Genomic DNA, 72,089 nt, shown 5'->3' with positions numbered 1-72,089 from the left:
GAAAAATAGGCCAAGAACCAGAGCCTCCCAGACCGCCTCCAGGAGAAAGACTTCTCGAGCGAATATGGTTTAATTCTGTATGAACACCACGACAAACCACTGTCCGGTGACCAAGACCTAGCCTTTCAAACCCACGCTCTACAAATGTTATTGTTTGGGCCTTTTTACGTGTGAACCCAATATCATTTTGGGTCGTTACAAATCGAGTCCTTACAATTATTTTTATTTAAATCTGAGAAAAAAAAAAGAAAAAAATTTGTCTTTATCCAAACGTACACCAACAAAGAATTCCCTTTATTCATAATTTTATATTATGTTAATTTACTTTCTGAAAGCAAAGTTCTTACTTTAATTTGACTGAGAAATTTAGGTGGCTTGTCTCAAGAAATATTCAAATTGTGCAATGAATAATTACGGATGGAATCTTTTTTTTTTTTTCTTTTTTTTCGAACCGGATTATAGTATCAAAACGTACATAACTACATACATATTTAGTTATTTACACTCTTTTTTTTTTTTTTATTATTCGTATACATGTTTACTTTGATTCTCAATATATCATATATGTATATATATTTGAGAATATCTTCCAGTTAAAAAAGTGGGGGCAAAAAAAAAAAAAAAACACCTATATACTTTGATTGTTGCCTACAAAACGTACAGGCAACTAAGGACAAGATTGCCTCTAACAATGTGCTAGTGACTAGAGTGTTCCGCAAATTCAAACAAGTACTACTACTAAAAAATCATCATTTACAGGATTAAAAGTAGAATTAATCACACAACTGAAAAAGTATATGGAGACAAATGGACTCCAATATGCTAATTTTTACATATTCAAATGAAAACTAGATCACCAAAGATAGCAGAAAAAATATGTGAGACTATAGGCACGGTTAGCAAACCAGCAGATAACACAGAGGTAGACGGAGATGGTTTCATTCGGGTTCGAGTCAAGGTTGATGTATCCAAACCATTGTGTCGTGGACGTGTCATATCACTTGAAAATGGCAGGGAGTTATGGGTGTCTTTCAAATACGAATGCCTCCCCAACCTTTGCTACTGGTGTGGTTGCCTCACACACGCGGATAAAGATTGCGATCTATGGATTGACAGCGAAGGAACTTTACAATTGGAAACTCAACAATATGGTCCATGGATACGTGCACAGCCCTTCACGCGAACTCGAAAGAATGTAGTCGTGGTCCCGGGATTTTACTCCAAAAAAAGCAACTCGACCAAGGCAGCGCCTTCAAACCAAAGCAGGAAACCGCCAATGGTGGTGGTCCGTAAGGGGGGTCCGTCGCCTGAGATCATACGGTCAGAAAAGGAAGGGGAAGTGCAATCAGTTACCACAGATTCTGCTCCAGATATTCAGGGGGAGGATCCGTTATTTCCAAATCAAATTCCCACAGTCCAGCTATATCCAAATATAGCAGACCCGGTATTTATGGCAGAGAAAAAATCTGATGAGATTTTTGAAGAGCAAATTCAGGAGATAGACCGTGAATTGAGTAAGTTTGAGGCCAACAGGGAGCATTCTCGGGACAAACAGGAGGAAAATAATCTGGAGTTTTTGACAATTAATGGGGAAGGCTCTTCCACAAAAGTGTACTCACGTGCACTCAATTCCCATCCCTTGAAGTGCCGTCCAGCATCAGCACTAGCTGATATTTCAAACAATCCAGAACTTAATATAAGAAGATGGAAAAGAATCAACCGAGCAGAAACTGAATCAGATATTGTGATGGAGGATGCAGTAGGGGAAAAAAGAAGTGGCAGAGAGGAGGATCAACCAGAGTTACTAAAGAAATTGAAACTAGTTTCTCGGGTGGATGAAGTTGTAACAAACATATTGGCGGAGGCTGGTTCCCAGCCCCACCAGAACCAATGAGTCTCTTATGTTGGAACTGTCGGGGGCTTGGGAACCAACGAACAGAAAATCAGCTCGTGGATATGGTGCGGGCAAAAGATCCCTCCGTTGTGTTTATAGCCGAAACATGGATGGATGAAGCAAGGCTAATTTTAGTTCAAGATAAAATAAAGTTCAAACATAAATTTGTGGTGCCAAGAAGAAATAAGGCGGGTGGAATGGTAATTTTCTGGAAAGAGGATTTTGACTTAAGCTTTGAAACTTTCTCAAAAAATCATATAGATACAATTGTGAATAAGAACAAGGATGATGAATGGAGATTTACAGGATTTTATGGAGAACCTGATACACAGAATAGACATGAGGCATGGGCTCGTTTGAAGAGTTTGAAAGCAAGGGGATCTGCACCTTGGATTTGTACGGGAGACTTTAATGAGATAACAAAACAATCAGAGAAAAGGGGAGGTAGACTTCGACCACATGGGCAGATGCAAGCTTTTAGAAAGGTACTTGATGAATGCGGCTTTATTGATTTGGGATTTGTGGGGTCAGAATTTACATGGCATAAGCACTTTGCGGATTACACAGTGTGGGAGCGCCTTGATAGAGCTGTGGCAACTTCAGACTGGTTGTCTTTATTTCCGGATACCAAAATCTATCACTTGGAGGCAGATGCATCTGATCATAGACCTATTTTGATTGTGTCGGATGGGATGAATTGTTCACAACAGAGACCGTTTAGATTCGAGCAGATGTGGCTAACTGAACAAGGCTGCTCGGACACAATACAAGCTGTGTGGCAGCGGGACAATGGGGAAAATGAGGTTTTAAAGGTGATACGTAAGGTGGAAGAGTGTGGGAAGGAGCTGACCAAATGGAGTAAAAATTGTTTCAAAAATGTGAGGAAAGAATTAGAAAAAACAAGGAAGTTATTGGCAAAAGCAGAGCTGGTTGCGATGAATGGGGGCAGCAACAAAAGGATGAAATACTTAGAAAAACAAATCCTTACACTCCTTGACCGTGAGGCAAAAATGTGGGCTCAAAGATCCAAAGTGCAATGGCTTCGTGATGGTGTCAAGAACACTCGCTTTTTCCATAGTAAAGCAACGCAGAGAAGAAGAAGAAATTACATCAAAGGGTTATATGATGAAAATGGTCAATGGTGCACTCACCCAAGCCGTGTGACTGATACTGTAGTCCAATTTTATCAAAAACTCTTTACCTCCTGTGCACCGGTGGACTTTGAGGAGATTTTGGAGCAAATACCTACAAAAGTTACAGAAGACATGAATGTGGAGTTGCTAAAGGAGTTTACTGCAGATGAGGTTGAAAATGCTTTAAAGCAGATGGCACCCTTAAAATCCCCTGGCCCTGACGGTATGCCACCACTCTTTTACCAAGGATATTGGTCTTTGGTAGGTCCCGAGGTAACAGAAGCAATCTTGTTGTATTTAAATTCAGGTACTCTGCCTAATGCACTCTGTCACTCCTTTATTACTTTAATTCCTAAAGTAAAAAATCCTGAATATGTCTCACAATATTGACCTATTTGCCTTAGTAATGTTCTGTTTAGAGTTTTTTCAAAGGTGTTGGCAAACAGGTTGAAACAAATTATGCCACAGCTTGTCTCTGATCATCAAAGTGCTTTCATGGCGGATCGGTTAATTTCAAACAACATCATGGTGGCCTTTGAGACTCTACACTACATGAGAAATCACTCATCGGGTAACACAGGGTATATGGCTTTGAAGTTGGACATGAGTAAGGCATACGATAGGGTGGAGTGGCCATACATGGAGAAACTGATGCGGAAAATGGGTTTTGCAGAGGCATGGGTTAAATTGATGATGAAGTGTATTTCGACAGCCACATACTCGGTTTTAATAAATGGGGAACCCCAAGGGCACATTACCCCAACTAGAGGCCTTAGACAAGGCGACCTTCTCTCCCCTTATTTATTTCTTTTATGCACAGAGGGTTTTCATGGGTTGTTGAAAAAAGCTGAAACTTTGGGTGACATAAGGGGGGTTTCGATTTGCCGGAATGGTCCTAGACTAACCCACCTTCTTTTTGCAGATGATAGTCTTATCTTCTGCAGGGCAAAAGAAAGCGAGTGTCAGAAGTTATTCGAAGTCTTAACCAAGTATGAAGGTGCATCGGGGCAGCAAATAAATAGAGACAAAACCACTCTATTTTTCAGTAAATCAACCTCTCAAGATATGCAAGACAAAATCAAAACCGCTCTTGGGGTGCCAGTGGTGCAGCAATATGAAAAGTACTTGGGCCTACCATCTTTCATTGGTAGAAGAAAAAAAGAGAGCTTTGACAATATCAAGCAAAGGGTGTGGAAAAAATTGCAAGGGTGGGAAGGGAAATTACTATCTCAGGCGAGAAGGGAGATTTTAATCAAGGCAGTGGCACAAGCTTTGCCTACTTACGCGATGTCGTGTTTCAAGCTACCAATTGGATTGTGCCAAGATATTGAGACTTTGGTTAAAAAAAATTTTTGGGGTCCAAGAGGAGAGAGCAGAAAGGTCCATTGGACAAAGTGGGAGGAGCTTTGCAAACCAAAGACACAAGGGGGGATGGGTTTCAAAGACCTTTCAAGATTCAATGATGCATTACTCGCAAAGCAAACTTGGAGACTCTTGCATGATAAAACCTCACTGTTTTATAGAGTTTTCAAAGCCAAGTATTTTCCCAACTGCACAATTATGGAAGCCACAAATCCGAACTCAGCCTCATATGCATGGAAAAGCATAATTAAGGGCAGGGAAGTAATACAGAGGGGTACGGTTTGGAGGATTGGAGATGGATGTTCAGTTTCAATTTGGGGTTCACGTTGGTTGCCTGCAAAGCACTCCCCAAAAATTATCTCACCATGTACAGGAGCTTTGGCTGATGCTAAAGTTAGTGCTCTTTTGGATGTTGAAAACAGAGCTTGGAAAGAAGATGTGCTGGAGGAAAATCTACTGAGTTTTGAAGCGGAGATGATCAAAAAAATCCCCTTGAGCCACACGGACTAGACAGACACCCTCACCTAGCCTTTCACCCCTACTGGGGAGTACACAGTCAAGTCAGGGTACACTTTCTTGCAACAAGAGTACCAATCATCTCAACCTGGTCAATTTGATCCGAAGTCTCTAAAACCTCTCTGGAAGTCTATATGGAGTTTACAGGTTCCGAGTAAGGTGAAAAATTTTATTTGGCGGGCATCAAAAAATTCTTTACCTACAAAGACGAACCTGATGCAGAGGAAAGTCATTGATGATAATCTCTGTGAGCAGTGCAAAGACCAAAGAGAGGACGTGGTCCATGCACTATATCACTGTCCAAAGCTGCGTGAACTGTGGGCAGATGTGCAACTCTGGAATCATAGTTGCCTGAAGCAGGCGACATCTTTTATTGATCTAATTGGTTGTGTTTTTGCAGATAACAGGGACCCAACACTCTTCTCCATGGTGGCGTGGGCAATCTGGAACCGGAGAAATAACCTTCGCCTCGGAAAACCAGCAGCTCCACTCAACGAGCTGATACCTCAAGCCCAAGATAGGATGCGTGAATTCAAGCTCTACAACTTCTCAACCATCATCCCAGTAGGCCGACCACCAACCAGTTGGCAAGCACCGAGCAGCAACATTTACAAAGTTAATTTCGATGGCGCTCAGTTTGTAGTAGAAAATAGCGCCGGCTTGGGAGTGGTCATCCGCAACTCAGAGGGCCAAGTCATGCTCTCTCTTTCGGAAAAAACCCCACTTCCCTTTACAGCTATCGAAGTGGAAGCAATGGCAGCAAGGAGGGCTTTGAAGCTAGCACTAGAGACCGGTTTTCAGCAGATAACCTTGGAAGGGGACTCGCAAATACTTATCTCAGCACTAGTAAACAACACTCACTCTCTGTCAAGTTTTGGACACATACTGAAGGACATTCAGTTTCTTGCCTCATGTTTCTCAACAATTAACTACTCTCATGTGCGTAGGCATTGTAATACTGTAGCTCACTCTTTAGCAAGACGAGCAATTTATTTATCTCAAATGCAAGTCTGGATGGAGGATGTACCACCAGATATTCTTCCTGTACTCCAGGCCGATTTAACTGGCCTCCCTACTAAATAAGAGTTTTTGGTCTTCTTTCTCAAAAAAAAAAAAAAAAAAAATGAAAACTAGAAGTGTCATATACTACATCATCATCAACATCATATGTGGTTGGAGTTAGGACACCAACTAAGACACTATTTGCCAATAATACCATACTTATCTGTTTTATATTATTAGAATAGAACAATGGTTCTACCAAATCACAATATAGATTTCAAGAGTCTAGTATTTTTTTTTTTAATTTATGAATAAGGATAATTATATAGATAGAGAATAAAGAAAGTGAAGAAAAAAACCTCAGAAAGAAGAGAAGAAATAGAAATGGGTCCATCCCAATTACCAGAAAATAATAAAGAGAATCCTAGCAAATGAGAGAACTTAATACAACTTTGACGTCTAGGAGATAAGAAACTATGAACCATGGAGGAGAGGAGTGAATATTCTACAAAGTATCAATAACTGCTTTGGAATCTCCTTCAAAAAGAACATAAGAATACTTGTGCAAGACTACTAGTTTGATGGCTTGAAGTGCAGCTTGCATTTCTTCAAGAGTTGGATGAAAGGGAGGGAACAGACTTGAGTAAGCAAATAAAATATCTCCAAATTCATTTCTCCCAACAACAGCAATAATGGTGGCATGGGCCTAATTATCACAACAAAATTTATTTTAATCCAACTAAATTGGGGAGGAAACTATTTCAAGGTCACACTTACTAGGTGAGATGTCCAAAGTCTCCAAGTTACCATATGTTCTAAATAAGCCTTGTAATTTGCAAATAATTATTGTTATAAAAGGTCACACTTAATTGTTATAAAAATTAAATTATCCAAAAACAATCACCATATAATTATTTCTTAAAAAAAATTAAATAAATTAAATAAAAAAATTAAAAAAACTTGTATTCTTCTAAATATCCTAGAAAATATAACCCTTGCTTAAAATATAGAGTTCATAATTTTCTTTGAGAATATTTTAAACCATTCTCTCCACATTTCAGAATAAAATATATAAAAACCTTAACAAGAAGAAACACTGCAACATTTAAACCTCAAAATTTCAGAATTGATTATAAATTCTCACCTAATTAATTACAAACAAACCTCAAAATTGTTTTAGAATTGACTATAGATTCTCACCAAATTAATTACAGGCAATCACATGTATTCCTATATCATCATTCTATAATATCCAAAACCATACTTTAAATTCTTACTCCTTTTCATTTTTTTTTTTTTTTTGTAATTAACATGCACTTTTAATGCTTCTACCTATATTATTGTAGGTCGGTCTTCCTCTTTTCATTTCCTTGACTTCTAATCAAATCATTTTGTTAGGACATGTGTGATTCAATGTTAGGAACATGTGTCAATATTTTATGTAATTGTCTGATCCTTTGACAAAATGCATTTTACTTGTAATTGGGTAGATCTAGGATGTGTTTAATACTTCAAGAAACAATGTTTCAAGTTCAAGTGCTAAAACCATGCAAGTCTGTCCAAGAATCAAGTAATAAAGTGGTGGATTTTAAAGCTTGACAGCTAACATCTATCGAGGTTTAAAAGCTGTTGAAGCCTGTGGCTCGACAACTAGTTCGATAGATGGTTATCTATCAAGGTTTATGAAACTCAGTTTTTCAAAGCTATTTTTCATCCAATCTGTGAGCATGTTTAGGCTTTCTTTTCTCACAACCCTAAACATATATAAGAATTATTTTAAGGGCCATCAAAGGTTACACAAGTTGTACAAGTGTGAAGCAAAGTCTTGTTCATACAAATTGTGACTGGAGACAGAATTTGCCATAATTCATCTTTCTCTTGAAGAAGCTGCTGTATTTGTACACCGTAGGGTTTTGTGACCAAGAAACTTCTTGATCTTCATCGTGTGATGAACTGAAGAACTTTGCAGCCAACATTCTTCTCAAGTTGGTGATTAAGTCACGTACTGAGATCCATGCAATTGGTTAGTCACGTACTGGGAGTCGTACATTGAAAATGAGAGATTGTCACTACAGAACAAATCCAATTAAGTATTGGGGTAAAGGTTCAATTGTAGGTTGGTATAAAGTACTGAGATTTTTTTTACTTGTAACCGCTTATTTTGATAATAGTGGATTCTCGAGAGTGGTGATCTTAAAATCACCCAGTGAAGTTTTTGCCGTGTAGGTTTTCCTCATTCGTAAAAAAATCACCATGTCAATTTATTTTCCCCTGCATTTAGTTTAATTGGTGATTTGTTTATGCTGCCACGCATTTTGTATGTTAATTTGATTAATTAATAAACTTGGCTAATTAATCAATTAATTCATCACAAGGGATCAATACATTCTTGGCCTATCAAGTGGTATCAGAGCAAACACACTCTGATTAGGGTTAATCTTTGCTGTGTGATCCATTGACCCTTATTTGTCATGGATAGAGGACAGTCTCTTATTATACCTCCTTTATTTGATGGCACTAAGTATACATACTAGAAAGTATGCATGAGAGCTTTCTTACAGTCTTTAGATGAGAAAGTGTGGCAAGCTGTGGAGATAGGCTGGACCAAGCCTACGGAAGCACTGGCCAACTGGGATGATGCTAAGATTAAGGCAGAAAACTTCAACAATAGGGCATTGAATGCTCTATTCAGTGCAGTCATGAATGAGGAATTCAAGAAGATATCCTCTACTGAAACTGCTAAGGAAGCATGGACCATTCTCCAGACAACCTATGAAGGAACTAAAGCTGTCAAGGATTCAAAGTTTCAGAGGCTCACTACAAGCTTTGAAAAGATCAAGATGGAGGAGGATAAGTCGTTTGATGAGTTCTATGCCAAGCTCAAGGACATAGTAAACTCAGCATTTAATCTTGGGGAAACCATTCCTGAACCCAAGATTGTGATAAGGGTGCTCAGATCTTTACCCGAGAGATTTCATGCCAAGATCACCGCAATTGAGGAATCAAAGGATATTGACAAGATTCCTTTGACAGAGTTGGTTGGCAATTTGCAGACCTATGAGTTGGGTTTGACAAGGATCAGGAAATCGAGCAAGAACAAAAGCATGCTTTGAAAGCCATGAGCAGTGACACTGATGAGTCTTCAGATGATAAAGATTCTAAGACGAAATCCTATATCACGAGGCAGTTCAAGAAGTTTATGAAGAATGCCAATGCGAAACGATTTGACAAGGACCGAAAGTAATCCAACTCTTCGTAATTCAAGAGTCAAGATAAAGGAAAGAAGGATACTAGGGATGGTGGTTAGTACACTGTTCCCCCAGGACCAAAGTGCTTTGGGTGTTAAGGTTTCGGTCATATGAAACAAAAGTGCCCTACTTATCTCAAGACCATCGGAAAAAGCAAGGCACTTGCTACTACCTTGAGCGACACTAAGCCTGAGGACGACTCGGATAATGAGGATGATGGAATCCTAAATGCCTTCATTGCCACTGTAAATCCTACTGAGGGGATTGTTGAAGATGTGGATGAAGAAGATGAATTGATGGAGTTTAAGTTTGAGAAGATGGATGAACAAGATGACATCCACACAGCCTATTCAAAGTTATACAATGTCTCAGAAAAGCATGAGAAGTTGTATAGGTTAGCCACCAAGAAGCTTAGTGATGTGGAGCTTGAGCGAGAAGAAATCTCTACAAAGTTTGATGAAGTCAATCAGACTATTGAAGCATTGAGATTTAAGAATAATTTCTTAGCTGAGAAGACCAAAAAGCTTGAGGCAGAACTGTTCCAAATCAGAGCTCAGCTAGAAAGGACTTCAAGCGCTAAGCTCGATGAGATGCTCAGTTTTTAGAAATTTGCTTCCGATCAAACCGGTTTAGGATATGATTTCTCTTCTCCTAGTATTACTTCTACTAGTACTACCATTTTTGCTCCTTCTGCTAATAATGTTAAAACTAAAAACAATTATGTTAAGAATGAATTAGCTAGTGAGAACGTAGACAAGGGTAAATCTATCTTAAAAGCACCCCCTAAGCTTGATAAGAAAGAGATTAAAAACTCTAGGGCTAAGAAAGAAAATACTTAAAATCCCAAACAGAAAAACAACATTTTTGTCATCATTGTGGCGCAGCTAGACATACTCAATCGAATTGCTACAAGTGGTTAGCCACTTAAAAGAGCAACAACATGATCGTGTCGGAAGACCAGAATCAGTTTCCATCCTCTTTTGCTCCTCTTGGAGATCTTTTTAAACCCCTCATGTTCCTTTCAAACTTGAACGATTTTAACTCTCCCCCTCACCACCGGATCAAGGGTTTTCTAAACAAAAATGTTCTTCCAAGGTGTGGAAGGAAAAGGGCTCCAAGTAATTCTGTCACTTATTCTCTCTCTCTCCTTCATGTTTTTGTTTTTGCATTACTTGTGTATTTTTCTTTTATGTTTTGAGTCAGTCTAGTTTTATGCATTGCTTTGTCTTGTTTAACATGTTTTTGTTTGGTTACTTTTCAGTTTTGTTTTATTTTGTTTTTCATATAAAAATTGAAAATCAGAAAAAAAAAAAAAATACAAAAACAGTATGTGTTTGTGTTTGTGTACATTGGTACTTGTGTACATTGGATGGCCATTGAAACAAAGTTTTCTAAATTTTGTATCTTTTATATCTTAGATGAACATCTCTATGCACAACTAAGCAAGTGAGATTTGTGACTCGTGTTTGTGATGAGTAAGGTTAAGAGATCTCTTGTACTTAACACTCGTATCACTCTTTTTAACGGAAGGGATTAGAAAATTCTAAAAAAAAGGCATAAACAACCATCTCACCAATGTTGCCCACCAATCATGAAATGACATTTGTATGCTTCGGTATAGTAAAAGTGGAATGTCAAATGCTTAACATCATTGGGTATTTCTTTTTTCTCTCTTATATGCCCATGCATGGTTTGCTTAAAAGAAAAATATGCAAAGAAAAATAAAAAGCAAAAAGAATCAAATGTTTTATATATGATTACAAGCATGTATTCTAGGAGATGTGAGAGTTATAGGATGTACCTTGAAGGTGATAGTCCCCATCAAACAATTATGATTTTGTGTGAGTTAAAGTGATTTTCTCATATCTCAAATCGTCATAACATGAAGACACTTATGCAATCTTGCAATGTTTTTCACACATAACACGCAATATTCTTTGCTACTTTTGATACATGTGTAAGTACAATGTGATTTGGCCATCACAAGGAATACATGTGTTAATATATGCTCATTAAACTGTCTTAACTTGTTTTTGAAATATAAAATTGGTTAGACTTGTTGTGTGTGTGTGTGTGTGTGTGTGTGTGTTTTGGGATGTATGTACTTAACATTTTTCGTGTTGAGAGATATTTTTGAGAGTTTAAAATGTTGTTTGGATCTTTGGTTGAGTAGTATGCTTGATTGCATTCATATCTGTGTTTTTCTCTTCTTTGAAAAACTATTTTTAAGCAATCTCGATAGCTTCTTGATAGCTCTCGACTGATAAGCTATCTATCGAGACCCTTCAGCTGCTTTTTATCGTATTCTCGATAACTCTCGATAGCTAATTCGATCCATCGAGAAACTTTCTATCTCCTCGATAGCTACCTCGATCCATCGAGCTTCTTTGTTGAGAAAACCTCTCATTAGATCCTCGATAGCTGGTTCGATAGCTAAAAGGCACGTTTTTAAACCTCAATCGATCGAGGTTTATGAAATTCCTATATATACGTGCCTCACAATTTTAGATCTATTCTCTTCAATCTCTCTCGACTGATTTGAGTCTTTTCACCTCCTAAACACCTCTCACTCACTCAAAACTTCATTCCCAAGTGTTCTTCAACCTTAATCTTGCTTTTCTTCACTAGTAAGGTCCTTAATCCCTCTCTTCATCATGCATTTCATGCTTTTGACCTAACTTTTGGGAATTTTGATTAACTTTGGGGTTTTTCAAAATCAATGAGGTTTTTGTGCAATTTTTGGGTTGGGTGTTGCTTCATTGAGTTTTAAACTTCATGCATTGCATCACATGTGCATTTTAACAATGTTTCATACATTTTAGATGTGTGTTTACTTTATTTCTATGTTGTGTGCTGATAGATTTGGATTGGGCTGAACCCGTGATGCATATAAATTTACATGTCGCATGTTCATACATTTTCATGCATACGTACCTTCAAGTTTCTATATTTGTTATATTGTATCTTGTTGGTGCTTTTCTGATTGTCTCTCTCTCTCTCCCTTTCTCTCTCTATTTCTTACGTTAGTCGCATTATGACACCTAAACGTAAATCTACTCCATCCCGGAACCCTTTTTGTTTCGGGGTATCTTCTTTTTCTTCTCCATCTGACCCCACTCCCTCTCATGTCCAGTTTTGTGATGAGAAGGCTAAATCGAACTTCCTGGAGAACTTTTCACGATGCGACATTCATTAGAAATGCCAAGTCATTCTGTCAGACTTTTCTGACATTGACCTACCTTTTGTCATCCACACTAGGGGTTGGGAGTCACTTTGTGGCGTCTCGATCATGTGCCCTTCCGTGATTATACATGAGTTCTACTCCAATATGCACGGATTTGATTACTTTATACCCCAGTTTGTCACTCGCGTTTAGGGTATACGCATGATAGTTACTTCAGATATTGTATCCGAGGTACTACACGTTCCTAAGGTAGCACATCTTGACTACCCTGGTTCTGAGTGTCTGAGGACAGTATCCAAAGACAAATCTCTATTCTGTAAGACACCATCTTCTTGGGATGAGCGTCAAAACACCCCTTGTTCTGCCTTTGCTAAAGGATCGAGATTCCTTAACATGGTGATAACATTTATTTTTCATCCGTTGTCACACTATAACACTATCATAGAGTTTCGTGCTCGATTTTTGTTATACATCATTGAGGATCTTTCTATTGACTTTCCTTTTCATTTTATACTCTCCCTTATAGATGTCTATAAGGATATGGCGACTCGTGATAAGCTCATTTTTCCTTTCGCTATCACGAGAATCATTCGCCATTTTTCTGTCCTCTATCCCAAGTCTCCCCACTTCACGTATATGTGTGCCATAGATGTAGCTACCATTCGACGGAGCGTAGTACAGTTGAGACCAAGGCAGCCTTAGACTCAAACGGTAGCTCCTCCAGCTTCTACCGCTCCATCCACCTCCGCTCCTTCGTCTTCAGCGATTGGAATGACACTTGAGACCATCATGGCACAGCTTGTGCACATAGATGCTCACCTTGACACTCTCAGCGATAAGTTGTGTCAGGTGAACACCCGTGTTGGTCGTATCGCACGACGACAGGCTGTCATTGGTGGTTTCACTGTCGCTTCCTCTCCATCTTCGCCAACCTATGAGGATGAGAGTGACAATGGCTCAGACAGTGATGATGCTGATGAGGATGATGATGATGGCTCGCCTAGTGATGATGAGATGTCTACTTGATTTACTTGCCCTTTGTCATTCGTGACAAAAATGTGGAGTAGTTTTGAGATGAGAGTAATCATACTCATAGGGGGAAGGTTAGTATAGAAGATAGGGGGAGTTTTTATAAGGGATGTAGTGAGGATTTTTGTATCTTTTCTTTTCTTTCTATTCTAGATACATTATCTCTTGTACATTGGTCTTGTGACCATTTGACATACATTGTACTTAAATTTGGTTTATATATATATATATATATATATATATATATATTGATGTATGTTATTTCACCTATCCCTCCATGTGTTGTTTCTTTTCTCTCTTTATACACATGTTTCTTATTTATTGTGTGCAATCTACTATTTCTGTTTCACACTAAGATACCATGATGAGTTTTGTTTAAAGTGTTTCAAAAATACAAGTTGTCAAAGTCTTCTTACCATAAACTCTCTTCTTGCAAAGTTTTTCAAGAATTTATGTTAGGATAGATTTTATTGTATTCAACAAATGAGTATGAGTTAAGTGATTTATGACTTCTCTCATATATTCATTTCTTTGTTGTGGTTTTGTCACAAATTGCCAAATGGGGAGATTGTTAGGACATATGTGATTCAATGTTAGGAATATATGTCAATATTTTATGTAATTGGCTAATCTTTTGACAAAACACACTTTACTTGTAATTTGGTAAATCTAGGACGTGTTTAATGCTTTAAGAATCAAGATTTCAAGTTCAAGTGTTAAAACCATGCAAGTCTGTCCAAGAATCAAGTAATGAAGTGCTGGATTTTAAAACTCGACAGCTAGCATCTATTAAGATTTAAAAGCTGTTGAAGCCCGTGGCTCGACAACTAGCTTGATAGATGACTATCTATCGAGATTTATGAAACTCAGTTTTTTAGAGCTGTTTTTCATCTAATCCGTGAGTATGTATTTAGGCTTTCTTTTCTCATAACCCTAAACATATATAATAAGGACCGTCAAAAGTTATAAAAGTTGCACAAGTGTGAAGCAAAGTCTTATTCATGCAAATTGTAACTGGACACAGAATTTGCCCTAGTTCATCTTTCTCTTGAAAAAGTTGCTGTGTTTGTATACCGTAGGGTTTTATAACCAAGGAGCTTCTTGATCTTCATCGTGTAATGAACTGAAGAATTTTGCAGCCAATATTCTTCTTAAGTTAGTGATTAAGTTGCGTACTGAGATCTGCGCAATTGATTAGTCACGTACTAGGAGCCGTTCGTTGAAAATGAGAGATTGTTACTACAGAACAAGTCCAATTGGATATTAGGGGTAAGGGTTCAACTGTAGATTGATATAAGGTATTGGGATTCCTTTATTTGTAACCGCCTATTTTGATAATAATGGATTCTCGAGACTGGTGACCTTAAAATCACCCGGTGGGGTTTTTGCCGTTTAGGTTTTCCCATTCGTAAATAAATCACCGTATCAATTTATTTTCCATTACATTTAGTTTAATTGGTGATTTGTTTGTGTTGCCACGCATTTTGTATGTTAATTTGATTAATTAATAAATTTGACTAATTAATCAATTAATTCATCACAATAGGTCAATACATTCTTGACCTATTACACTTTTTTGAAGATTAAAAATCTAAAAAGATTCAAATAAAACGGTACGATTCACGTTATCTTATGGTTTAAAACTTTATTCCTTTTTTTCAAATCCCATTTTTCTTTCATAACAAACCATCAATATCTGCAAATCATATACTATCATATCATACCTAACCAATATTCCACATGATTCAATAAGTCACGGTTCAACCTTGGGCTTTATATCTATGATTATAAATACCAATTTCAAACCTTACACATGGAGGTGAATTCTTTTTCAACCACAAATGGACAAGCAGATTAAGAGAAATTGGATACTTCCGGTCTCCAACACCTAAGTTAAATATTGAATGTATTTAGCTACATTCAAGATGTTGATGTTGTTGTTGCTGTTGCTGCTCCAGTAAGTAAAATCCTTGAGACTTCCTCAGCCGAGAAATACGTTTTCGATGCCCACGGTCTTGTTTGGGTTGTTCCCACTCGTGTACCCCTCTAAGTACCCTATCCCCACAAGCCTGCAAATGGAAAATTCATTAGCATACTAAAGCCACAAGAAACACAGTATATAAAATAAGAAGGCTAAAGAAGAGGAAACGGGAACAATATCCTAGACACAGTCTCACATAATGCTGACAATACCATCACCACCAAAGCCTGTCCCAAAACTTTTGGAGTCGGCTTAGCTGTGGATCTTTAACAACTAATTGGGATCGACCACAAGTATTCTTCTCCACCATTCTATTCCATCTAAAATCATAATCTTTGTCTCACAAAATGCTGACCTGACATATATATTGAGTCCATAAGTCCCTCTGGATTAATTTCGGTCCCATGTTATTTGGAGCCTCCAAATCAGGCATTGAGCTGGCATTCTCATTAAGGAAAGATCTAATAATTTTTTCTGCAGGTTCAACTACTTGCAAAGCCCATGAGTCATCTGATTTGCCTAGAATATGAGAAGTTGAGCACATTAAGCTTGATTCAGTTAAAATTGATTCAGTATATGGGGCAGAATAAACCAAAAAGGAGAATAAAAGACATACATGATATGGATTCTGTTGCATCAACATAATGTATGTTCCACCCAAACAATGTTTGCAGCCGATTTATCCCCCTTTTCTGAACAAAAACAAATTGTATTACAAAAGGCTTCACCATCGTATAACTGATATTAATTACATGCAAATAAATTCAGGACAGGCACTTATGCAGCCCATCAGTTCTTCTTCTTCTTCTTTTCTTTGGTAACTACTAATAAATAAATGGTCTTAACAAAGTTTCCACAGGGATCTACAGATATAGATTTGATGAGTAGTTTTGGAGATAAAAAACTTGAAACTCAAATTTCTTGTCCAAAACATGTACTCATATATTAAGGATGAGAATGTTAATTTACAACTGCTAAAATCCTAAGAGAGAACTTTCAAAAATCTGAAGAACAATTACAACTGGGCAAAACACCACAATCAACACCTTTATAAATAAGAAAGAGTGAGTTGATTTAAATTGAAAGAACAAAACAAAGTAGAGGAAGACAAAAAATAACATTAATAAAAGTAGTAAAAAATGATATGTCAGTTAAGAAAGTAACGGAAAGTAAAACCTTATTGTTGCTGTTGTATTTAGGAACAATCAAAGAGTTTAATCAGTAATCCAGGACTTGATTGCTATAAATGTCAATACCTCATGATCTATATAATACCAGAATATGTTATGACCAATTTTGGAATGGAAGTGTCACATGTTATAAAACTTAGTAAGTGCAAATCTACTTTTTATTCTCTCTCTTTTTTCTTTTCCTTTTTTTGGTGGGGCGGGGGGTGTGCAAGTCTATGAATTTATGAAACTGTTACAAAATATACTTACTTAACGACGAACAAGTCTTCGGGTGTTCAATTTCATTCTGTCTGTCAATGGCTTCTTTTAGCAGAATTTTAGGTTGGTTGTCACCAATGGTATCCAAGATTACTTGAATATTCTCTTTCAACATCTTATTACCCTTGTTTCTAGACCTCAGGGACAAAGAACCTTTAGTGGAATCACTTTCTTCATCACATCTGCCTTCTAAAAAATAATCTCTCAGAAAATTTTCAGACTCCCGAACACCGATGGCTTGTCGCAGACCTCTAGTGTAATCTGCATTTGGATTGTAAATGTCAAAGACTTCATTAAGTAATGCAGCTTCTATCATTCAATCAACTCTTAGTTCCACATATTGGTCCAGTACAGGGAGAGAAGCATCCACGCATATAATATAGCAATTGTATCTAAAATTATTGACTTGACCCCAATTCTGCCCTGCCACATGTAACATTATAACATAAATTAAGCACGTGTACGTTATACCCATTATATCCATTTCAAATCTCCTTATGAGGAAAGTGAGGAGAGGGGGGGTAGATCCTGATGGCTACTGGAACTAATCAAACTGTAAAATTCGAAAGTAGAATAAACTTTTATAAATCTGGAAACATAAATTCCACATAAACAATAAGTAAACGATAACTAAAAAACATAAGCACCTTGTTATATATTGCATTTCAACACTCATCGGCATTTTCATACTATCTTAGTATCCATTAGACCGTGTGTTTGAGACTAGTTTATAAGCTAGTTTTTTGCTTGCTACCTTTTTGCTTTTTAACTTTTATGAACCACTTTTTAAAATCTTACTTTTTCTTCTTCTTTTTTTCACTTTTTCTAAGCACAAACATACTTTAGCACATTTTTAACAAAAAACTATGTAAGTGTTTCCAAACAGACAAAGCTGAGTAAATACTTGGTGCATAACAGCAAGTGTAATAACAATCAGCATACATAGTGCAAAAAGGCTCCAGCTTCTATGAGTCTTGAGAACTGGTTGATACACAACCTGACCCACAATTAGCTCATAGACAAAAGCAGATAAAAAACTTGATATACCATTACATAGAGATGTCTTAGCTCTCGAGGGCACCAAAACCTAACTCAATTATGCCTTAAATTCCAATTAACCTCATATACTAACTAGGGGAAGCCGCATATATTATTTTCTGCTATTCTATCCTTGTCTAAAAATATAATCTCTGCCGCCTTCCTATTTAAGTTATTCATCTCCTTTACTTCTAGTTCTACCCATGTTATTTGAGGCATCCATCTATCTTTTTTCACACTATCAATTTGTAAAGAATCAATTCATTACCAGTGACTAAATTTTCCTCTATTATGTCACACCCCAAACCCCAAAGGGTTCAAAGCATGAGAAAGTCATCTCAAAGTACCTGTAGATTTTTTCCTTTTCGACAAACCAATCCATAAAATCATATTAAGTACCAACATCAAGAATTATCATAATAATTCCATTGAATATACTCTCAAAGTAAGTCAGAGCCCTAAGTAATAATTACAAGGACCATTGGCCACAAAAGAATAGAGGTCTGAATAAATAATTACATATCATCAGCTTGTCCCATCAGTGGGAGCAACGTCACAACCACTATAATATATAAAAGAAATTAGTCAAATCTATTCTAAGATGTACATCATCTAATATACCCATTACAAAAATTCAGCCTCCATCAGTAGTTAGTCTAACTACTATTAGCCACCAAAAAGCTGTCTCAAAAGACTATTGCCTACTCTGAAAAAGTTATAAAATAATGGGATGAGACAGTGCCCAGTAAGTAGCATAATTAATGGAGGTGGGGGAAATGCAAATTTCATCTTCAATAATAATAATATGACAAGAATGATTACATAATGAAACACAAAGTTTCTCAAAGTACATACCTTGAAACTATATACTATAATCTATGAGTATTAACAATATAATTTTCAAAACCATAATATCTAACATAAGATAAATTATCACAAATTTACCAAACTACCACATAAACTGATCAGGGGATCCACCCATTCACAATTGGCATGATATTATCCTCTCTGGTATGCAGACTCTTAGCCCCATGGACAGCAGCCTCACCCATACCCTCAAGGTTTTTCTCTCCCCCCATGGGCAGCAGAGAGAGTGCATCAAATAGGACCTCTCTTGCATGTGGTCTCTTGGCCCAATGGGCAGCAGCCTCACCCACACACAATTAAGGAACCTCTTCCCCCCATGAACAGCAAGGAAGAATGCGTTATCCAAAGTGAAAGGGCACTGACCTGGATTTGATTCCATTATCACAAAGACTACGGAGACCAAATCGGGTGATCACCGGGAAATCACACATGGCATGGTATTAAAACAACTCACAGGTTACATTACTTTGAAACACATAGTTCATATCCAGTAGTTTCAGAAAAACCTTAAATAATCTAACTTTTACAAAGTTTATAAGGCTTTTAACTTCATTCTTGTCAAGAGATTTTCTATCAATTTCCCACGTAACAAGACAAGATAAGCATCTTTAAATTTTCTAATATACCATAAAATCAATGATTTTCTTATCAAATATTAAATAAAAGATGCTCATATTTCCATATCAACAATTCATGCATTTCCCCAAATGCAATACCAAATATGATGCATTTTCATATATAATAATATATAATAAGGTCATAACACAATGCTTTTAAGAAAACATATATCCATATATAATTTCCCAAAATGTGTTTGATCCAAAAACAACATTTATAAAACATAGTTATTTTCCAAAAAATCCCATTAAAAGCTACTTACCTTGCAACCACAAAATCCTAACTCTCCAAGCTCCAAGGAGATTAGCTAGAATCTAAACAATATCAAGTAAACTTATCACAATAAGTATAGAGCTTGAAATTGCATCTAGCCACAATTTAGGAATTGCCAAAATAATCACTTACTTAGGCAAGCCTAGTGTTTAACCTCATCAATAATAATATATATCACTTCCAAAGTTTCTCAACAAATTGATTCACAAGGCATAAACTCCAATTTAGAAAGTTAACCCATTTAATATCATCTCTAACATTATGACTAGCTTCCATAAAATTTACACTACATCATTAAGAGACCCATGAAAGCAAAATCAATATATCCTCCAAAATAAGAAATTTAGAACTTCAATTAACTCCAAATAAATCCAATGGCAATGGAAAAATTAAATTTACCAACCATCACATGTTATAACTTAAAACCCCTAAATTTTCCACTATACATAAACCTTAAATAGTCATCAATAGCACAAAGTATATACCCACTCATCAAATAATTCCACCAATACAAAACCCATACATAAAAACACATAAATATCACTTCCAATGCTCATACATCACATGAGTATCATTATTAAAGCTTAGATAAAAATAACCTCAAACAAAAGTGTAAAACCTACCAAAAAGATGAGAAATTTTTACCTCAAATAAAATGATGAAGATGCTTTGGAGTTCCTAAGAATTTTTCTGGTGATCTTGCCAGAAAAATGATGGTGAGATGGTGTGGTTTGGAGTGGAGGCCGGTGGGTGAGTGTGGAAGTGAGTGTGTGTGTGTTTCAATAAAAAGAAAAGAAAGAAAATGAAAGAAAGAAAGAAAAGAGAGAGCCGGCCAAAAGAGAGAATAGAGGTGAGTGAAAATGAGTGGTGGGGTGCGGTTAGGTGGGAGCACACGTGGTCCAAAAAAAAATGCTGACTTTACATTTTTTTTTTTTATTTAACTGACAGGATGTTACATATTATCCTACCACAATCCTCCTTCCTCTAGGCTTGGGACCAATTGTGTACAAAATATAGGACCCAAAGCACTGTCACGGCCAGATTTAATGGGCATCAAAACTAAAGCTATAAAGGTTGGTTCGCTTCGTGCACCATACCTAGGTTCGAATCTTGTTGCCCGCAGGAGTTCATTGGTGGATATCCTTAGTGGGGTAACTCCTCACACAAAGGTACAGACGGGCCCCCGAGATCGGGCTACCCTGTCCGAGGCCTCTGACGCCTTGCCTGGGAGTATAATATAGCTATAAAGGCCCCATTTTTCATTCTAAAAAAAAAAAAAAAAAAAACAAGAAATAGCTGCTCTCTGTTGCAAGATATAAAGCCTGTTCCAGAACCACAACAGCACCCAAAAGGTAAAAGAAGTCAAAGTTCTTTAATGCAAGACAATTATGACCAAATAAATATTAATTACAAACCTTGGCTGTCTTTTCTGAAAAAGTTCGCTTGGAGGCACACCAGAACGGGAGCAAAGTTTGAGATATTGACTAACCTGCAGGACATGCGACCAAAACCGAATCATCCAAACATTGTCTTTAGATAGATTTGTCATAAATGAATTAAAGATCTTTAAAGGGAAAAAAGCAGGCATGTCATTCTCTTGGAATGATCGCACACAAATATATGTCGTAAGTTTTGGCATCAATTATTAGTACTGGTGAGGAGAATTGCAGATAAGCATATATTTATCTGAATGCAGAAGCTATATACAATAGGATAATAATCAACATCAAGCCACTGCTTGAAAAAATGAAATCGTAATAAGTGATAACAATTAAAAAAACTGTTGCAACGTTACATCAACAGTCAGGATTTTGAAGGGAAAAGAGGAGATTTTTTTGTTTTGAAGAGAGGGGGGAGAGGGGGGGGGGGGTGACATTAAAAAGGTTCCACCTTCTCAGCAACCACATAAAATAGAAGGCTTCAAAAGACAATCAAAATAACAAATACTTCTGAGGAATAAGTTACATACGTCTCTACTTCCATGTCATGTCAATTACTCTTTCCTTTTTTGTTTCCTGAATTCAGATTTCAATAATAACTTCCTCGAACTAACAAACTGTTGATGGATGGACTCACCCAAAGGGCATAATAATAATAATAATTAATACCATAACATAATTAAAATTATCAGTACCAGTGAAGTACTTCATACGATCAGAGAGGCCAATGAATGTATAAATCAAAGACAATGATGCAAAGTGAGAATGATAAATAAATAATACTATAGCCAGAAAAAATTCATAATTTTCACACATCAATTCCTAACAAAAGTATATATGCAAATAAGTTCAAATGCAAAGTACATAACCCAGAAAGAGTGATATGCAAATCCTTAGCAGACTCCAACTTGGGGCCAGCGCGACGAAGTTGATCAAGACAGGACTCTCAAGCTACTAGGCCTGGCCTTGGCCATGCCTTAATTTTGAAGAGGCAAGATGCCCAGTTTACTGCCAACAGCTACAAACCAATTCTTACTTATAAGTATTACAGAACTAGTAAGGTGTGTTTTTAATTCCTGAGTTATTTCTGTTCTTCACTATCAAATTTGATTTCATAAAAAGTCAAGGAAGAAAGGAGTTGTTAGAAATGGAAACATCAACTACAGCCAACAACACAAGTACACAACAGAAGTATATTATAAGTGCACCCTTGCTTATATATTGCAAGGAAAGAATACATAATAAGCTGGCACTCTTACTTTTCTATGGTTATTTGGATGGATTCTGTTCGCTGCAACTGGATCAATGTCCTTAAGATGGTCATAACTATAGTCAGAACTGTCTCTCCCAAAATCCATCTCTTTATCTCTTTGTTCATCTCCTGTTAAATTATAACGAATGTCAGATGTATTCAAGGCAAGTGTAGAATTTAAAAGCTATAGAATAGCTAATTACCAAGAGGGCCACTTAAACAGCCTTCATCCATATGTTCTGCTGAATCATCCAAGAGGAATGCACTTACAAGAGCCTGGATACAGTCAATAACAACCCCCCCCCCCCCAACAAAAACAAGAGAGAGAGAGAGAGAGAGAGAGAGAGAGAGAGAGAAATTAGGATAAAATAAGGATGCTGTGATAGTTTGTAAGCTTGTAACATGAAAACTGGAAGAGAAATCTCTTGAGTTTAATAGATTAATGAAGATCATTTGCTCCATATAAAAATTTACAGACATAGTGCAAGTTAAATAAATTTACACCAATTATTTCTGGTACAAAGTTTTATCTTCTTTACCATGAAAGGCAAGAATGAAACAATCTCCTATCTGGATATAGTAATTTGTACCCCCAACAATGACCGGCATGCAGTTGCGAAGCAATATGTCATTGATGAGCTGAAAATCCAAATGCCAAGTCAAATTCACAATTACATCAAAGGGCAATATGTAATGGTAATACAATGTCTTAATCACCACATTTAGATCATTATTGATCATATTTAATAATATAAAAACCCAAGTCACCACAAAAACTATAAAGCAATGAACAAGAATAAAATATAAGTTTATAAAGAGAGAAAAAAGATAATCAATACACGAGGAAGGCTCAAAGGAAGACAAAATGTCAACAGAAACAGGCTTCTGGAGCACAACACAGCACTTTTTTTGTAGGAATTAAAATATATGATGAAAGAACCGACAAAAAAAAAAAAAAAAAAAAAAAAAACAGAGGGCCAAATCCATTCAATGCCTATCATGATGTAGAAAAAAAAATTCTAGAAAGGGATTATGAATCAACAAATAGAAGCGTGGATTCAACCCACCAACCTGATCCAATGCCTTGGGTTAGTTTATCGTAGATTGATGAGTTGGGTTGGGTTGTAACTTTTTTCTAAAACTTGGGTTTGTTAAGATCAGGTTGGAAAAGTTTTCAACCCAAGTAGCCAACTCCAACCCAAGATTTTGAGAATTTGTTCCTTTGAGATATTTTGAGACTTACTTTTTTTTATAAAATTGAAATATTAGGCTCAATTGATTAAATTATAATAAATTTTTTGAAAAATGTGCTTAAAAAATTGAGTGAAAAAACTCAATTTTTTATTAGGTAGGAGATTTCAATTTTTTTAAGACTTTCCTTCTCTCACAATGTTTACCTAAACAATTAACTAGTCAGTCCATAAAGTCAAATCCAAGTTACAACCCAAATCATCCCAATCAAACCCTCTTTGCCTGGCTGGTGGTGTTAGAATCAAGCCCTCTGCCATGCTTTCCAATAGACCCGGCATATTGAACAATGCCTCCTCGTCCAAGAAAAACGTCCCAGGTTGCTCTGGATTATCCTTACTCTCACATAAAATTTCCAGTGTTATTTCAGGCTCTATAACCTCCTTTTTTCTTTCCATGAATCGTGTGTCCTCTAAACAAGGTTCCAAAACCTTTTCTTCCTTCTTATTATCACTTGGCTTAAAAGCCTCGGCAGCTTTTTGAGCAGCCATTTGTATATCCTTAGCAGAAGATGAGTTGGGTCGTGGAACAAGCCAAGCGGAGTTAGGAAAATTGAGCTCAGCCAAAGTGCCCCGAAGTGCCAAGGCAGCTGCATCGTGTGCCCTAGCAGCCATCTCTGGGGTAGGGAAAGTACCTAACCAAATCCTTGACTTCTTGTTTGGTTCACGAACTTCACTAACCCATTTTGTACCATTTTTTTGCCTAACACCCTTATAGATTGGGTGACGGGTCTCTTTGAATTTCTTTCTTCCGGCTTTTCGCTTGTGGGATTTAAGCAAGGATTGTGATGAGGATGAAGAAGATGAAGAACAAGAAGTAGGGTTGCATGGACTGCATGTAGAAAGTTGGGACGAAGAAGAAGGTGATGAGGAAGACAAAGACTCAGATTCAAAGTCCATTTTGTGTGAGAGAGGGAGAGAATTAGAGTACTGTGATTCTATAAATTAATTGAGAAAAGAGTCACTTTGAAAAGAAAGTGGAGTTTATGACTTAAAAAAACACAGAGCTCTGTAATTATATATATATATATATATATTATTGGGAAGATGGGAATTTGGAGAACACGTGAAACCCGTGAGGCACAAAGCACTTTGTCCATGTGGGAAAATGAATGAGGTTTCCAAAATGAACGCGTGAATGTAGCAGTGGCAGAGCTAGTGGGGCCGCGGGGGCTATGGCCCATAGTCTTTAAATTTTCCATTAATCGGTATGGTCAAAAAAAAAAAAAAAATTCCATTAATAGGTGAAGAAAATTATGAATAATCTAAAATGTTACTTATCTGGCCCTCCCTAAGATTCTGAGGTGAAAAAATTATAGGAGTAATAACTGATTCATTAATTCCTCCCAAAATTCATTTTGGCGGTCTCTTTAAAATTTTAATATGCAAAGAACCATTAAAAATAGCATTTAACCCATTATTTAGCCTATAATCTCTCAAAATTCAATTAGAGAAACAACTTTACCAAATTTCATGTCACCAAAAAAATGAACCCAAATCTGTTTAGATCTCATGTTCAATGTAAATCAAGACCTTTTCATCCAAATAAAAAAGGAAAAAAAAAATTAAAACCATTCTTAGTATTTCACTCAAAAAATATCCTCCTTACACTTCTGAAACTGAAAGCGTGTTAAAACTGTGCAAAATTGATATAGTCTCATTGTGTGGCTCGATTCCTTATCATTGTGTTGCTCAAACTAGCCTCGATTTTGTGCAAAATAGTATTTGGGCTTTGTAAATAAATACCAAAATAATATTTGGGCTTTGTAAATATGTGCCAAAATAATATTTGGGTTTTTATAAATAGTTGCCAAAATAATATTTGGGCTTTATAAATGGGTGCCAAATATTATTTGGGCTTTTTGAGATTTTGTAAAAGTATTGTTGTGTAGCAACGGGTTTTAGGGTGCCATGTAGCAATAGGCTTTTAGAGAGTTTTGTTGGGGTTTTTGGATTTTGCCCGTAAGGTAAATGAGTTTAGGCTTTTTTATGGAGATAGTATAATTTTGTGGCCCAATTTTGGTAGTAGTATAATAAGTATTTTTGCGAAATCTCAAGTTGGATAATATGTGGGATATAATGGGTAATATTTGTGAGAGGGCCCAAGATAATTTATGGGGTTTATATGGGAAATATTTGTGAGAGCCCAAGTTGGGTAATAATATGGAGAATATTTTGGGTAGTATGTAGGAAATATTTATGTGGGCCCAAAATAGTTTATGGGCTTGTATGGGTATTTTTTAATGAGTGGGCTAATGAGATTAGGGCTCGAAAATTTGTACGTCAACATTTAGCCCCTCGAGTCATGTGTGAGCAGTTTTTGTTTGGTCACACGTGCAAGTTTTAAATTTGTACCTCAACATTTAGCCCCTCGTTGTGTGTGTGTGTCTCTCTCTCTGCTAATTTGCAGTGAGTATTGAGAATGCATTTGATTGTAGTTAGTTGGTGATAATATCTAAGTTCTTGTTCTTAGCAAGTGGCCTACAGTTGGTTTGCACTATTGGCTTAGAAAATTGATAAAATATAATTTTAATGAAACCATTCAGATGACATTGCAAAACCCAACTTCTACTATTTTATTTTATATTAAGTTTATTGATTGTTTAAGTTTTTTTTTTTTTACAGTACTTGTTATATAGTTTATTCACTTTATTGTTTACATTTTTAAAAAAAATATAACTAAATTATAAATTATAAGTTTAAGTTTTTAAAGTATGGGTAATTTATGAGGAAATCATTCACAATTGTTATATATTTTAAGAGAAATTTTTTTTAAGATTAAGATGTTACTACTCAATATAGAAGTCAGGATAAACAATGAATTTTTTAGCTATAGTTTTTACCATGTAAATCAAAAAAGAGTTTTAAAAAATTGAGTTCAAAATCAATTTTAGCATCGTGAAAGAACGTAGAGCACAACAATGTTGAGTTATAGTTAGTTTTTTTAAATTTTAAGAACCTTATTATATTTAGCTTGGCCTCCCCTGAAAAAAATTTCTTACTCCGCCACTATGTAAATGTAAAACACAAAGAGACAGGAGATACATGAGCCAAGAGTGTAGAAATGATCCCCTCTCTAAGATTCCTCAAATTGATAGAATGGAAGTTGATAGTGACACGACTTAAATCCAATAGTTTTAATTGAATACTATTTAAAATACATATATATATACACACACACATTAATTTGTTTTCTATGTGTTCATTTAAGAAAAATTTATTTGTATTTTACTAAAAAAAAAAAAATTTGACAGTAATAAAAGCTAAAAGTTAAATAAAATGAATTGTTTGATTTTTTTTTTTCCTGAAAATACTCTAGCAAAAAAAAGTTGGGTGAGACTTGCAAATAGTTCCAAAACAAGTTGGAAAATAAGCTACCAAAGCAAAAGCAAAAAGATAATAAGAATAATAATAATAAAAGCTCCTTTATCGTGGGATTCACAAACTGTATAAAAAGGAAAATACTAGAGATACTAATTTTTTTACAAAAAATGTTACAAACTGCTAATGTGGTAAGTGGTTATTAATAAACGAAAAAATGATATTAGTGGGGGGTTCAGATGAGAACCAATAAAAAGTTGGCCACAACAACAATTTGTAAAAATGTTATAAAATAGTTTATATATGTAACATTACTAGTATAAAAAAAAAATAAAAAAAAAAAGCAAAAATATTATTTATAATTTAAAGTTTTGATTAATAATCTATTTTAAAAAAGTTTTGATATTACTTTTATGGGAAATAGGGAGGAAAAAAAAAACTGTTGGAAACTAATTACTTTTTTTCCCATAAAAATTTTCCTAAAATGATCCAATAACAAATGTCGTTCTAATATTCTTTAACCTTTCCCATAAGAATTTTCCATATATATACTAGTAGAATTATACTCTTTCAATATGATTCATATGATATTATAAAAAATCAACTAATTTAGGAAGCTAATTAAGTAATTTAATATAGTTAGTATTTTTGTTTCCAATTTTTGACAATATTTTCAAGCAAAATAAAAATATATATTTTAATTGTGATAATTCTATTATCATATATAATAAAATAACTTGGACAACAAACAATCAATTTAATGTATAAATGCATTCACATTAGTCTCACCAATTTAATATTTCAGCAAAAATTTATCTAAACTCAACCGAAATAAGCGTGCATCAGCCTTGCTAAATTAACTAAAGTTTTAAAAGAGGGTAGTTTCAAACATTGTATTTCCAAAGTCTATCCATGTTGATTAGCCGAAGCATCTCTTCCCCATCCAAAACTGTAATCCTTGTAGCACCCCTTGACATGATCTTTTTGGTAATAAAAGGACCAGATCATCTCGGCTTCATCTTTCCTCTCCGAAATAAGCATGCATCAGCCTTACTAAATTAACTAAAGTTTTTAAAGAGAGTAGTCTCATCGCTACATATAGCGAGCCTCTATCATCACTACATTAAATTTCAATGTTGATAAAGTATTGATGCTGATGTATGTGTATGAAAATAATGAATAGCTAAACTAGCAAAAGTAGAGTTTTTTGGATTATAGTTTAGCTAAATATTTGAGAACACTGATATGAATGGTCTAAGAGTATTAAATTATGGTCCAATTACAAAAATTTTAACTATAAAAAGAATATGTATGTTGTATGCATCTAATAAAAAAATTTATATTTTTCAGAGTAATTTTTTGTGTGTGGTAAACAGTAAGTTTAAAAAATGTTAACTTGCATATTTAGTTCTCAACCTTTAATAGTTTTCTTTTTCTATTATTCTTCTTTGGGTTTATGGTGAGATATAGCTGTCTGCCAGAAACTCACCATGAAATGCTGCAACTTTGATACCATTTTTCCTGGAAACGACCATTTTGGAGTAGAGGACCTTGAAGACCAGGGTTATAATGATGTACATGCTTTTCTTTTGGGGGGTTTAAAATGTTAGTGCAATTTTCATTAGCTTAAACGAGTGGGATTTCCTTCTTTGTGCCCAAAATTTGAAATTAGTAATACTGAGATTTTCAACCATGAGGTAATTGTAAATCACTTCATTTTAGATTTTTCATGCATATATAAATTATCTGATCCAAATTCAACTTATTAATTCTGGCAAATTTGTTTTTGCCACACATGAATTCAACTTTAAAATTATTGATGTCAAAAAATGTAACAACATTTTATTTTCCCTTAATATATGAAAAATAATAATAATTCACAAATAATCAATCTAATTTATGAAATAGGAGAATGTCTAACTTACACCACAAATGGAAATTTTCTTTTCACACATGTTATTCTTGTAAAATTCTCTAATATAAAACCTAATTCACTTCTTAATTTCTTATTAAAGACATAAATTTTTCCTTTAAAATTCTATACATAATATACCAAGCATTATTTATTTAATTTTTAAGTTTGTAACTTTATGCATACATATGTGTATCTTTTAAGAATAATCACAATTAGATATATATATATATATATATATATTTTTTTTTTTTTTAATCTAAGATGGATTCTATAAATATTTGTTTTTGACTTTTTCTCAACCCTTGAAAATCTTATAAGAATATCATTTGATAGAGAATACAAATTATTCATTCTTGACTGTTATTATTACTTTTTAAAAGGCTCATTATTTTGTTAATGGCCAATTTATATACTTCGTCTTTAATTTTTAACATAATTTATTTTTTTATGCAATAATTTTTTTTTTTTTGGTAATATTAAAACCTACTTTATAATTTTAATTGCTTCAAACATCATTCTAGAATAAAATTTCTTAGGAACCAAAGGGTTTGAGTTGAATAATGTGAATTAGCTTTCAAATGAGCCATCTCAGTGATCTCACCTCCATTAAAAGATATTTATCATTTATCTTTTTGGGTTTTCTTCTTTTAGATGAGGAAAAAAAAAAAATATATATATATATATATATATATGGACAATTTTAACTAATTTGTTAAGAATGCATAACCAACCTCAAAATTGTTGTTGTTGTTGTTGTTGTTGTTGTTGTTGTTATTTTAGATATGAGACCACGTTTGGTATAATTATGTAATAAATCTTGTAATAAAATGATTATCATGTTTGTATTAACTATTCAGTTATTTGATTACATTTTTATTAGAATGAATAGTTATTTTTTAGTAATTAAGGAATAACTATTCTTTTCTAAAATTACTGTAGTAGTTATTCCTTACTGCAAATCTGCAATAACAACTTTTAAAATTAATATATGTCAAAAAATATAAACTTTCCATATATACCATATTTTACAAAATTTTCACATATAACAACCAAACTTATGAATAGGAATAATTATTACATTACATCTTTTATCCCCTTTTTTTAAAAAAAAAAAAAAATCTTTTATTCTGAGAATAAAAATGATTTTTCTCAAAAAAAAAAAAAAAAGAGAATAAAAATGATTATTATTCTTAACTTAATCTCCATTTAGCATTTTAAACGTGTTTGACCTATCTCATTGGAAAGACAAACTCCTACCTTCTTTTTTTTTTTTTTTTTTTTTTTTTTTTTTTTTCGAATTCTACAAGAGAGTTTGAACTTTCCTTTTTATTAAGGAAATTATGGACCCTAGGATCCAAATGATCAGTCATGTATATATCTCCTGAACATGCATTTTCATCACCAGTTGATTACTACAAGAAGACGATATCTTAATTGTCAACCAACATGAGTTTGTCATTATTATTTATTTATTTTGAAAACGAGTGTGTCATTATTATCATCAAGTAAAGACTCTTTAATCATTATTACTAGCTAGAAACAATGTATTGCTTGCCTATCAACATTGCTAATGGGAATGCTAATACTCTGTTATTAAACTTAATACCGATCCAATAAATGACAAATTTGTGATCAGATAACTTATAATATATGGCCCTTATGAGAAGAAAAACTTAGTGTGTATATATATATGGTCCATATTATTTAAGTCACCATTTGATAGACAATACAATCTATCAAAAAATATCTCAGACAGTTCAAAAAATGAAAGAAGTAATTTTAGGGTAATAAATTCGATCAAATGCATAGCTTGGAACACTACTGTTGTCACATTTATTTAAAATTACTTTTTATACTTGTATAATGAAAGTTACATTAAGTTTTGATCTAAAGGCTTGAGTGATTTTTTTTTTTTTTTTTTTTTTTTTTTGAAAAGGTCTGACTCAGTGTACATGATAATTTTGAAAATGTTGATTTCTGAACTTGAACTCTAAATTAGAGTTCTATTAAAATCATTAAAAAGCTTGAAATATTTAACTTGCAAACATTTACAAATTTGATATTTTTGTGATGATTTGTGTCGAAACAAACACAAACACCAGTCACTCTGATAAAATAAAAAAAATAAAAAATAAAAACACCAGTCACTTATACATTTATGGCACAGTATTCCGGCATTCAAAAAACATTAATAACGTACTCGTGCTAATTTCTTTGCTTGTTTTTCTATACTATTTTTAATTCTGCTTGACAGTGATTTTAAAGGCAGACAAGGAATCAGTAAAAGACAAAACCTGGGTTGGTAAAGTTTTGTAGTGACCTCATATCATTTAATAGAATAATAGTGAAATAAAGATTAAATTATATATTTGATCCTTCAACTTTTAGCAGTGGTTTTGATATCCTTATTTCTTTTAGTATTTCATTTTAGTCTTTATACTTTTAAAAATATTTGAAAAATATTCTTACATTGAGTGATAGATAGAAAATGCTATTGTGGTAAATGAAATTCATGTAAATTATATACAAATTCAATACAAGGCCCTTAGCACATGTCAAGAAATATAAATTAAGGGGGATAATTGTTATAAAAAAAAATATAAAAAAATAAAAAATAAAAAAAGAAGAAGAGACTAACTCAACCAAGGAAAAAAAATTATGTCTTATTGTTACACATGTGAGTGAAAGTCTCACATAGAAAAAATAAATAAATAAAAAAAAAAGAAGTTGGAAATTTAATATAACAAAACTAGGACTATACTCATAGGCTTAAATTTTTTGGTTAAGTAATATTTCTATATGTTATATTAAAACCTTAATTAGAGTCTTCCCAAGTGTTCTCCCCCCCAAAAAAATAGTATCGGACTCATGCTCTTGTGCAGCAAGGAGGCAATGGTAAATGAGCTTGTAAGGATGGAATGTACCACCCAATCTCATATGAGGTCAGGCCGTATTGTCAAGCTTGTAATCTTACAATAATGAAAGTTATAGTTTGGGTTCAAAGTAGGTAAAGTTGAATTACAAAACGTAGTAGTGGTGGGTATCTTCGTCATTGTTGCATATGGGGATCGAGGTTGTTGTGCTCGACATTATCGATGAACTTGAGCATTTCGACATTATCAATGAGGGTTTGGCAGTGATAGCTAGTTTTAGTTGTACTCAGAACAATGTGTATCCACAAGGACAGACCCAGAACATTGAGTTAGGGAGGTGGTTATACTGTTGGTTTGTTTGCGACAGTTTTAACCTCTAATCCTGCTACTATTTAGCTGCTAAGGTTTTTTTGTGTAAGAACAAAATTATTTTTTTTTTTAGAATTTTTTAAAGGGCAAGATTGTTTATTTTGGATAAAAAATTGGTTGATTGGGCTTAATTTTTTTTAGTTTTACTATTGATAATTTTTGTTGTTGAACAATTTTTTTTTTCTTTTTGCTTGTATAGACCCATAAATTTTTTTATGGTCACTGAAATGAGAAAAATGCTAGAGTTACAAACTTTTTTATAAATTGTTGATGTGATAAGTGATTATTGATAAATAAAAAATTGATGTAATTGGTGGGCCCATATGCGAACCAATAAGAATTTGTTACCAAAATAATTTGTAAAATTGTTGTAAAAAAGTTTGTTAGTATAGAATTACTCTTAAAAGAATTAATAATATTATTTAAGAGTTGCAAAATGTAATTTTTAGGGGGGTCATTGCCCCCTGTTTAACAGTGGCTCCATCCCTGTGTATCCATCACCACATGTGGGAACTCATCCAACAATGTCTTGAATCAATGTCAAGCTCTCATTCCATATTCTCCACCCACACGTCTAGGTTTTGGATTGTCTTACTCTTTGTACTTTGGTAATACTGGCATTCAGATGATTAGTCCATCAATTCATATTGGAATTACATTAAGGAAACAAAAGATTTCACAACATTTTTTTTATAACTTGTTAATATGATTAGTTGTGATTGATGTAATATCACTCACATGAACCCACCATTTTTATTGTGTAGCAATCAAAACTAATCACATAAGTAGTTGTAAAAACAATTATGAAAAATTTGTGTCACTAAATATATTAATAATGAAATATATCTTATACTTGATTTTTAAAAAAATTTATAGAATATCTTATACTTGAGTTGATAATATTTTTTGTCAATGGCATTTATCATCTATATTATAATTGTAAAATGAAGTGTGGGGCCCAAATGATTTATGGGCCAGGCCCATCTACCCGGGGAGAATCCGAAGGCCCAAGCCGAGGAGGGCTATGGCTCAAGCTCGATAAGATAGCCTGTGGATACTGCCGAGGACAGTTCAGTCCTCGGCAGACCCAAAGTTCCCCCCCTAGAAAAGGGGTAAAGAAGGTATAGGACGGAAACTTGGAGGAAAAATCTAAAATATCCTGGGAAAGCTGCTGTTACTGCCATTTAATGCTCTGAACCTGACAGAGCCGCATTCTTTGGCTTTTACAACCATCCCTAACGACTTTAAGTATGGACTGATGGGACAAGTATCAATCTTGGAAAGTTTAACCCTACGCGTGGACGAAGGACAGTGGACGCGAGCTAGTATAAAAGGAAAAGTAAGTAATCTATGGGGGAGGTTGGGAAAAATGGCCAAAAACCAGAGCCTCCCAGCCCACCTCCAGGAGAAAGACTCCAGGGGTGAAGGAAAACTTAAACTTGTACGAACACCGCGAAAAACCCACCGCCTGTCAAACAGGGCCTAGCCTTTCAAACCCACGCTCTACAAATGATATTGTTAGGGGCCTTTTTACATGCGAACCCGACACTGTTACGGTCCGCCACGAATCGCGTCCTTACATGAAGTATGTCTTATATTTGAGTTTTGGTTTTGTATAAAAACCCCAATTTCATTAGCCAATAAGAAGAGGAATATCTTTTCTCAATTGCTCAGAAACAGCAAGATGAAGAGGGTTTTTTTTTTTTTTTTTTTTTTTTTTATGTGATCCAGAAAAAACTTATGAAAAGCAACAAGTTTAGCGAAGGCATATGCTTAGAGAAAAAAGTATATCTTCCATCCAACGAATGAGACTAATCTATAGAGAGAGAGGTAAAGTTTAGAGAAAAATTCAATTAGATTTTACAATTGAAGTCCAATTTTACGCCATTTGTCCTAATTTATTTATTTCCAAAAAGAGTTTTATTTCTTAATTTTGAAGTCAAATGTGGGACAACATCATAAATATCCATCCAAGTGGGTTATTGCGTACAAAAACTAAAGAGTCTAAAACTAATGAACATAATTTTTTTTTTTTAAATGGACAATTTACATTTTCTACCTAATAATATTCTTACAATAATTTTTAAAGAGTTAAAAAAAATATAAGAATGATTAACAATAATATTTAAATTATACATGTAAGAATTATACTATGCATCTTAATGTATATATTTTAAGTATATTCATGTATATATATGAGCTGAGTTACAAGCTAATATCTCACTAACATGTGAGTCACGACCCATATTTCAATGAAACATTGGTCTCATACGTCTAACGTAGAAAAAAGATTTTTCCGTGCTTAGGAAATGTGATGTACAATATATATCAAAATATCAATTTAGAAGACGAAATTTTGTGGTGAGTACGCCTACATATAAGCTTCAAATTTAGATGGGACCCACCTGCACGTAGTGATGTAGTTGTAGGCGAACGTATGCACTTATGCAAGCATATATATTTCATAATTGTTTGCCACATCCAAGAGGCAACACTAATTAAGGGCAGGTGAGAAGTGTGGGAACTCGGTGCCCACTCTGTGGCTTGGACGTGTTGCGACGTGTTGCACATACTTTCACTATCCATGACTTGACTTGCTTTGCCGTTTTCTTTTGGTTTCAATCAAAACTCAAAAAAGATATATATATCACTGCCAAGTTCTCGATTTCCTCTTTTTCTTAGTGCCAACATTTCCGGCTGAAGAAAAGTATCATATACTTTGAATATAATCAATGAGAATCAAATTAATATATTTGACATTTGAAGTCCTCACTTATACAGCCAACTTTATCCATATGTTCAGATATTTATATTCATACGATATGATTTCAATTCATAACGTTTATTTCATAATGATTGCTCTTATTATCATATTAAAACACAACTAATTTTTTGTTCAAGTAGAGAGACTTTATTAATTAATATGTTCTTACTCATTCTTGCCAAACTTTATTTTACAAAACGCTTACAGTCTATGGTTTATGTATCCCCATTTATTTGGGTTTTTTTTTCCCCATATTGTGGACCACAAAAATGAGAAAACAATGCACTATGTTGGAAATAGAAGACTCACTTTTAGATAAATCATACAGCCAAGTTTATCCATATGTCTCCTACTCATACTGTAATATCCCATCTAAATTCATTTTCCATGAATTTGGGTCGTGACACATATGATATAATTTTAACTTATAATATTTATTTCATGATAATTGTTCTAATTATTAGATTAAGACAATTAATTTTTTGTTCGAGTATAAGAGACTTTATTAATTAATATATTCTTATTCATTCTTGCCAAACTTTTTTTATTTTTACACCATGCCTATAGTCTATGGTTTGTGTATCCCCATTTATCTGTGGGTTTTTTTTCCCCCTATTGTAGACCACAAAAATGAGAAACCAACACACTGTTGGAAATAGAAAACTCTCTTTAAGACAAATCAGGAAGTCAAGGTCACTCCATTCTATATATTCATGCGCTGATCGTTTTCAGTGTGAGTTGTGCCAATCAAAACCCACATGTTTTTATGGTCTTGGTGTCAGAGACCAGTTTAGCCCAAGCCACGACAAAGTGACCTATTAGGTAGGGTCTAGGGCACAATAATAAGAAATATATAATTGAGAATTTCAGAATGGAATGGTTTGGACAAAACGTGAATGGAGTGGCACTCCAAAACATTTAGGGTTTTCGTTATAATTTTTTTTTTTAAGTTCGGAAGAACTAATATTAAGTTTCAATATATTAACCAGCACTAGATCAAAAGGCAATACAAAAAAAAAAAAAAAATTTCATTATAATTCTATTTTTAGAAAAAATTAGTTAAAAGTACGACCAACCTGATTTTTTTTTTTTTACGTAACTATAATAGTCTTTAACCACTTCTAAGCTAAAACCTCACTTTAATAAAGTATAAAAAAGTAGTAACATGACTCAAGATTTTCAGCATCATTCTGACTAAAGGCCGTAGGCCTCAGATACTACTAGTAGCATATACTAGGGCCACCAATTATGTCGGTGATAAGGTTGATTGTTGGTTCCATTCCGATAATCACATGAAAAAGTGTACTTTGGTAAAATATATATTTTCTTATTGAGTTGTGTCAAGTCATAGGTCAGAGTTAAACAATTCCATTGCATTTATCACGGGGAAGTATGTGGCTATAAATTTTATATATACGTGGCTATGGCTCAGTTTGGATCCACGTTGTGTTTGTTGAGTTTAAGTTTCTTAGGGGGTGTTTGGTTTGTGTTTTTAAACAACCATTTTCAGTTTTTAAACAACATTTCACGCATTTCAATGCACTTTTTCACCCACACGTATTTCCATAAATATTTTTCAACAACAATTTTCAGTTTTTAAACACATATACCAAACGGACCCTTACATTTTCTCCTTCTTTTCTTTTTCTTTTTTTTTTTTTTTTTTTCACGTCTTTTTTCCCCGACAAGTAATACTGTTCATGTATGGTACATGAGTAGTCGCAACTTTTTATCAGTTTTTTGTAAATCGTGTATCTGTGCATTGTTTACAGACCCATAAATTTCATTTTTTATCTATTTTTTCATTAAAAATGAGTCCCACAGTACTATTCACATATTTAAAAATTATTTTGCTACAGTGTTTTTAGTTTTCAATTTCAGCAAAATAAGTTCTATCCAAACAGATCCATATATAAACAAAACTATAGCCAAAAATTATTTTGGTCCTTATTATATTTTATAATTATAATTAATTTTGTTTCATGTAATTCTTATTTTGTAGTCAATTTAGTTTTTATCGCCTATCTATTAATAGAAAATACCTACATAACTAATCATATGCATGGTTGACATACTTGAAGACTAGTTGACTTATAAAATAATGTTAAAAGGTTTTAATTAACATAAAAAAATGTCATCTCAGCATTTAATAATAGAAAAAACCACATCGAAACAAAAAATTGAACCGATGATTTTTTAAGCCAAAAGAACAGATTTAAAAAAAAAATAAAACCTCAAAAGTCTATTATTTTCCTTCATTTTCTCTCCATCCAAACACACTCCAACAAAGAGAAATTGGCTGGAAAATGAACCAAACCCACAATTAATAAAACTCAAATAAAACACACAAAATGAAACAGAGTATTTATATATCAAATCAGATGCAATAAAGACCAAAAGATAAACTAGATCTAGAACATAAATGAGATCCAAAGCACCGCAATCACAGTGACAAAACAAAACAAAATGAAAAAGTTCACCTGTCCCCACCATTGGTTAAAATTTTCATGCAGGATAGATTTTTAGTTCCAAGCCTTGAAATGATAGCATAGCATGAGGTTGGTTCGATTCAAGTAATAATATTTTCCACCGTTAAAACTATAATTATATCCTTCATAGACTGAGATTAAATATGAATAACATGTGATTAGTTGTCTGTTTAGGACTTTGGGTACCTCAGCTTTCGGTGGTTTATGTGTTTGTCAAAATATATAATTTTTGGTAATATTTATGTTTAATGTGTGATAAAAATTAAAAGTTAGTTTATTTTTTGAAAAAATTAAAATTGATTTTTTTTTTTTTAAATCTGAGACAAAAAAAGAAAATTTTTTGTCTTTATCCAAACGTACACCAACAAAGAATTCACTTTATTCATAATTTGATATTATGTTAATTTACTTTCTGAAAACAAAGTTCTTAATTTAATTTGATTGAGAAATTTAGCTGGCTTGTCTCAAGAAATATTCAAATTGTGGAATGAATAATTACGGATGGAATCTTTTTTTTTTTTTTTTTTGGAACCGGATTATAGTATCAAAACGTACATAACTACATACATATTTAGTTATTTACACTCTTTTTTTTTTTTTTTCGTATACATGTTTACTTCGATTCTCAATATATGTATATATATTTGAGAATATCTTTTAGTTAAAAAAGTGGGGAAAAAAAAAACACCCATATACTTTGATTGTTGCCTACAAAACGTACAGGCAGCTAAGGACAAGATTGACCCTATAATAATGTGCTAGTGACTAGAGTGTTCCGCAAATTCAAACAAGTACTTCTACTAAAAAATATCATCTACAGGATTAAAAGTAGAATTAATCACACAACTCAAAAAGTATGTGGAGGCAAATGGACTCCGATATGCTAATTTTTCACATATTCAAATGAAAACTAGGTGTCATATACTACATCATCATCAACAACATATGTGGTTGGAGTTAGGACACCAACTAAGATACTATTTGCCAATAATACCATACTTATCTGTTTTATATTATTAGAAGAGAACAATGGTTCTATCAAATCACAATATAGATTTCAAGAGTCTAGGTTTTTTTTTTTTTTTTTTTAATTTATGAATAAGGATAATTATATAGATAGAGAATAAAGAAAGTGAAGAAAAAAAACCTCAGAAAAAAGAGAAGAAATAGAAATGGGTCCATCCCAATTACCAGAAAATAATAAAGAGAATCCCAACAGATGAGAGAACTTAATAAAACTTTGACGTCTAGGAGATAAGAAACAATGAACCATGAAGGAGACGAATGAATGTTCTGCAAAGTATAGATAACTCCTTTGTAATCTCCTTTAAAAAGAACATAAGAATACTTGTGGAAGACTGCTACTTTGATGGCTTGAAGTGCAGCTTGCATTTCTTCAAAAGTTAGATGAGAGGGAGGGAACAAATTTGAGTAAGCAAATAAAATATCTCCAAATTCATTTCTCCCAACAACTGCAATAATGGTGGCATGGGCCTAATTGTCACATCAAAATTTATTTTGATCCAACTAAATTGGAGAGGAAACTATTTCAAGGTCACGCTTCCTAGGTGAGACGTCCAAAGTCTCCAAGCTGCCATATGTTCTAAATAAGCCTTGTAATTTGCAAATATTATTTTTGATCTACTAATGAGTAATGAGAGAAGCCCTCACTTGTTAATTGTTATAAAAATTAAATTATCCAAAAACAATCACCACATAATTATTTCTAAAAAAAAAACTTGTATTCTCTTAAATATCCTAGAAAATATAACCCTTGCTTAAAATATAGAGTTCATAATTTTCTTTGAGAATATTTTAAACTATTCTCCCCACATTTCAAAATAAAATACATAAAAACCTTAACAAGAAGAAACGCTGCAACATTTAAACCTCAAAATTTTAGATTTGAATATACATTCTCACCTAATTAGTTACAAACAAACCTCAAATTTTTTTTAGAATTGACTATAGATTCTCACCAAATTAATTACAGTCAATCACATGTACTCCTATATCATCATTCTATAATATCCAAAACGATACTTCAAATTCTTTTTTTTCTTTTCTTTTTTTTTGGTAATTAGCATGCACTTTTAGTGCTTCTACCAATATTATTGTAGGTCCTACTTCCTCTTTTCATTTCCTTGGCTTCTAATCAAATCATTTAAAACCCTTTAAATAAAGATAGGATCGTGTCCACTACACTAAACTCCCATTTTATGGGATTCAAAAAAGGTTAGTGGGCAATCCTTTAATAAAATTAAAATATTGAAAAGAAAAAAAAAAAAAAACATAATTATTTAGTCAAAACACTTTTTTGAACATTAAAAATCTAAAAAGATTCAAATAAAACGGTACGATTCAGGGTATCTTATGGTTTAATACTTTATTCCCTTTTTTCAAATCCCCTTTTCTTTTCTTTTTTTTTGAGAAAGTTCAAATCCCCTTTTTATTTCATAACAAACCATCGATATCTGCAAATATCATATCATACCTAACCAATATTCCAACATGATTCAACAAATCACGGATCAACCTTTGGCTTTATATCTATGATTATAAATACCAATTTCAAACCTTACACATGGAGGTGAATTCTTTTTCAACCACAAATGGACAAGCAGATTAAGAGAAATTGGATACTTCCGGTCTCCAACAACCAAGATAAATATTGAATGTATCTAGCTACAGTCAGGATGTTGATGTTGATGTTGTTGTTGTTGTTGTTGCTGCTCCAGTAAGTAAAATCCTTGAGACTTTCCTCAGCCGGGAAATACGTTTTCGATGCCCACGGCCTTGTTTGTGTTGTTCCCACTCATGTACCCCTCTAAGTACCCTATCCCCACAAGCCTGCAAATGGAAAATTCATTAGCATACTAAAGCCACAAGAAACACAGTATATAAAATAAGAAGGCTAAAGAGGAGGAAACGGGAACAATATCCTAGACACAGTCTCACATAACGCTGACAATACCATCACCACCAAAGCCTGTCCCAAAACTTTTGGAGTCGGCTTAGCTGTGGATCTTTAACTAACTAATTGGGATCGACCACAAGTATTCTTCTCCACCATTATATTCCATCTAAAATCATAATCTTTGTCTCACAAAATGCTGACCTGACATATATATTGAGTCCATAAGTCCCTCTGGATTAATTTCGGTCCCATGTTATTTGGAGCCTCCAAATCAGGCATTGAGCTGGCATTCTCATTAAGGAAAGATCTAATAATTTTTTCTGCAGGTTCAACTACTTGCAAAGCCCATGAGTCATCTGATTTGCCTAGAATATGAGAAGTTGAGCACATTAAGCTTGATTCAGTTAAAATTGATTCAGTATATGGGGCAGAATAAACCAAAAAGGAGAATAAAAGACATACATGATATGGATTCTGTTGCATCAACATAATGTATGTTCCACCCAAACAATGTTTGCAGCCGATTTATCCCCCTTTTCTGAACAAAAACAAATTGTATTACAAAAGGCTTCACCATCGTATAACTGATATTAATTACATGCAAATAAATTCAGGACAGGCACTTATGCAGCCCATCAGTTCTTCTTCTTCTTCTTTTCTTTGGTAACTACTAATAAATAAATGGTCTTAACAAAGTTTCCACAGGGATCTACAGATATAGATTTGATGAGTAGTTTTGGAGATAAAAAACTTGAAACTCAAATTTCTTGTCCAAAACATGTACTCATATATTAAGGATGAGAATGTTAATTTACAACTGCTAAAATCCTAAGAGAGAACTTTCAAAAATCTGAAGAACAATTACAACTGGGCAAAACACCACAATCAACACCTTTATAAATAAGAAAGAGTGAGTTGATTTAAATTGAAAGAACAAAACAAAGTAGAGGAAGACAAAAAATAACATTAATAAAAGTAGTAAAAAATGATATGTCAGTTAAGAAAGTAACGGAAAGTAAAACCTTATTGTTGCTGTTGTATTTAGGAACAATCAAAGAGTTTAATCAGTAATCCAGGACTTGATTGCTATAAATGTCAATACCTCATGATCTATATAATACCAGAATATGTTATGACCAATTTTGGAATGGAAGTGTCACATGTTATAAAACTTAGTAAGTGCAAATCTACTTTTTATTCTCTCTCTTTTTTCTTTTCCTTTTTTTGGTGGGGCGAGGGGTGTGCAAGTCTATGAATTTATGAAACTGTTACAAAATATACTTACTTGACGACGAACAAGTCTTCGGGTGTTCAATTTCATTCTGTCAATGGCTTCTTTTAGCAGAATTCTAGGTTGGTTGTCACCAATGGTATCCAAGATTACCTGAATATTCTCTTTCAACATCTTATTACCCTTGTTTATAGATCTCAGGGACAAAGACCCTTCAGTGGAATCACTTTCTTCATCACATCTACCTTCTAAAAAATAATCTTTCAGAAAATTTTCAAACTCCCGAACACCGATGGCTTGTCGCAGGCCTCTAGTGTAATCTGCATTTGGATTGTAAATGTCAAAGACTTCATTAAGTAATCCAGCTTCTATCATGCAATCAACTCTTTGTTCCACATATTGGTCCAGTACAGGGAGAGAAGCATCCACGCATATAAAACAGCAATTGTATCTAAAATTATTGACTTGACCCCAATTCTGCCCTGCCACATGTAACATTATAACATAAAATAAACACGTGTACGCTATATCCATTTCAAATCTCCTTATGAGGAAAGTGAAGAGGGGCGGGGGGGGAGAGATCCTGTGGCTACTGGAACTAATCAAACTGCAAAATTCGAAAGTAGAATAAACTTTTATAAATCTGGAAACATAAATTCCACATAAACAATAAGTAAACGATAACTAAAAAGCATAAGCATCTTGTTATATATTGCATTTCAACACTCATTGGCATTTTCATACTATCTTAGTATCCATTAGACCGTGTGTTTGGGACTAGCCTATAAGCTAACTTTTTGCTTTTTAGCTTTTATGTACAGCTTTTTAAAACCTCACTTTTTCTTAATTTTTCTCACTTTTTCTTAATTTTTCTCACTTTTTCAAAGTGTAACCATACTTTAACACATTTTCAGCAAAAAGCTAAATAAGTTGTTTCCAAACATACAAAGCTAAGGAAATACTTGGTGCATAGCAGCAAGTGTAATAACAATCAGCATACACAGTGCAAAAAGGCTCCAGCTTCTATGAGTCTTGAGAGCTGGCCGATACACAACCTGACCCACAATTAGCTCATAGACAAAAGCAGAGAAAAAACTTGATACATCATTACATAGAGATGTCTTAACTCTCAAGGGCACCAAAACCTAACTCAATTAAGCCTTAAATTCCAATTAACCTCATATACTAACTAGGGGAAGCCACATATATTATTTTCTGCTATTCTATCCTTGTCTAAAAATATAATCTCTGCCACCTTCCTATTTAAGTTATTCATCTCCTTTACTTCTGGTTCTAACCATGTTATTTCAGGCATCCATCTATCTTTTTTCACTCTATCAATTTGTAAAGAATTGATTCATTACCAGTGACTAAATTTTCCTCTATTATCCTACCGCAATCCTCCCTCCTCTAGGCTTGGGACCAGCTGTGTACAAAATATAGGACCCAAAGCACTGTCACAGCCAGAGCTAATGGGCATCAAAACTAAAGATCAAGGAAGAACCCAAATAAAAAATAAAAAATATAAGAAGTACAAGAAATAGCTGCTCTCTGTTGCAAAATATAAAGCCTGTTCCAGAACCACAACAGCATCCAAAAAAGGGCTAAAGAAGTCAAAGTTCTTTAATGTGAGACAATTATGACCAAATAAATATTAATTACAAACCTTGGCTGTCTTTTCCTGAAAAAGTTTGCTTGGGGGCACACCAGAACGGGAGTAAAGATTGAGATATTGACTAATCTGCAAGAGATACAACCAAAACTGAAGTCATCCAAACATTGTCATTAGACAGATTTGTCATAAATGAATTAAAGATCTTTAAGGGGAAAAAAAGAAAAAGAAAAAAGCAGTCACGTCATTCTCTTGGAAGGATTGCACACAAATGTATGTTGTAAGTTTTGGCATCAATTATTATTACTGGTGAGGAGAATTGCAGATAAGCATATATTTATCTGAATGCAGAAGCTATATACAATAGGATAATAATCAACATCAAGCCACTGCTTTACAAAATGCAATCCTAATAAGTAATAACAATTAAAAAAAACTGTTGCAACCTTACATCAACAGTCAAGATTTTGAAGGGAAAAGAGAAGTTCTAGTTTGGGGGGGTGGGGGGACAAGAGTTGGGTGACATTAAAAATGTTTCACTTTCTCAGCAACCACATAAAATAGAAGGCTTCAAAAGACAATCATAATAACAAATACTTCTGAAGAATAAGTTACATACATCTCTACTTCCATGTCATGTCAATAACTCTTTCCTTTTTTTGTTTCCTGATTTCAGATTTCAAAAATAACTTCCTCAAACTAACAAACTGTTGATGGATGGACTCACCCAAAAGGCATAATATTAATAATAATAATTAATACCATAACATAATTAAAATTATCAGCACCAGTGAAGTACTTCGTACAATCAGAGAGGCCAATGCATGTATAAACCAAAGACAATGATGCAAAGTGAGAATGATAAACAAATAACACTATAGCCAGAAAAGATGCATAATTTTCACACATCAATTCCTAACAAAAGTATATATGCAAATATGTTCAAATGCAAAGTACATAACCCAGAAAGAGTGATATGCAAATCCTTAGCAGACTCCAACTTGGGGCTAGCATGACGTAGTTGATCAAGACAGAACTCTCAAGCTACTAGGCCTGGCCTTGGCCATGCCTTAATTTTGAAGAGGCAAGATGCCCAGTTTACAGCCAACAGCTACAAACCAATTCTTACTTATAAGTATTACAGAACTAGTAAGGTGTGTTTTTAATTCCTGAGTTATTTCTGTTATTCACTATAAAATTTGAATTCATAAAGAGTCAAGGAAGAAAGGAGTTGTTAGAAATGGCAACAACATCAACTACAGCCAACAACACAAGTACACAACAGAAGTATATTATAAGTGCACCCTTGCTTATATATTGCAAGGAAAGAATACATAATAAGCTGGCACCCTTACTTTTCTATGGTTATTTGGATGGATTCTGTTTGCTGCAACTGGATCAATGTCCTTAAGATGGTCATAACTATAGTCAGAACCGTCTCTCCCAAAATCCAGCTCTTTATCTGTCTGTTCATCTCCTGTTAAATTATAACGAATGTCAGATGTATTTAAGGCAAGTGTAGAATTTAAAAGCTATAGAATAGCTAATTACCAAGAGGGCCACTTAAACAGCCTTCATCCATATCTTCTGCTGAATCATCCAAGAGGAATGCACTTACAAGAGCCTGGATACAGTCAATAACAACCCCCCCAACAAAAACAAGAGAGAGAGAAATTAGGATAAAATAAGGATGCTGTGATAGTTTGTAAGCTTGTAACATGAAAATTGGAAGAGAAATCTCTTGAGTTTAATAGATTAATGAAGATCATTTGCTTCATATAAAAATTTACAGACATAGTGCAAGTTAAATAAATTGACACTAATTATTTCCAGTACAAAGTTTTATCTTCTTTACCATGAAAGGCAAGAATGAAACAATCTCCTACCTGGATATAGTAATTTGTACCCCCAACAATGACCGGCATGCAGTTGCGAAGCAATATGTCATTGATAAGCTGAAAATCCAAATGCCAAGTCAAATTCAGAATTACATCAAAGGGCAATATGTAATGGTAATACAATGTCTTAATCACCACATTCAGATCATTATTGATCATATTTAATAAAAGAAAAACCCAAGTCACCACAAAAACTATAAAGCAATGAACAAGAATAAAATATAAGTTTATAAAGAGAGAAAAAAGATAATCAATAGTATCAATACACGAGGAAGGGCTCAAAGGAAGACAAAATGTCAACAGAAACAGGCTTCTGGAGCACAACACAGCACTTTTTTGTAGGAATTAAAATATATGACAAAAGAACCGACAAAAAAAAAAGGGCCAAATCCATTCAATGCCTATCATGATGTAGAGAAAAAAAATCTAGAAAGGGATTGAGAATCAACAAATAGAAGCGTGCATTCAACCTACCAACCTGACCCAATGCCTTGGGTTAGTTTTTTGTAGGTTGATGAGTTAGGTTGTGTTGTAAATTTTTTCAAAAGCTTGGGTTTGTTAGGATCAGGTTGGAAAATTTTTCAACCCAAGTAACCCACTCCAACCCAGGATTTTGAGAATTTGTTACTTTGAGATATTTTGAGACTTACTTTTTTATAAAATTGAAATATTAGGCTCAATTAATTAAATTATAATAAATTTTTTGAAAAATGTGCTTAAATAATTGAGTGGAAACTCAATTTTTTATTAGGTTGGAGATTTTTCAACCCAATGTGGTCCGGTTGGGTTGAAAAATACCCCAACCCATGCACACCGCTATCAACCAAAAATAAATAAACCTAGAAATTAGTACCTAAGCTTGCTTGGAATTAGCACAAGTAGGATGGGAAACCCAGAAATCAATACCAAGGCATTGGAAAATTTTCAATAAAAGGGAAGACTTGTTCTTTTTTAGATACCAAGGCATTGAAATATCAAGAACCTCCATCTTAGAAAGAACAAGCCTCCCATAATTGATTGGGTAGAATTGAAAGTTGACGTAGAACAGAATTCTCAAAGGGGATTGAGACTCAACAGAGAACAGAAAAATAAAATAAAACTGTGAATCCGCATATAGGCTTAGCAAGATAGAAAACATATGAATCAGCACCAAGGTATTAAAAACATTCGGTAGGATTGCAATATTTCATTCATCATAATCGCATGTCTCAAAAAATGTTGAAAATGCATACTTTCATAAAAACTCTTCCTTCAATACAATGATTAAAGAAAATATTGCATTGAATATCAATTCAAATGAATCAAATCCCAAATCCCAAAAACTGCAATAACAGTACAGATTGATACCCAATATTAACACAACGAGAGCTTACTCATGATTATAAGCTACCAATAAAGGAAAGTCACAAATATCATACACCACCAACATGGGTTTTCCAAATGTATAACTTTTCTTTATTTGGGTCAGAAGATATAATAGGAACAAGCAAACACAAAAGGCTAAAAATCCATAGCAAGGAAGCATATAACACTAGTTTATGACACCATTTCTATTTGTATTTGACTAAAAGCTTCAAAATGCAAATTTAAAAACACAAACAAGACAACAAAGTGGGTAACTAACTTACAGGAATAACAGAATCCCTGAAATCCTTAGCAGTGAATTCCAGGTTTGGGCTTATGGTCCCCAAAAGATGATGTGGCACCCCTACAATTGTAATGTAAAAAATTCATAATTTCCTTTCAAACACACACACACACATGGTGTAATAAAAAAAAAATGAAAGAGAGTGAGAAAAAAGAGACAGACCCTTTTGCTCATTGAGGGAGACCTTGTTGGTGAGGACATCAAGGCCATGGTAGACCTGCATAGAATCAGCGTTGATGATCTCAATGGGGAAGTGGGTGGCTAAATCAATGGCTAGCCTTGACTTCCCTGAGCCTGTGGGACCCATTATCACCACCACCTTTGCCTTCTCTTCCTCATTGCCATTGCTAGGGTTTGGAGCTCCCTCTGCCTCACCCTGTGTCTCTGTTTCAACAGCACTGTCCATCTCTCTCTCTCTCTCTCTCTGTATTGCGCGCTCTATTCGTGGGCCTAGGCTATATATAGTGTTACCATGGGCTCTCCATGGGTTCTGGACCTATATTTTGTTAGTGGGCCTAAGCTATACATAGTATTACTATGGGTTTTCCCTGGGTTTTGGGCCTTCTGGCTTCTAATATGAATTCGTGTCCGGTTGTGTCCAGTTTTTCCGTCTACAAGTATGCTTTAGCCTACTTTCGATCCAAAAAAAATATATATAAATAAATCAAATAAATTGATACCAAACACATATCTATGGATATAGCCGATTATGCTTGTTATTGTTTACTAGTGTTGAGCTTTCATTTTTTTAATGTTGTGCGTTGGTTTTATTCCGTGTCAATTTCTTTGTAATTACATGCATATTTTCCTTGTGTTTTGTGGGGTTTAATGTAATTGGGTTGGGCTTAGAATTTCATGAAAAAAAAGAGTTTAGTCTTGTTTTTTTTTTTTTTTTTTGAGAAGCCAGATCAGAGACCTGGGAAACTTTATTCATCAAAACAAAACTAGTGAACATCTTGCAAAACTAAAGGGGCAATATCAGATGGCAAATCATGCAGCCAAATCTGATCCCCAACGTTTGACTTAGCTTTCTTAGCGAGAGCATCAACCACTGAATTACAATTACGACTAACATGAACAAATTCCACAAACTGAAAAACAGAGGAATGTAAATGAATATCATCCAAGATGTTTCCAAAACTGGCTAGTTCACCCGCACCGTGAAGAAGAGCATTGATGATGACTGCAGAATCTCCTTCAAACACAACTCGAGTGAGGCCAATTTCCAATGCAAACTGAACAGCCTTCAAGCATGCTAAGGCTTCTATATCTGCCACGGACTGGGCCATTAGGATGGGCGAGGACAGAGCACCCACAGCTTCACCATCATGATTACGAGCAATGATCCCAATGCCTGTCAAGTTTGAGCGACGAAACAAAGCAGCATCGAAATTTACTTTGAAACACTGAGGATCCGGAGGTCGCCACTGCTGCATGGGAGGAGGATGGGGTGATTCAGGCACGTCGTTCTGGGCTTGAAGAAACTCCTGCAAATAACTACCTGCAGAACTGCAAATACTAGCCACTGGAAGAGGTAGGTGACCAAACTGGACTGCATTACGCCTATTCCACAGAAGCCACACCATGATCACGAAAATCTCTGCTCTAAACTCCTCTTTGTTGCACAGAAAACTGGAAAGTGGCTCAGTGAAGGAAGTGGGATGTGGTGGTGCAGTTTGGTGAAACCAATCCAACGTAGACTAGGCACCTGAAATGGCTTCACAATACCAAACTGCATGAAGAGAGTCTTTAGGAAGAACATTACACAGTGGACAGCACACACTAGGTACAATCTGACGCCGATGAAGGTTCACCATTGTTGGCAGAGCATTGTTACAAATTCTCCACACAAAGTGCCTAATTTTGTTTGGGACCCGAAGCTGCCAAATGCCCTTCCAAAATTTTTTCTGGGCTTCAGGATTAGAACCACCTGCACTAGAAGATGCATCACAGGAAACCAATAGTTTATATGCACTACAAGTAGTGAACGTACCAGACGGCGTGTGCGCCCAAATAATGCGATCAACGGGGCGTCGAATGCTCAAAGGAATACCCAGAATAATTTCAGCTTCATGAGGCAGAAACAGTTGCTGCATAGCCTCTGTTTTCCCAGCAACGGTGTCTTGATCTATCAAGGTACTAACTTTCACATCAAGAACCAGCGAAGGAAGGGGTGAAATGACTGAACAATTTGCATGTCCAGGCAGCCACCTATCCTCCTTAATTCGTACAGCCTCTCCTGTCCCAATGTGCCAAACCATCCCTTTACGTATCACATCTCTTGCCCCAATAATACTCTTCCATGCATAGGATCCTGACTTGGACTCTTTGGCATCTAATATGGAGCAATCCGGAAAAAATCGAGCCTTAAACACTCGATGACAAAGGGATTCAAAATTATTAATCAATCTCCACACTTGTTTAGCCAATAAAGCATCATTAAATTTTTCAATTTCTTCGAACCCCATGCCACCCACTTCTTTAGCTTCACATAATCGCTCCCATTTTACCCAATGAGTTTTCCGATGCTCTCCTCTATAACCCCACCAAAATTTGCGAATCATGCCCTCCAATTCTCTATCAAGCCCCTTAGGGAGTTTAAAGCAACTCATGGTATAAGTCGGAATCGCCTGTATTACTACCTTAATCAGCACTTTCCTACCTGCTTAAGACAAAAGTTTTTCTTCCACCCTTGAAGCTTTTTCCACACCCTTTCTTTAATGTAGATGAAACTCTATTTTTTTGCTCTACCCACCAATGCTGGCAAACCCAAATATTTTTCAAAGTGGCGAATAGCAGGGACACCCAACACCTGTTGAATCCGGGCTTGAACCTCATGAGGGATGTTAGAGCTAAAAAATATATTAGTTTTCTCACGGTTAATTTTCTGGCCAGAACCCCTCTCATAGATTGCTAGGATATCAAGAATCTTTTGGCACTCTTCTTCTTTAGCACTACAAAATAACACACTATCATCTGCAAAAAATAAATGTGAGACTTTTGGTCCATTTCTACATATAGCCACTCCCTGAACTTGCCCCTCCATTTCTGCTTTATTCAACAAACTTTGTAATCCCATGGCACACATAAGGAAAAGGTAAGGCGACAGAGGATTACCTTAACGAAGACCACAACTAGGTTTGATATTACCAACAGGTTGCCCATTGAGAAGAACAGAATAGGAAACCGAAGTAATACAAGACATAATAAGCCTTTCCAGTCGTTCTCTAAGCCCAAGATGCCTCATTGCTCATTCCAGAGACTCCCATTCAACCCTATCATAGACTTTACTCATATCAAGCTTCAGTGCCATCTAGCCCACTTTCCCATTTGTTTTCCTTTTAAGGTAATGCAGAGCTTCAAAGGCCACAAGTACATTATCTGAGATAAGCCTCCCCGATAAAAATGCACTTTGAGATTCCGGAATAGCACTGGCTAGAAACTTTTTCAACCGGTTCACCAAAACCTTAGAGATCAACTTATAGACCACATTACACAAACTAATGGGGCGAAAATCAGCAACTCTTTTTGGGTGTTTAACTTTTGGAATTAGGGCAATAAAAGTGGAATTTAGTGACTCTGGGACCACACTAGTATTAAGGGCATTAAGCACCACTGACGTTACATCTCCACCCACAATATGCCAAAAAGACTTATAAAAAATTAGGGACACACCATTAGGTCCAGGGGCAGTAAGAGGAGTCATCTGATCAAGAGCCAACCTAACTTCATTGGCATGGAAGTCACAACCAATCAACCCAGCATCCTCCTCTGATATAGCCGGGTGAATGCCATTCAAGATCTCATCAAAACCTGAAGGATTAGAGGTGGTGTAGATGTCTCTAAAATAATTCTCAATGATGCTACCCATTTGGCCTTCATCTTCCCTCCACACCCCATCACCATCCTCTAAACCAGCAATGAAATTACGGCGATTCCTTTGGTTTGCCCTACAATGGAAAAACCGAGAGTTACTATCCCCTTCCTTTAGCCAAGTATTCCGGGACCGCTGCTTCCACATGCATTCTTCCCTGTATTTCAACCTTTGGATCTCTAGTCTTGTTATGTGTACACATTGTATTGATTGTGAGTGAAATCTAGACTTCTATAAATGTTTGTGTAAATGCATATTAGGGTTGCACTTTAATGTTGTTTAATCTAAAAGTAATCAAGCCGTAATTGAGATTTTGGGTCTAAATCAGTACCTAATTTATTCGGCTTGCAATTTCAACTAGGAATGAGTGATGCTAGAAAGACTATAAATTATATTGTTATAGATAAGTTTATAAATATTTGTATCACTAATCACAAAATAATTCAAATATTTATTTAGTAAATTGTTGAAATAATACCAATCCGATTCATCACCACTTCAATTTATAATTTTTTTTGGTTGTAAAATTGTAGTAGCTTTAAGATTTCCCTTGACTGGAAGTTGGTAAATTTATGTGATGCTAAGGATGTTACAAATTTGACTACATAAAATATAATTTTAAACACAACATAAAAACTAAAAATAAATAATTAAGAAATATTTATTAAACTTTTGAGTTATCAAGTAGTAACTAATATTATCTCAGTAAAGCACCGACACTAGAAAATTCAAACTCTGATTCATTGCATTTAGAAAGAAGTTGATTCAAATCTATAATGAATTAAACTTTTTTACCATATCAATGTAGTAATAAATTATTTCCTCAAAAAAAAATGTAGTAATAAATTAATTAATAGGGAATGGGTTCTAATTTCCTCAATTAGATAAGTTTTTGTGACTGTTGAATAAAATAATTGAGTTCGAATATTGACTACATAAAAAACTAATCTATACGTTCAATTATCTTAAAGTAACTTAAACGTCATAGATTTAAATCATATACTATCTATAAAAATAAAATAAAATAACTACCGAGTAATCTAATTACAGTACTCTTTATGCATATGAACATGCATGTTTTTGCATAATGACTTGCAATTGATTATCCAAAAACAAATGAGTTATGACACAAGCACATCCAGACACACATCACATGCACAAACAAAAGAGGCTAAGGTAAAGCTCACAGAACGAGAGAAAGGTGTAATGATTTCCCCAATCAAAAGATATTTTACCATATATTATTAAATTTTACAGCATCAATACAACAAAAAGAAAGTAATTAAGATATTTCACTTTAAAATGTTTTTTTCTCGCAAAATAAATAATATTGTTACTCACAACCTAACAAAATATGTCAAATAAGTTAGAGTTTTACCAGTGTGATTGAAAGATCTTCCTTCCTAACTACCTTCATAATGTTCTCTTTACTAATTATGGCTAATTTTTCAATATGATTTCGAGGTCTTTCTTCTCAAAAAAAAAAAGAACCAATGCAGATAGTTTTTCTGCCTTATTTAATTGAACTAATGAGCTGTGAGCACCAAAATTTTATTATAAAAGAAGCACAAGCTTTTGGTCCATCCAATCAATTAATCTGGGTTTATAGTTTATTTAATTCTCACTTTGGCCTCGAAACTCCCATAATAAGAGACCTACACTATAGAGGATGATTCTCAATTTCTCATTTCGAGTAACCATTCTTTTTTTTTTTTTTGTTCTTGTCCTAAATGTCCAAAAAAAAAAACTTGCTGACAGATTTCCATTTTTTGAGAAGGAGCTGATAGATTACCATTATATGACAAATAAACCTCTCTTTTGTCGCTTAAAAAAAATGTCTGTTATCAAAATGAAGTATCAGATCCCGTGAATGGAGGCTGCTCACATAAAACAATTGATAAAGTTCCAATAAGATGCATATTTAAAAGGATACTCCTGATTGATCAAGATTACAAAGAAGATGTGCTTAACACATTAAATATATCTCCAATATCAAGGTTTTTATTCTAGTTTATATTTGTAATTTCAGTCTTCCTAGTTCTCCCTTCTTCTGGTGCATCTCTCAAAGAAAACATTGCAAAATTTTCACAAAATCAAATAGATCCATGGATTCCAAGCAGGAAAGAAGTAATAGTATTAGTATCTTAATGCTTCCTTGGTTAGCTCATGGGCACATCTCACCCTTCTTAGATTTAGCCAGAAAACTCTCACTCAGAAATTTCCATGTTTATTTCTGTTCCACACCCATCAATCTAAAACCAGTAAGAGAATCTCTTATAGACAAAACATTCTCTTCAATACAACTAGTAGATCTTCACCTCCCTTATTTAGCAGAACTCCCTCCTCAATACCACACTACCAAAGACCTCCCTCCCCATCTCATGTCCACACTCAAAACAGCCTTTGACTCAGCCAAGCCTATGTTTAGCAACATCTTGAAGGCCCTAAAGCCAAACCTCTTAATCTATGATTGTCTGCAACCATGGGCTCCAGTGGCAGCTCATGAAGAAAACATTGAAGCTGTTATGTTGTCAACTTGTGGTGCGGCTGCTAGTTCTTTGATGGCTTTCTATAGCAATAATCCTGGCAAGGAATTCCCATTTCAAGCCTTAAATTTCCCACAGGCTGAATGCGAGAAAAGCATGCATTTCCTGCGTTATACAGCAAATGGTATCACAACCAAAGAAAGGTACATGCAATGCATAGAAAGATCTTCCAACATAGTCTTGATCAAGACCTCGGGAGAGATTGAATCACAGTATATTGATTATCTCTCTGGTTTAGTAGGGAAGGAGATAGTTCCTGTTGGGCCTCTTGTTCATGAACCTAAGAACAAAGATGATGATATGGTAATCGTAGAATGGCTCAACAAGAAAGATCCTTCTTCGGTTGTATTTGTTTCTTTTGGAAGTGAGTACTTTCTTTCATTGGCAGAAATGGAAGAGATAGCTCGTGGGCTTGAACTTAGCAAGGTTAATTTCATATGGGTTGTGAGATTTCATGGTGGAAACAAAATTAGTATTCATGAGGCTTTACCTGAAGGATTCTTGGAGAGGATTCGCGAGAAGGGTATGGTGGTGGAAGGTTGGGCTCCACAGGCAAAAATATTGGGGCATTCAAGCATTGGTGGGTTTATGAGTCACTGTGGTTGGAGTTCAACACTTGAGGGAATGATGTTTGGGGTACCAATCATAGCCATTCCCATGCATCTTGACCAACCCTTTAATGCCAAATTGGTGGTGGAGGTTGGTGTTGGTGTAGAGGTTTCAAGAGAGAATGAGAAGCTCAAGGCAGAAGAGGTGGCCAAGGTTATAAATAAAGTGGTGATGCAAGAGGAAGGGAAGGAAGTAAGGAAGAAAGCTAAAAAACTGAGTCAGAGAATGAAGGACACAGATGATGGAGAGATGGATGTGGTGGTAGAGAAGCTGGTGCAGCTACTTGGAGAATCTAGAATTTCTACCACTTTTGAGGAAATATAAAAACTTGTAAGTTGAATGTTTCTTCTTTTCCTTGAATCATAAAAATATGAAGGGAAGCACAAATTCAGGTTGTAGGTAATAAGTAAAGACCTTTCATCAAGAAAAGGTAACAAGCAAAGACAATGGACCAAATGAATTTAAATTTGAATTTTGACCATAAACACTTGGTTTCTGTTAACTAGTATATTTTAATTTTTCTTCATACAAGCCAGTTTCTAACTTCTTTGAACTAAACTCAACTATTGGGTTGGGACTAGTGCTTTGAGTTAAGAAGATGATCTTGTAGTCCACCTCTGTCATCAAAGTTATTTCTTTATTGAGTGGTATTTATTATACACACTCTTATACCCAACCATACACGAAATTTGCACTAAAATCATGATTTAGTCATGATTTCAGTGCAAATTTCATGTGTATAATAATAATGGAAGAGGCTTGTGTCCAATGACTAGTTTCACTAGACACGCTAGGATACGAACACGTGTTCAAAACTGGACACTTGTTCGCATCTCAATGTGTCCAGTAGAACTAACCACTAGACACAAGCCCAACCCAATAACAATTACCATTTTTTATTTTGACTTTAAAATAGAAGAATTTAACTCATTTTCATCTTTATTTATTATTTTTTTGAGAAGCAACTCCTTTCATCCCTTTCACCATAATCGATCACACCATATCTTTAATACCTAATTAAATAGATTATCTAGTCATATTTCAGTTTTTTGTTAGCAAAGTTAAGAATCAACTGCTCAAGATTCTCTCGATTTAAAACGTTTCCTTAGAAAATTTCGTGGAATATTTAATAGGGCTACATCAATTAAAAAGTGTTGTATCCATTTTGAAGATACACATTTTCTTTCTATATTTTTTGTTTCTTCAAAATTTATCTATTTCATATTGGAATAACGACTAAGGACTTGTCATCACCCAAATTTCATTCTATCAGCTGCCCAAGAAATAAGTGATTTATAAAAATCGATACCCAAGGTCTCATAATCGAGAGTGATGAGACCAATTTTCCCCAATTGGATGGATGAATCATCAATTTGTATCAATTTTTGGTCCAACCCTAAGTTTAACCAAGTTTGACCATATTTGACCCAGGATTGGCTAAAATGTAAATTCGTCCATTACACTTTATTAGGCTTCAAATTTGTAAACTCAATCAATTCAAATCTTGAACCACGTTTGACAGACAAAGGCTCAAATGTGCCCGGTCCCTATGATCACAAAAAAAAAAAAATGCTTTGATTTGATGGGATTCAAGCCAAGCATGGAAACTCCAAACAAACTAATCAAACTCACAAAACTACTAAAAATAATAATAAACACTAATTAAAAATTTAAAACTAACATGGAAAGCTACATTGTCGTGTCTGAACTTTTCATATCGAGAGAGCTGGAGCCAAGCTTGGCATCATTAACCTTTTAGCATTTAAGCGTTCCAATCACACCTCATTTGAGCTAAATTGATGTTGAAGACTGTCAACTAAGAACACATGAACAAATTCATTACAAATCTTGAATTTCTAGCAAATTACCATAGCCGACATTGGCCTAGCACCACTCAAAATGGAAATGTTCTATTATGGAGCAATTATGAGACTATCCAATAGGCAATAGGCAATAAGTAATACACCCTAAATTGTCACCTTTCAAAAAGTTTTTCGTAAGAGATTTAAGAGAAATTATTCACTCTTATGAAATGAGTCATTTCTCCTCTCACATAAACATCGGCCCACACTTATTGTGAGAGAAGGACTGGGATAGGGAGGACTCTCAATAATTTCACCACACTTCCTGGGCCATTTGCAAAACTTTCCGTTTTGGGTTCTGAGCTCTAATTATTTTATCCCAGCCAAATCTCAATTTAAGTTTTGTGGATTTTATGTGCCCCACAGGCCACAAGGTGAAAAGGCTAAATAGGCTTCCCTTTCTTCTTTTTAAGAAAATTTTCGATTTCAATTGTGCTATACTAGTGGTCCTCTCAACTAATAAAAACCAACTATTGTGAATTTCAATTATTATGTGAACTCTTCAAAATTAGGAGACAAAATCCCTTGATTTTATTGATTTGGAGGATCAAGATGCTGTCCTCCCGTGACTAAATTCTTTTTTTTAATGGCCTTAAAAAAAATTGAATACTAAATTATTCATTCTTATACTTCAATTTCAATAAGCACTGAAATAAGTAACAAGAATGTACCCATTTGATGGATAATAGAATCAAAAGAATTGGAAACATGTCTGACTCGCACCGGAAAGTTTGTAGCATGAAAGTACCAACTTCTTATGTGTTGAAATACTGGAGTGTTCCCCATATAGAAATCAAATAAAATTAAAAGTTAGTATTTATCTGTCCTATCCTCCAGCTTGTAATTAATTGCTGCATGCCATTCTGTCATGGACATGTTAAAGGAAGAGCATACATGGCTGCAAATTATGTCCCAGGTGCAAAAGTGGGCAAAAAGAATTGTAACAAATAAATTCAAAGGTGGTGGTGTTTGCTTTCGAAACTTATTTTGGTTACTCAGAGCACTTGTAGTAGTGGAGTTAAAAAACTATATAGCTATTTTAGCTCCACCAAAACACAAAATAAATTCATACAGTAATGGAGCTAAACCTATTTTTTTTAACTTCATTGCTACAGTGCACATCTATCTATGGATGTGCATTGTAACTTAGAGTTAAAAAATAGTAATAATTTTTTATTCTCTGCCCAGTTGTGTGTGTGGCTATGATGGTTGTGTGTAGTAGATATATTATTTTATTGTAATAGATATCTTATTTTATTGTGATGTTTATATTATTTTATTATATTGAAAACTAAAATAGATCCACTGTTGTAACATGTGTGTAAATAAAATAGATAAATTAACTTTTTATGACGTTAAATAACTAAATTTTTAACTCTACTACTGTGAATGTTTTACTGCACACTCATCTATGTACATACATTGTCCGTACACATCAGGGATTTGATTTTATGAGTTAAAGTGTAGACATGATTAAAAAAAATGTGAACAGCGTACGTAAAATTATGGACACTGTGTATAGAGTATACATTACCGTGCGTAAAAATATTTCCCAATCCTAAAGTCTACTTGTAACAATCGATGTAAAATATATATATTTTTTTAAAAGTTAATAAAGTGGAGAATCTTTCTTGTAAGTCATAGCAGTAAGGGTAATCATATGTGACAAAGGCAGCTAGCTAGCTTAGCTGCTTCCAATCTCTCCTACTCTGTCTTGTCCCTTAAGGTTTCCCATTCGTGCTTCGTGTAGGTGAGCCCTTACTGTCCACTCCACATACAAAACTTCCATCCCAAGCACCCCTCTACAAGAAAACAAAATAATTACCAATAATTTTTTATAACATTAATTTGTTTCACAACAGTGCGTACCCATTCAGACAGTTTTACCTAATTACACCATAGTTCATGAAGTACTTATTGTACAATGGGAAAGAAAAATATTATACCCAATCTGTGTATTTCTTCATATGGAAACAAAGGGGGTGGCAAGTATAATATAAAATATATAAACTAATATTTATAAAGTAAATGTATAAATCTATTCGAATAAAAAAGGTGGTACCAAGTGAGATTTGTGAGAAGAAAAGCAGAAGTTAGTTGAATTTGCCAATGTACCAACTTAAGAAAATAGCTATCTAACCAAAAAAAAAGGCCCATCTAGATCCTTCATCACCAAGTTTATATTAAATAAATTCAAAGTAAAAACTGCAGGTAAGAAAGTTATACTGCAGACTTGATAATTTTTACTGCATATGTTAGAAGGTAATTAACTTTAAATACAGAAGTTTTGGTGGTGTTAATTGAGTAGGCGTTTGAGTAAAGTTGGAAAAGATTTAAGGTATTTGGGTAGGTCTTCATTCAACAAATATACTTTAACCTTATGATTATAAAGTTAGCTGCAGCCGGTATATTGGTCATCGTAGCTTATTGTAATATTTGTTGTAAAGTAAGCTAGTTGGTTTCATACCTTTAAAGCTAGCCATGCTCATAACCACCTAAGATAGGAGAAAGAGAACCATCATTGCAAGGAAAAAGAGAAAAAACAGAGAGCCACAAAATAGAAGAGAAGGGCTTTGTGGAGGCTGGCGGCAATGGCAACACCAAAACAGATGTGGGAGCAGCAACAATCACAGATGCAGCGAGTGAAGAACTCAGGAATTATCGGTTGCAATGGGAGCCCAATAAAGGATGACAAGGAAGAAGAGATGTCGCAGTCAGCATTGGCTATCTTCCGTGCAAAGGAAGAAGAAATTGAGAAGAAGAAGATGGAGGTCAAGAATAAGGTTCATGCTCAACTGGGCCGTGTAGAAGAAGCAACTAAGCGCCTAGCAGAGATTCGAGAAGTAAGTTGAACAATATTGCCACAAGATATCATATTAGTCTCTACATTAAAAGATGACATATGCGGTAATTATTGAATTTAACTAGAGATCATATACCATGAATTCAAATAACAAGACCTTTTGATGCTAAAGGAACCTGAAATAAATGCCAATGTAGAAAAAACATCATTACTACACTATACATAAAAATGCTGAAAATTACGGCCTTTCACTGCTGAGTTGACAGTTTTAATAAATTGATGAACTAAGTGGAGTTCAAATGATTTACATTTTCCAATTCTTTTGAGCAACCTACCTGGTGATTTTCAAAATTTTGAGGACAATTGTGGTGTGGTTATTTCTTTTGTTAGTCTGCAGTATTGGCATATGACTTGGAGATAAAAAAGTCTTCAAGAAACTGTCATATTAATATCTGTTTAATTATCTTTGTATCTATAACTTGTTATTTGATTATATCTAGTGGAATTAAATATCTTTTAGGAGCTTGAGGCTCTCACAGATCCAATGAGGAAGGAAGTTGGAATTATTCGCAAGAGGATAGATGCAGTTAACAAAGAATTAAGGCCACTGGGTCAAAGCTGCCAAAAGAAGGTGGAGTTCTATCATTGTTTGCATATAATTGTTGTAGTTGTTGTTTTCTAAATCTTTATATCTAAGAAGTCATTTACTAAGACACATTTGATTGTGTCATGGAAACGAAACCATTCCATATCCTTTAACATTAATAAATGCTATGTAGAATTTGATGAATTGATTGTTAGAATTTATGTCCTAAAATCCAATTTATTGACATATCATAAATAATTAAATTGTTTAATTATATGAGACTATTTATAAATGAACTAATGAGACATTATCATAGTTTTTAAGATACATTGTATGTGATTTAGTCATAGAAAATATAAATCACAAGTTCCTTATAAACTCAAAACGTAGTTCGTAATCGGTAATGAAATTGGACGTTTCATCTATGAAGACTATAGCACATCAACTAAGATGGTTTGTCTTGATCATGGAAGTGGAGATTTTTAGTTGATTTGTTGATGTGTCTTAAGAGTTAAGACATATTGAACTAGACTGCTGTGAGATTAATTATTCAATCAACAACTGTCACCTGAATAATTAATCTCACGACTTCTAATTTCATAGACTCTCAATCCTAAAAGGATAATGAACCCGATCATAAAATGTAAGTTACTTTGATATATAAGGAGTGAGATCTAATATTCACGGTCAAAATCTCAGTATGTTAGGTGACTGCACGTAGTGTTGAGGGAACACATATTCTCAAAATAGAATCCATAATCTCTTTTTATAAAGACACGAAATATCCTCTTGAGATAAATTTAATGGAACTAGTTATTCAAGGTGCCCACTTTAGTAAGGAGTTACTAAAACTTATATTTATTGAAATCGGATTTCAATAAATGTGAATAACTAAAAGATTAAACTAGGTACTCAAGGATAAAATAGATGTTTACAAAATGATAATTCTTTATGACTTTGTTTACTATGGATATTTCATGGAATGATCAAATAATATCATTAAAGTCTTAGAATATAATTTATTAATAAGGCCTAGAGTGTAATTATATTTATATAGCGGTATTAAATATAATTAATAGTAACTTTAAACTTGTCAAGAGTTGACAGAAAAACTCAAGGCCTATTGGAGCTAGAGTCTTATTTGTTCCCTTTGGTCCCATCTCAAGCCACAAACTAAAGCCCAAAAGGCTAGCCTAATTAAATAATCAGTTATGTATAAGGAGAGAAACATACAGAATTTTCAGAATATAGAAGATGAAAATGGTGTGTATGTGAGAGTAAGCCACTCTCTTATTCTCCCTTGAACACATACATGTAAACTGATTGAGAGACCACATTTCTTAAGCACCATGTGGAATTAGGATGAAGATTAGAGACATTCTCAAATCTTGGTTTTGAATTTTACTACATCAAGGTACACTTTATATTCTTTGTTCTAGAATTCAAGGGTACATATTATCTTTCATGAATGAAGTAGATCCGTGTTTGTTAATTCCGCTGTGTGTTTTCTATGAGATGTAAAACCAGATTTTCCAACAATGAAGTCATTTAATATCTAAATGTCATTTACAGATTAGAGAACAAATTCAACAGAATATCACTGCAGTTAAAATTATATTAGTACGTAGACTAGAACATGATGGAATGAAATATATTTGTGGCACACTTAAATTCCTCATGCAAACTTCTTTGTCATAATATTTCCCTTAATCAAATCCAAGCAAAATGTTTTTCTTTCTAAATGTCCTTTAAAACATTAATGTGGTACAGGAGAGAGAATACAAGGAAGCCCTTGAGGCTGTCAATGAGAAAAACAAGGAAAAGGCTCAACTAGTCACTAAATTAATGGAGGTAAATACTGCCAGTTCTTCATTTTAAAGATAAGCAATATGTTACTAAATTTCCAAAATTTAGTATTATACTTTAAATCTTCATAATTTGATTGCTAACTCTTGTTTTTCTCTTTTTTGTTTTTGTATGAACTTTGGTCAGCTGGTGGGTGAAAGTGAGAGAATGAGGATGAGGAAGCTGGAGGAGCTCAGCAAAAATGTAGATACTGTGAAATAAGAATTTTTAATAAAGGAAACCAGAAGGGTGTTGGTGTGCTGCAATTAGAGTAGTTTTTCTTGAGTTTGTTTTTCTCTTTTTTGTTTTTGTATGAACTTTGGTCAGCTGGTGGGTGAAAGTGAGAGAATGAGGATGAGGAAGCTGGAGGAGCTCAGCAAAAATGTAGATACTGTGAAATAAGAATTTTTAATAAAGGAAACCAGAAGGGTGTTGGTGTGCTGCAATTAGAGTAGTTTTTCTTGAGTTTGGTATATTTTGTGTTATCTTTCTCTTTATTTGACTGGTTTTCCCCCTAAGGTTTTCTGATTTATTAGGAAAGACATGTCCACAAAGAATGTCTGTTACCAAAAAGCTACACTATTAATTAGTCTATTCAATATTCTTATATAGAATTGTGAGACATACCCATCAATCATGAAATAAAAGTTGCAAACTACACTATATCTTCTTGTCATATACAAGAATTGTGAGACATACCTATCAGCCATATTAAAGCTCATACTACAGTATATCCTCTTGTGTCATCAAATTCTTGTTTTTCAATCATCAAATTGATGTGCCACCTTATATCACTTTACAATAAAATGTTGAAAAAGTGTCTTCAATTCTTTTTTGCCAGTTCATTGGCAGAAGAACTAAATGTGTGTTCTATAGGCTTAAACGGCAAACCGTTTTAATTCTATAGCTTCCTTTGCTCAGCAAAACAGCAAATCTGTTCTTCTTACCAAATGGCAAACCATTCATCGCCATAAGTAATTTAATTTTAACAGGCAAAACGGCACACCATATATACAATACAGACAAGCTATTGGGTATTGCTCATCTTGGGATAACTTGGTCTTACAAAAACAGTAAAGGCAAAGACTTGTTGCTAATTACATCTCAGTACAAAACCCAAGTTCCAAGCCTTGGTTTGTACTGGTCAGTGGTAGCTTGGGTTGCATGTTGGAATTGGTCTTCCTTGAATTTGGATTTTTGTTTTCTTAAAATGGGATGGTTGTGACTTAGTTAACATACATAAGGGCCCATCAATATGTTGTGTTCATATTGAGTATTGGAGTTTGGTACATCTTGTTTTTATTAAGGTTTTAAACATGACCCATGATGGGCAAATAGTCACTATATATATAATGCCCTTCATCGATAAGATTAGACAAAACTCTATATCTCATTATTTCTAGAGATTAGGGTGGCTTCCCCATCAAGAGCCGTCTTGAAAGGAGGAGCATGGTAAGAAAGATTTGCCTAGATTGTGTGCCGAATGTGCAAGTGCAATTTTATTGTATCCAAAAATATAATTAAGGTTTGTTCATTGTCATAGATCCATTGATTATCTGTGTTCTAATACCTAGCACGTGTATGTCTTTAAAACTTACATTGCATAGATGGCTGAGCCAGCCTACTTTCAGAAACTCCTAATTTCATCTATGACATTGAATCCAAAAATGGTTTTCTTTTTCCAGAACACTGATATATAAGTGAAGCAAGTCTAAAACAATGTGACTAGGGAGATGCAACCATCAATGCTACAAAATGAGAGAAGAATTTGCTGGGTTTATAATAAATGCATTTATTATTTAAGAATACAAAAGCAAGCTTGTATAAAATTTCAGGAAAATAAATAAAGAAAATAAGAATACAAAAACTGTACATTCTGATAGAGTCAAGCCAAGCAAAATACACAATTTTGGGAGGAAAAAACAAAAATAAATATAGAAAGAATGAACTGCTTTATGTTCTTCTGGCTGATTGACTATAATAGTGTACACTCAACTACCTATCTGTAAATCATAACATTCCAAAGCTTCTCTGGTGCACAATGAAATTCCTCATCTCCTTTGGAAGTTAAGGAACTTGATGCCATAAGCAAAGACAAAGAAGAAGAGAAAGACCCAAGCAACATGGGCAATGACTACAGGGACAAGGAAATCATGGTCATAACCCCAAAATTCCTTAAGGAATGCATCTATAGGCTCTTTTGTTCCAAGAGGAAGAGAAATTTCAGTCTTCAAGTCCCCAAATTGAGATGCAATGACGCCATAGATTGTCCAAGCAACTGGGGAAGCCCAGTAGTACCACCTCCACCATATGGGGATCAGCTGCAATTATATAAAAATTAAGTCTTAAGATCTTTGTAACAAAACTCAAGAATCTTAATTATAAACCAAATAACTACTATGCAATATGCATGGCAATGAAACTAAAGATTTGGTTTGGGGTTACATACCGGCCTAGGGATAAGGAAACCAGAGAACAAGTTCCAAAAGCTCAGGAAGAAGGACATAACAATTGCAGCAATCTGATGGCCCGGAGTCAGTGCAACAACCATCATCCCGTACATTGAGAAGTATGTAAAGCACATGAATATGAAGTAGTAGAAATACAAGAACTTGTCTCCTTGCCAACTAAATCCGATCATTGAGTACAAAAGAAGAGAATACACAAACGTTTGTATAGCAACGTAAATTGTCTCAATAGCCACCTGTAGTAATGAAGTCACCCATCAATACAATTATAGAATACATTTAAACATTTTCTTTCAAGAGAACAGAAAATTCAATTCATAAATAGAATCTTTGTAACTGAGAACAACGTCCAACGTCTTACCTGAGCAAATGCATAAGGCAACTCTGAGTACATCCCTGCAGCTCTTTCACGGTAAAAGACTGTTCTCTCTACTGCCACCACAGATTGCACAGCAGAAGCATTGGTTCCTCCAAGGAAAAGAACAGCAGCATAGGTAGCTCCCAGAAGATTAACCAAGTCCTGCTGTTTGTATCTGTTGATAAGATACAATTAACTTCATATTAGTACCCAATTCCAGGAAAGAAACAGTGAGTATGATATTGTGTCTATCAGATTTTTCCAAAAAATAGATAACATCTTCTTAGAGTGAATTTAGATGATTCATAAACACATGGGAACAAAAAGAAATTCTATTTAGAATGGAGAAATTTTGACTTACATTTTGTCTCCTTTGCCCCAGAAGATAATACCAAATAGAATACCAATGACAGTTGTACTGAAGAACCGAATAGCATTGTACTGCGAGTTTCTCCAGTATGACCAGTGCTGCTTCCAGAAACAAGCCTTGCACTGAGTTGTAAAGCTCTGGGAGTACTGAGTGGGGAAGTAAAGATCGTTGGAGCCTGGTGCTGGAGTGCTTAGATCCTTGATTAGTTCCTGATTTCTCCTGAAAATTTGAAAAGAAAATTTATTGATAGATCAGTACACACACAGATAGAGAGGAGGTGGCAACAGAAGAGAGATAAGAAGAAATAAATTGTCACATATTACTCACCTGTAGAGGTCAGAGTTGGCATAAACTTCTGCAAAATCAATGTCAAGTTGACCCTCAACTGCAGTTGAGGTGACATCTAACATCCAGGTAGCAGGATTGTAACCTTCTTTGATCTTGGGAACTCCTTGGATAGCCTGCAAGATGTCCTCAATATTAGTCAAACTAATAATTAGAGAATTGGAAGTGCATGATTTATAATCCTTCAAAAATGACAATAATAGTTGCTGAATTAGATAGTATAATTCAAGCAGAGGAGTTGATTATTAACAGTCTACACATTGATTTTTTGCAACTAAGAATTTTTAGTAGTGATACAATGGACTATTATAAGCTTCAACACAAACATTTTGGAAAGAAGCTCAGGTAAGAAATTTTGAAAATTGGTGTGTGAAAAAATTTCTTGACTACAGCAAGAATTATCAGAGTTAACAATTCTGGCAATGTTTGGTTGTAACTGGGGTGTAATCAAAGCATGTAGGAAAAAAGGGGAACTCACCTCAAAATATTCAACAAGTTTGTGAGATTGGCGACCAAGAGGTCCGGCATAAATCACCTGTCCTCCTCTTTTCATCAAGAAGAGCTGAAAGCATAAACAATACAGAGGTCAAAAATAGAACATGAAAATGAAATAGTGTTCATAAACGAAATATGTAATATTTGAATTATACCTCATCAAAAGCTTCAAAAATATCAATGCTTGGTTGATGAATTGTGCAAACAACGGTTCTTCCTGTATCCACTGTGTTTCTTACAGTACGCATAACTATTGCAGCTGCTCTAGCATCGAGGCCTGATGTGGGCTCATCCATAAAGATGATGGAGGGGTTCGCAACCAACTCCACAGCAATGGTAAGCCTCTTTCTCTGCTCAGTTGAAAGACCATCCACTCCTGGAAGTCCAACTAGAGCATTCCTCAATGGGTGAAGCTCGACCAAATCCATAACTTCATCAACAAACATCTGTAACAACAAAGAAAATCACAGTCAACTACATTGTTCATCTGATCCAATTTCTTATATTCAACACAAACCATAGATTAATATAATTTTCAGTTTGATATACAATTATAACTTCAAAACTTTCAGATGGAAAGATTGGCTCATTGTAGGACAAAATTGCATATATTTATAGAAAACAATGTGTTGAATTGCCAAAAGAAACAACTCTGGCTGATATGCAACATACCTTTCTTGTTTCCTTCTTTACATCCGAAGCAAGACGCAGCCAGGCAGAGTATACGAGAGATTCATAAACAGTAACATATGGCGAATGGATGTCATTCTGTTCACAATAACCACTGACCCGAGCAAATGTGGCTTGGTTCTTTGGGTAACCAGAAATGCTAATGCTTCCTTCAATATATCCGCCAGTCTTCCTCCCTGCTAAAACATCCATCAGGGTAGTCTTTCCAGCACCGCTGACACCAACTAATGCTGTCAGTACGCCTGGTTTGAAAGCACCACTGACATCTCTTAGCAGCTGCAGTCGGGTCTCATCAACCCCTTGGGTCTTCATTTCCTAAAATGAACAATAGAAATTGTTACCATGAAAATTATCTTCAATCCATGATCTGTATTTGGTATCATATAGGCAGGGCTCGAATTGAAGTGTTTGATTTATTATCCATTGCAAAACTCAATTGATTTATGAAAATTCCAAATAAGTGTCTATTTGCATTCGAACATCGAGTAATTGTTTCATTTTTTTATTTTTGTGTTTCTTTAAATGTGAAGGAGATCATTTTGATACATAGATTACTGGAAAAAGCAACTTACTGCAGGCATATCCACATAGTAATTCACATGGTTGAAAGCAAGTGAAAGCGGCTGGAAGGGCAAAACCATTCCTCGTTTAGATTGAACTGAGCTGGTACCTTGAGCATTTCTGTTACCTGTAATGGTGATATACATTAGACTTGTAAAATAACGTGTTGGTAGAGCTATTAATTTAGATGTAAGGCTTATGCTGTAGAATTGGTACTACAGCACTATGACATGGATGAAGATGGTGCAATTGGTGAATAGGATTTTTTTTTTTCTTGCTAACATCATGTTCAATGCCCCAGCAGTAGTGAAGAGATGGGATGGGGTTGGCAAAAATTTTAGGTCTTCTTTCCTTTTTGTTTAATTAATAATCTATGACATTTATGTCTAATAGACTCCATCAAATCTCTCACAGACATGCCATCTTGTAAAACAGTTCGTATATATAAGTTAAGATCCTGAAGAAAGTATAACATCACTTACCTTCTGAATTGGATGTTAATTGCCGCCTAGTATTGCTTTCAGACACATCCTCCACAATCACAGCTTTAGTTTCACCAAGAGCTGAAATTGAGTTCAAAGGAAACAGTAAACAGTCAACACATGGTTCTCATTGCCATTGGAAAAACAAACATAAGAAATGAAAAATATTCACTTACGATTTAAGAATGTCAGTGCTGCAATGAAAAGAACATTGAAAAGAAGAGAAAACCCGGCGAGTGCTGCTACACAAATCCAATACCAACGTTCCTCTGTAAACAGGCCTCTTTGCGCGAGAAGGGTCTTTCCTACTGTTCCTTCAGTGGTATTGACAGTCTGTACCAAAGAAATCACTATGATATTAGCAAATCTCATTGAGTGCAGACTTAAATTTATCAAATCTTTTTCTTTTTTTTAAGGTAACAAACTCTACATTCCAATACAATTATATGAGGTTAACTAAATTGAGAAGATAAAAATTCACTGCAAATTATAGGACTTTTCTATCCTTTAACAGAACTTACAGCGCTCCATCTGTCATCAAGAAACTCGTTGATAGCAATTGCATTTTGTCCATACATCATAGGAGAAATGTAGTAGCCCCATATCATCCACGGCTTAATGTCATCTACAGGCCAAGACGAGAATGGATTTTTTAAATATCTTGGAACAAATGCAAAATCCAGCAGTTTGTTAATGTATTGTACAGGATTCCCATCAGTCCATGTATTAGATTGATATATGCAACAAATTACTTTGATAACAAAGTACCCTTAATAGTGAATAGAGAAAAATTTCTAACCTTTGGAAACAATGAATCCTCCGAGCACAAACACCAATAGTAATGTAAAAATACCAAGCGTGTTTGCAACAACCTGTGTTCTTCCAAGGGCTGCAATGAAACGGAAGAGGGAGAGTGCCATTTGATGTATGCCAAAGAAAGCCAAAAACTGTTTGAAGAACCTGAACATAGAGGACGTATGTCAAAAGAAGAAAGAATGTTTCATTTTTCAAACTATCAGATTCAAACTTTCATTAAGCATCAAAATGCTTGCACTATGAAATTGAAACTTGAGAAGATAAATTTAGTACTTACCTACTGGGAGAAGGTGCAAACCCAATGGTGTAATATGTAAGAATGATCCAAATACCAGATTCCATAAATGAAATTGGAATTCTCAGGAGCCAAATAGGGAGTCCAAAAGCCCATGCAGGGTAGAATAAGAAATCCCTCTGTTTAAAGAACACAGGAAGCCTGAATATTGTCATTGCAAGTTCTGCCATCCCATTAAACATGACATTAATGAGACTGAAAAATAAAGCTCCCCAAAATTTTGCTGAATCGTCTAATGAACCAGCTTTCATTTCTGTTCTCAAGAACACAGTCATTGCAATTGTAGCCATGATTGTTATCTGAGTAGTCTTGAATATATACACAAAGGAGTTGCGCTTCATCAGAAGCCATTCCCTTGAGAAACAAGCCTTGAAGAGTTCCATGTTGGAAATCCCATACTTTTCTGTCACCAAAGCGGCAGGATGGGCTCTGGATTTATCATAAGGAACTCTTAAATCTTCCAAAATCTGTTGGCCAATGTGAAATGAGTTGAAGGCCCTTACAAACTCAGTTACTGAGATATATCTGTAAGGTTGGTTCTTTCTAAACCAGTATTGTTCTTGGTCCTTCTTGGAAGTTACTTCCTGCAGAAAGTCTGCAGCCCCTTTCCTCTCTGGACATTTGAAGCCCATATGTTCAAAGAACTCAAGAATATTCTCACGTGGACCTTGGTAGACAATCTGACCCTCAGAAAGAAGGATAATATCATCAAAAAGATCATATGTCTCAGGTGCAGGCTGTAAGAGAGAGATAACCATGGTGACATCCATGATATGAACCATCTGCCTCATGAACCTGACAATCTGAAATGTGGTGGAGCTGTCCAGCCCTGTTGATATTTCATCCATGAAAAATGCTTTTGCTGGTCCAACCAACATTTCACCTGCACTCAGTACAAACACTGTCAGTTTCAATCCACAATAACACTAATAGAAGAAGATTACAAATTTACACAAATCAAATTGACAGAAACAGGTTTCTTATATGTAACGAATCACAAAGGAAATGTCAACATTTAAGATTATTAAAATAACGGTTAAAGGATTAAATTCACCATTTTCTAATAGCTTAAGTTTTTGGGACAATTGGTAATATATCATATATCAGAGTAGGTAGTCCTAAGTTAGAACCTATCTCCACTCTACCTCCCTTTTACCATTCCTACTAACTTAAACTTTTGAGACAACTGATAATTTATCAAAGACAGTTTCTGAAATTTTTTTATCATAAATTTCCAAATACAGAGAACGAAACTAGCACCTTTGTACAGTATAACATGGGAGACTTCCTAATGAAGAAAACTGATAATAAAAAATGTTCTGCTTTGATGTCATCCCTAATAATATTCTTTTAACTTATTAACACATACCAGTAGTTACACGCTTCTTCTGACCACCAGATATACCCCTTCTCATGTCATCCCCCACCATGGTATCAGCACAGATATCCAACCCAAGTATCTGTTGGAAGCCCATAAGAAGAAGTTAGACTAGTTATATAGCATAAGGGGGGGTAGGAAAAAAAAACATAGAAAAAGAAAAGGCAAGGAACCAACAAGCTAGGAATTAAGAAATTAACCTTGAGAACATAATCTGTGATCAAACTTGTCTCTTGTCCAGCCATAGCTGTGGCTTTCATGAAGGCATCAATCTCAGGATCTGGTTTAATTCCTGCTTCTTTCTCTCTATTAGATAATTCTAACAGCATTTCATACCTGGTTCCAACTCCTAGGCAACGTCCAGAGAAATCCAATGTCTCACGTACAGTCATCTCACCATAATGGAGATCATGTTGGCTAATATAAGCACAGGTTCTTTGAGGTACAAATTCTTGAAATTCATGACCACAGTAGGTGACTTTTCCAGTTACCTGTTCATAACCCCAATTCATCAATACATGTGAAAACTGATTGACTTTATTAGTGTCAATAGAAAACACATAAAAAAAACTAGGATAAGATAACAAACAAACCCTTAAATCATCACCCAGTTTCCCAGCAAGTCCTTGTAGAAGTGTTGTTTTCCCTGACCCAGGAGGCCCAAGAAGTAGTGTCATCCTGGAAATGGAATAAATTAAACATTAGCAAGTGAAAATAAGTAGTAGTAATCATAAGAGGGAACAAATTTGTGTGTAACAATAAAGATTTTTATGTGTTTTTAGTCCCACAACATCTGCAGAATTCATTATCATACCTTGATGATCTGACTATGCCGCTCACATCTTGTAGAATCTTGACAATTTTTTTCTTTGATGGAGAGAGCCCAATCATTCCAAGAGCAGACTATTCACATTATAAATTAAAACGTTAAGTGAAAAATCCTTAAAATTCATTACCAAAAAACTAGAATTAATGAAGAAAGTACCTCAATTGCATTCATGGAGGAATTAAGCAGAGTTGGAAGTGCTCTGGTCCCAACATATGCATCTCCTTCAACTGACATATTCTGGATTCTAACTTCAATCTTAGGGATTTCTATTCCTACCCTGTTTCCAACAAAATTTAAAAATCAATAATATTCTTAATACAAAAACAAAGATGTAAAATTACAAGCTTCAATACTTCAATTTCTTTACTTTTCCTACCAAAAGAATGAACCAAAGTAACCATAAACCACTAGATCAAGTATTCAAGCTATACTTGATGCAACTTTTTCTTAATATTAGGAAATCATATCGTTGGATTACATGTTTTCTGTGTTCTTAACACGCATGTACAGTAAAGAATGAAGATAGAATTTGCAAACCTGTCAGTTCTGTTCCTGAGCCTCCTGAGGAACTTTTCATTATCCTCTTCAACAACCTTAAGAATGCTCTCCATCAACAGCTTCTTGTCCTGAGTTCCAAGCTTTGTGACATCAACTTCACCATGCACAACTCTCCCATTGCTCATCACTTGCTTCAGCATCCCTGTCCTCACTCTATCATAAGTGGGAAGCCTCTCTATCGCCGCCCACTTCAACTCCTCTTCATCATTCACCACCTGCCGTCCACTCCTCTGAAACACGTCCGGCTCATTCCACATTTCCCTCACACTCGTCGACCGCCAACTCCTCCTACTACTACTCTGCCTTGATAAGTCATCTCCGGCCAATGCAGCCGCCGCCATGTTTATATATTAAAACTTTCCCACGATTTTTTTCGTTGTAACAAAGCCTTTTTTCTTGTAACAGAGTTCACCCAAAAAAAAAATGAAATGAAATGAATCTATGTATTGTTCATGCTTTGAATTTTTGTGTTTGTTTGGTACGTGAGAAAACGTAGAGAAAGACAGAGAGTTAATTTGTGAGGAAATGTTGAAGAGGTTTATTTATATATAGCGTAGAAGCTGAAGAGGTGGGTATTTTCTACTATATTATATTATTTTATTTATTTGTTTATTAATTTTTTTGTGTTGGTCAAAGTGGGAGTACTATACTACTGTCACAACCGTTGGTGAGAACTAATAAGAACGTTGAAAGTTGGAATCCCATGTTGCCCTGCATTTTTTATTCTCATTTTATTTTGAGGATATTTATTAAAATAAAATTATAATTATAGAAGCGTTAAATTCATTATATTCTCACAATATTTTTAAAACAAATCTTAAATAATAAGTTATTATTGATTCTAAATTCTAACTTGAAATTCATCACTGATTTTTTTTTTTTTTATCAATAACAATATGTCACAAGTTAAACATAATTTATTGTCATAATATTATAAATACATATCATTTCTCTTATGACGGAAAGTTTCTTTTAGTATTATATTATAGAATATAAACGGAACATGTTGTTCACATTGTGAGTACTATTTTTTAGTTTTTTTTTTTTTTTGGACGTATTAAATACTGTGAAGCGTGTGTTAGTACAGTTAGGATGGTCCAATGAGTGTTGTATTTTTCTGACCAAAGTGGGGATGGTGAGGAATTCTAGGATACTTCCACCGAAGGACAAAATTGTTTTTGAGTTAGATCCACGTAAGGTTAGACCGACGCTTCTATTGGCTATTTCGTGGGTCCCATATTTCCTTCCGTACGCTACTTAATAATATACTATTATTTTAAGATTAGATAATTCTTTTCTTTTTTTTCTTTTTTCTTTTGATAAGAAGATTAGATAATTCTTGTCTTACTGATAAAATAATAATATCAAACATCTTCAACAAAAAAAAAAATAATATCAAACAATAATTAATAAAGAGCAACGAGTAATGCAAAAAGGACTTATTCCACTTCTTCTTCTTTTCTTTTTTTTCTTTTTTTCTTTAATTCTTATTGTGTCTGCTTAAAGACTTAATCCACGAATTGTATTTTTTTCCTTTTATTTTTTGCTAAAATACTTACTCCACCATATATCTAGGGATTGTGAGCATTTTCACTTTTAATAAATTCTAACTAACTCAATAATTTGTTAAAAAAATAAATTCTCAAATAGGAGAGAATTAGTCAATTTTCTTTGGATCAAACATAACCTTAGTGAGAAAGATCAGTTAGTAATTTAGTAAAAAATTGAGGTAAATACTGTTAGTTATACCC

General features: G+C 34.5%; 7 protein-coding genes and 1 pseudogene across 7 annotated transcripts; 3 read left to right on the top strand and 5 right to left on the bottom strand.

Annotated features, from left to right (window-relative positions):
- The first annotated feature begins 5,121 nt into the window (after positions 1 to 5,121).
- On the top strand, positions 5,122 to 5,988 carry LOC115995344. The gene has a single exon (XM_031119870.1). It carries the CDS (start codon positions 5,122 to 5,124, stop codon positions 5,986 to 5,988), a length of 867 nt encoding a protein of 288 aa, XP_030975730.1.
- A 9,077-nt stretch (positions 5,989 to 15,065) lies between these two features.
- Positions 15,066 to 23,025, bottom strand: LOC115995337 (annotated as a pseudogene).
- Positions 23,026 to 23,608: 583 nt separating this feature from the next.
- LOC115979911 (dehydration-responsive element-binding protein 1B-like) lies at positions 23,609 to 24,499 on the bottom strand. Its single transcript, XM_031102024.1, has one exon. It carries the CDS (start codon positions 24,429 to 24,431, stop codon positions 23,694 to 23,696), a length of 738 nt encoding a protein of 245 aa, XP_030957884.1. The 5' UTR covers positions 24,432 to 24,499; the 3' UTR covers positions 23,609 to 23,693.
- A 15,236-nt stretch (positions 24,500 to 39,735) lies between these two features.
- Positions 39,736 to 46,996, bottom strand: LOC115979910 (tRNA dimethylallyltransferase 2-like). The gene is given in 11 exon segments (XM_031102008.1): positions 39,736 to 40,021; positions 40,023 to 40,112; positions 40,381 to 40,544; positions 40,642 to 40,717; positions 41,465 to 41,887; positions 43,077 to 43,151; positions 44,378 to 44,499; positions 44,574 to 44,646; positions 44,909 to 44,977; positions 46,549 to 46,628; positions 46,731 to 46,996. Coding segments are annotated over 11 exon segments (1,494 nt in total). The 5' UTR covers positions 46,975 to 46,996; the 3' UTR covers positions 39,736 to 39,943.
- A 516-nt stretch (positions 46,997 to 47,512) lies between these two features.
- LOC115995328 lies at positions 47,513 to 48,154 on the bottom strand. Its single transcript, XM_031119847.1, has one exon. It carries the CDS (start codon positions 48,152 to 48,154, stop codon positions 47,513 to 47,515), a length of 642 nt encoding a protein of 213 aa, XP_030975707.1.
- Positions 48,155 to 52,284: 4,130 nt separating this feature from the next.
- Positions 52,285 to 53,921, top strand: LOC115995310 (flavanone 7-O-glucoside 2''-O-beta-L-rhamnosyltransferase-like). The gene has a single exon (XM_031119827.1). It carries the CDS (start codon positions 52,548 to 52,550, stop codon positions 53,919 to 53,921), a length of 1,374 nt encoding a protein of 457 aa, XP_030975687.1. The 5' UTR covers positions 52,285 to 52,547.
- Positions 53,922 to 57,881: 3,960 nt separating this feature from the next.
- LOC115979903 (RAB6-interacting golgin) lies at positions 57,882 to 61,277 on the top strand. The gene is made up of 4 exons (XM_031101994.1): positions 57,882 to 58,302; positions 58,783 to 58,893; positions 60,619 to 60,699; positions 60,841 to 61,277. The coding sequence occupies exons 1-4, from the start codon at positions 58,051 to 58,053 to the stop codon at positions 60,913 to 60,915; spliced, it is 519 nt and encodes a 172-aa protein (XP_030957854.1). The 5' UTR covers positions 57,882 to 58,050; the 3' UTR covers positions 60,916 to 61,277.
- Positions 61,278 to 62,537: 1,260 nt separating this feature from the next.
- LOC115979897 (pleiotropic drug resistance protein 2-like) lies at positions 62,538 to 70,837 on the bottom strand. Its single transcript, XM_031101983.1, has 20 exons — positions 70,318 to 70,837; positions 69,937 to 70,057; positions 69,766 to 69,854; positions 69,545 to 69,629; positions 69,152 to 69,442; positions 68,943 to 69,033; positions 67,556 to 68,456; positions 67,262 to 67,422; positions 66,984 to 67,087; positions 66,639 to 66,795; positions 66,463 to 66,543; positions 65,992 to 66,107; positions 65,402 to 65,734; positions 64,885 to 65,175; positions 64,713 to 64,796; positions 64,217 to 64,350; positions 63,881 to 64,108; positions 63,523 to 63,694; positions 63,143 to 63,397; positions 62,538 to 63,014 (listed from the first exon to the last, which is right to left on the bottom strand). Exons 1-20 carry the CDS (start codon positions 70,677 to 70,679, stop codon positions 62,745 to 62,747), a joined length of 4,326 nt encoding a protein of 1,441 aa, XP_030957843.1. The 5' UTR covers positions 70,680 to 70,837; the 3' UTR covers positions 62,538 to 62,744.
- Between the last annotated feature and the right edge of the window lie 1,252 nt (positions 70,838 to 72,089).

Source organism: Quercus lobata, chromosome 1 (assembly GCF_001633185.2).
Source record: "Quercus lobata isolate SW786 chromosome 1, ValleyOak3.0 Primary Assembly, whole genome shotgun sequence".
Lineage (NCBI taxonomy): Eukaryota > Viridiplantae > Streptophyta > Magnoliopsida > Fagales > Fagaceae > Quercus > Quercus lobata.
The sequence above is the reverse complement of the archived record's forward strand: the minus strand, read 5'-3'. Positions and strand labels throughout refer to the sequence as shown.

Coding starts and splice junctions, on each gene's coding strand:
- LOC115995344 (XM_031119870.1), top strand. CDS start 5,122: ATGCAGAGGAAAGTCATTGATGATAATCTCTGTGAGCAGTGCAAAGAC.
- LOC115979911 (XM_031102024.1), bottom strand. CDS start 24,431: ATGGACTTTGAATCTGAGTCTTTGTCTTCCTCATCACCTTCTTCTTCG.
- LOC115995328 (XM_031119847.1), bottom strand. CDS start 48,154: ATGGTGTGGCTTCTGTGGAATAGGCGTAATGCAGTCCAGTTTGGTCAC.
- LOC115995310 (XM_031119827.1), top strand. CDS start 52,548: ATGGATTCCAAGCAGGAAAGAAGTAATAGTATTAGTATCTTAATGCTT.
- LOC115979903 (XM_031101994.1), top strand. CDS start 58,051: ATGGCAACACCAAAACAGATGTGGGAGCAGCAACAATCACAGATGCAG. Junction 58,894..60,618: donor GTCAAAGCTGCCAAAAGAAG/GTGGAGTTCTAT, acceptor AATGTGGTACAG/GAGAGAGAATACAAGGAAGC. Junction 60,700..60,840: donor TAGTCACTAAATTAATGGAG/GTAAATACTGCC, acceptor AACTTTGGTCAG/CTGGTGGGTGAAAGTGAGAG.
- LOC115979897 (XM_031101983.1), bottom strand. CDS start 70,679: ATGGCGGCGGCTGCATTGGCCGGAGATGACTTATCAAGGCAGAGTAGT. Junction 69,443..69,544: donor AACTGGGTGATGATTTAAGG/GTTTGTTTGTTA, acceptor GGTTATGAACAG/GTAACTGGAAAAGTCACCTA. Junction 63,398..63,522: donor TGCCTTATGCATTTGCTCAG/GTAAGACGTTGG, acceptor TCATTACTACAG/GTGGCTATTGAGACAATTTA.